The 70,999-nt window shown below is 35.6% G+C and overlaps 1 protein-coding gene, 1 long non-coding RNA gene and 1 pseudogene across 2 annotated transcripts in view; 1 reads left to right on the top strand and 2 right to left on the bottom strand.

Annotated features, from left to right (window-relative positions):
* Nucleotides 1–821, top strand: part of LOC133852523 (disease resistance protein RUN1-like) — an 11,938-nt gene extending 11,117 nt beyond the window's left edge. Inside the window, exons 4-5 of the mRNA XM_062289292.1 lie at nucleotides 1–148; nucleotides 237–821. The exon at nucleotides 1–148 is cut by the window's left edge and continues 770 nt beyond it. Of these exons, the coding sequence (XP_062145276.1) occupies nucleotides 1–148; nucleotides 237–821 (733 nt within the window). The remainder of the gene's footprint in view (nucleotides 149–236) is intronic.
* An 11,859-nt stretch (nucleotides 822–12,680) lies between these two features.
* LOC133852343 (uncharacterized) lies at nucleotides 12,681–16,354 on the bottom strand. The gene is made up of 2 exons (XR_009895920.1): nucleotides 16,060–16,354; nucleotides 12,681–12,980 (listed from the first exon to the last, which is right to left on the bottom strand). It is a non-coding gene; the product is annotated as an uncharacterized LOC133852343 (long non-coding RNA).
* A 3,433-nt stretch (nucleotides 16,355–19,787) lies between these two features.
* On the bottom strand, nucleotides 19,788–34,328 carry LOC133852524 (probable aspartic proteinase GIP1; annotated as a pseudogene).
* Between the last annotated feature and the right edge of the window lie 36,671 nt (nucleotides 34,329–70,999).

The following is a 70,999-nucleotide window of genomic DNA, read 5'->3' on the forward strand; positions in this document are numbered from 1 at the left end:
CCTCTCAAATATGCTTGGTTTGTACCTTAATGACAGCTACAAATTAGTTGAAGTTCCAGGCCTGGATAAGAGGCTGAATCCCATTGTATATGTTGACATGGAGGGCTGTAGAAATCTGAAATATACTTTTAAGCAAAGCTTGCTACAAGTACATGTTTCTCTTTCTCTTAACTTAATCAAAACAGAACTAGGGTTTGAACTCAGAACCTCTAATATCCTCATTTCTTATGTAATAGGAATGGGCTTTGCATGGAATTGGTAGTATGTATGGCATTTTTCTCCCCGGCAATCAAATTCCTGATTGGTTCACATATAAGGGTGAAGGACCCTCGATACGTTTTGAAGTACGTAATGTTGATATGATACTAAAAGGGTTTGCTCTATGTGTTGTGTTCTCATCGTGTGCTTTGGTATTATCTTTTTATAGTAGTAGCACGTCAGTTATTAACCATACCAAGAATACTATTAAGGCCTTTGTGGAACCACCAATATTTGGCCCCATTCCCCGTGGAGATCACCTATGGATATGCAATGTTCTTACCAATGATTTTGAGGATGGTGACAAAGCAGAGGTTGTTGTAGATTGGGGGCCTGAAATCATTGTTAAGAAGATAGGGGTATTTCATAAGGATGCCACTGTTGTTAGTGATAATGAGGATGCCAATAACAACAGAGAGAATGTACACTCCTCTAAGAGAAAAATAGGATCTAAAAGTAAAATCAATGATTCACAAATTTTGACGAAAATGCTTACTACAGAGGAAAATGAGTATTATTTTTTTAATTCTTTTATTGATGAGATATCAAAAGTTTCATTTTGATTAGTTATAAGATATATGTAATCTCGTCTCCCACATAGTTTATAATTATTGAAATATGACATGACCCCAAGACAATGCAAGCTTCTGCCTTTATAGTCTTTATATGCTAATGTTGTGCAAATTATAATACTCGCAAGTGCATAAATCGTTTGCAATATAGCGTTATACAAGTGCGAGGTCGATCTCACAAGGAATTGTGTTGTGAAAATTAATCTCTATTCAAACTAATCCTATTTTAACCTAGTTCCAAATTTAGGGATTTTTAACAAAAGAAAACATAAACAAAAATAATGAAAATAAAGGGGTCTAGGGTTTTGGAATCCACACTTACCAAATCACAACAACCTAATCTTATGCTCATCACACATATTTTGAGGTTTTCATATGCAAATCTTAGGTATGTTCTACTTTTGCTTCAAAAATAGTTTAAATCATTCAATGAATCGATTCTTCCACAAATCACAAAAGATATCTAGTTTCAACTAAATCATCAAATGTATCCATAGAATGAAACACAATGAATATCCAACATACATGAAAACACAAGCCATCAATTTAATGAAACTATATCAAATCATCACTTGTATCCGGAAATCACAAGAGATATCCAAAAATAATCTCAAAAACCGAAATAGAACAATGAGAAATTAAGCCCATAAACTCAAATAGCATAAACAAGCATGAAACTCAGTTTCTATTCACTGGTGAGGTTTCATCCTCAACCCTAGATGAAAGTATTAGCTAGACATGAACAAAGAAAGCATAAATAAACTACAAGAATGCATTAAAAATGAATAAACTTACAAAAGATTGAAGTTCTAGGTCAAAATCGACCCAAAAACCCTAAGATACAGTGAAATCGGCCCCTAGGGCACTCCTAAGCGGCCTCCTCCACGGCTCTCTCTTAAAAATGAGAAAAAAATGGTATTTATAGAGTTAGCTAGGGTTTCTGAAATTCCAGCTCCGCATAAATTCGATCGATCGATTTTATAATTGATCGATCGACATCGGGAAAATTTCGATCCATCGAACTTGAGATTTGATCATTCGACTTCACAGCAATTCCAAATCTCCAGCTTTTATGCATTTTCACTTGAAAATAACCATTTTTCTCTTTATGTCCTGCAAAAACGTAAAATCACCAAAACTAAACAAAACATCAGAAAGTAATAAAGCTAAAGGTTTAACTAATGTAAATTAAGGAGTCCAAATATACACTTTTTGGCACTCATCAAATACCCCCAAACTTACATTTTGCTAGTCCCTTAGCAAAACAAAATGAGAAACAAAATCAAAGCATGAAACATAAGTCCTCTTTCGTGGGAGAAACGATTGCATTTAGCATATGCAACAAGCCTTTTAAACCCCTAGGACTCTCTAGTGGACGAGTGAAGTCTCGTGAGGGTTTGTCAGAAATGATACCCACAAACATTAAAACAGTATTTTGTCAACAAGAAAGAATTTTTACACAAACCACGGTTCATACGTCATTGGCATGCTTAAAAAGACAAACCTCATCATTAACATCAACAGGGGATCCAACATCAAATCACTCATAAATGGACAATCAAGACATCACATTTTCTCAAAAGTGTAGAGTGAAATTAACATGCAATTATGAGGTTTCATTTTAATCTCAAGATAAGTACCTCAAAAATCATTGGACTCCCTATCAAATGAAACAACCAAGGCAAGATATGCAAATTATTTTATTTTATATATATATATTTTTTTTGTTTTTTTTTTTTATATAGGCTATGCAATGCTCGACTCCCTTAAGTTTTCTAGTTGACCCATGTAATGAGTGTTGGGCCAGTGGCTCTCGAACCAGATGGTCTTAGGGTACTAGATGTAGAAACATCCCTAAGGGCTTAATTACTCAAGTCAAAAAGGCTACGAAGCCAAACTAGCCATACAATTAACCAAATTGAAATTCTCACCTTTTGACGCGAACACTTAATGTTTAGTGAGGCAAGGTCCGGTTACTCAGTGAAAAACTCAAAATGATCTCTTTTATTTATTTTATATATATATATCTTGCAAGCCAAGGTTATTTATCAATAAGTCATCCAACAATTCTCAAAATACACAATTAAGCACAAATTCATACCCCACAGATTACATGCTAATGTGCTCGTAACAATTCAACTCAAACAAGTGAAGTCTCACTAGCCCAAAAATAAGTCAAAAGACTCAGATTCCTAATGACATGATGTGTTCAAAACTTTAAGCAAGTCGATGAAATGCAAACCACAGTTATGGCTTAACTCAAACTTGACAACAATTTTTTTTTAGAACAAAAAGACAACTAAAAATAACTAAACAAACAGAAAAAAATAAATAAACAAACAAACAGACAAGTGTTTTTCCATACCCCCAAACTTGAATTACACATTGTCCTCAATGTGTAGTGTAGAAATACATTACCAGAAGTAAGGAAAAATCAAGGTGTGAAAAAGGAAAAGGCGTCCTCCAAACTTAAACACTAAAACACCTGTCCACAAAAACTAACAGCAATATTTTCTCATAGAAACAAACATCAAAAGGTTAATTGTCAGAAACAAAAATAAAATAACAAGAAATGAAATGAAAAATGAAAGAAATTAAATGTACAGAAAGTAAAAAGAAAATTTACAGCGCCTTCCTCGATCATGTGGATGTCCAACCAATCCCTTCCACCATTTCTTCTTTAAAATTTGATATCCCTCGGGTGGAATGATGAAGGAATGAGCTTTAGTACTCATTTCCTTGTCGTTGGACGAATTTAGATTTAACGGGGGCGCTGTGTGCTCAAGGTGCTCCTCTCTTCCTTCCCCTCCGATGCTATCCACAGTTTCTTCACTCTCCAATATGGTGATGACAGGGGCATGCTCATGATCAGAATGGCTAGCATCATCCTCATCAATCATGTAGTGCCCTTGAGCCATCAGCTGATTTTGAAGCTCTTCTTCCTCTATTCTGGTGACTTCAGTAACCAGATATTCCATCTGTCCTTCTATCCTAGCAATCGCTTGAGTGTTTTCCATAGTAGCATTCTTCATATCACTAATAGCCCGGCTTGTGAGCTCTATGAAGACCTTGAGAGTGTCTTCCAAAGTGGACTGTGAAGAAGAAGCCGGATAATTGTAGGATGAAGGATGGGAAGATTGGCTATCGAACTGCGGATAACCAGGATGGTACAGTTCTTGAAATTGGGGAGCACAATTTCCCATGGCTTGAGCTTGCCACGAGAAATCAGGATGATTGCTCCAGTTCGAGTTGTAAAAATTGGGATTTGCATCAAATCCCGGACTAGAGAAATTGGGGTTTATTTGCTCATAAGAAAGATTGCAGAATTGTCCCCAGGAGGGACAACTACTAGCACTATGATAAGGATCAGAGCAATATGAACATGGTTCATGTGGGTTGAAACTGTAAGGGTAGTTGGTTGGAGCAAGTGTCCTACCACTAGGTGAAGCATGTTGTGCAGAAAAATCACTATAATTATCAAAATAAAAATCCATGCTTCACTTGCGCCCTATAGCATGCAAATATCCCACAAAAGAAATGAACCAAGTGTGTTTTTTTTTTTTTTTGAAAATTAAAAATAAACTAACAAACAAAAACAAACAATAAAATAAGATAAAACAGAAACAAAATATTAACAAAATGAACTAAAAACAAACTGATTTTTTTTTTTTTAACTGCTTCTGGTTTCTGCTGCTGTCTTCAGACTTACTTTCGATCGAGCGAATATTAACCCGATCGATCGATTTTCGATCGATTGACTTTTGGTTGGATCGATCGAATTTTTGCTCGATCGATCGACTTTATAGGGCACTTAGAAAGTGCAGCAGCTGCAGAAATAGAACCGGAAAAACAACAGTTTTTCTATTTTTTTTGTTTTTTTTTTTTTTAACATAAAACAGAAACAAAACAACAAATATATGAAAGAAAAAAATCTATCTAAACTAGTAGAAAAATAAAATCAATTCAAACAAAAATCAATTTTCACAAACAAAAACAATTCCCCGGCAACGGCGCCAAAAACTTGTTGTGCAAATTATAATACTCGCAAGTGCACGAATCGTTTGCAATATAGCGTTATGCAAGTGCGAGGTCGATCCCACACGGAATTGTGTTGTGAAAATTAATCTCTATTCAAACTAATCCTATTTTAACCTAGTTCCAAATTTAGGGATTTTTAACAAAAGAAAACATAAACAAAAATAATGAAAATAAAAGGGTCTAGGGTTTTGGAATCCACACTCACCAAATCACAACAACCTAATCTCATGCTCATCACACATATTTTGAGGTTTTCATATGCAAATCTTAGGTATGTTCTACTTTTGCTTCAAAAATAGTTTAAATCATTCAATGAATCCATTCTTCCACAAATCACAAAAGATATCTAGTTTCAACTAAATCATCAAATGTATCCATAGAATGAAACACAATGAATATCCAACATACATGAAAACCCAAGCCATCAATTTAATGAAACTATATCAAATCATCACTTGTATCTGGAAATCACAAGAGATATCCAAAAATAATCTCAAAAACCGAAATAGAACAATGAGAAATCAAGCCCATAGACTCAAATAGCATAAACAAGCATGAAACTCAGTTTCAATTCACTGGTGAGGTTTCATCCTCAACCCTAGATGAAAGTATTAGCTAGACATGAACAAAGAAAGCATAAATAAACTACAAGAATGCATTAAAAACGAATAAACTTACAAAAGATTGAAGTTCTAGGTCAAAATCGACCCAAAAACCCTAAGATATAGTGAAATCGGCCCCTAAGACACTCCTAAGCGGCCTCGTCGGCGACTCTCTCTTAAAAATGAGAAAATAATGGTATTTATAGAGTTAGCTAGGGTTTCTGAAATTCCAGCTCCGCATAAATTCGATCAATCGATTTTACATCGGGAAAATTTCGATCGATCGAACTTGAGATTCGATCGATCGACTTCACAGCAATTTCAAATCTCCAGCTTTTATGCATTTTCACTTGAAAATAACAATTTTTCTCTTTATGTCCTGCAAAATGTAAAATCACCAAAACTAAACAAAACATCAGAAAGTAATAAAGGTAAAGGTTTAACTAATGTAAATTAAGGGGTCCAAATATACACTTTTTGGCACTCATCAGCTATCACAAACCTTAGTAAAGTATCGTGATACTCTCTCTCTCTCTCTCTCTCTCTCTCTCTCTCTCTATGCAATTGAATCTTCTCTTGTATTGTTAAGTTTTTAGTGATTAACAAATTCAGTGTCCAAACATATTTGGTTATAAATTTCTGGTCTAGCGTTAAGTCGGTGTAAAAGTTGATACAAAAGACATAAGAATTCAAGTTTGTATATGTTATCCAACATAGACCTAGTCAGAGTAAAATAGTTATATTTTTTTATCTTTACAATAGATGAAGGCAGGCATCAAACTCAAAGGGTAAAAACTTTGTATATTATGAAGAGTTTTCAATTCCAATATTTATTGTGTCAAAATGGGCTCTCAATAGACAATAGAAAATGTGGACAGAAGAGCTCGGTGGATCTCCTAGCCTTGCTTGATCGACCGAGTAGTGTGCATCATCCTGAGCAGGGACGGAGCCAAAAATACTTATGGGCAGGGGCTAAGGGCAAAAAAATTTGTTGATAGGGAAAGTAGGCTAATTTTTTTTTTTCCTAATTTTTTTGTTCTTTTTTGGAATTGAGGGAGGCCATGACCTATACCGACCCTCTTAAATCTATCCTTAATGATATGTTATCGAGCCAACAAAAAAAAAAAAAAAAAAAAAAACCAGTCCAAACTGCTTTTTCTTCACTTTTGAAGAAACATTTTTTATTTATAAAATCAAAAGACAACTTTTTGCTCAAAGCTTTTTATACGACATAAAGTGTAAGAACTTAATAAAAATATACTCAATTTTCATTATTAACATGTCTCATTTTTAATAATTAAAATATCTAAATTCACATAATTTGACAACTACACGTGTAAGCACAAGTTCCCTCCAAAACCCAATAATTTTTCTAGACCCTTCGGGTGTCCTGGCCTTCTCGAACTTTCCTCTCTCCCTTCGCTAGACTAGTTTAACTTTCTTTGCCATATACTTCTCTTCTCGAAACTCTCTCTCTCGCTTTTAGCGCGCTATTCCGGAAGACTATTTAGGCCTTAACATGATAGCGTTTCTTGTTATAGTGAATAGTAGCACCAAGGTGAAGCTCCTGGATCCATATCTATTTTTTAACAAATTTCCAAAATATTTGGGGTTCTTTTTTCCTTCTTTTTTTTTTTTTCCCCCTTTTCTTTCTAGGGTTCAATAGTTTTTTGTTCCTCATTTTCTCGGGAATCAAACACTGTTTACTATTTTCATTTCTTTTATATTGTTGAGAAGGGTAATGGGCTAAAAATATATTCAGTTTTAGAATTTTTTTGGTTTTTAACCTTTTATCTCTCTCTCTCTCTCTCTCTCTCTATATATATATATTTCAAGAAATTGAGGGGGGGCCATGGCCCCTACTGGCCCCCCCTTCCCTCCGTCTCTGATCCTGAGTACAAAACCCCAAGACACTTAGTGGATGGCTCATGGCACTAGGGATGTAAACAAATCGAGCTCAAGTGAGTAGTGCTTGTCTTAGCTTGGCTCATTTGAAGTTTGAACTGTACAAGAGCTCGAGCTCGGGATGGGCTTAGGAAAACTGGCTTGGCTTCGCTCGCCAAGGGAAAAACCTTGTCCGAGCTCGAGCTTGTCCATTATCCGAGCTGAATGCCTTATCGAGCACTTGGCTCAGCTAATGTGAGAGAGAGAGAGAGAGAGAGAGAGAGAGAGAGAGAGAGAGAGAGAGAGAGAGAGAGAGAGCGAGAGAGAGAGAGAGTTTTGAGATTTCAACATTGCAAAGCTTCAATGGCGAATGACCAACTTCTTTCAAAGTCCTTTTAGAAGTGCAAAGGAAAACACCTTGTCAGATGTCAGTCAGTCAAATTGCAAGGGGGACTTTCTTAATGCCATGGTTTTCTTTGTAGAAAGGAATGATTTTTTGCTTCTGCTCCTTCGTGAGTAAAAAGAGGGATAAATCTAATGAAAATAAAGTTATGTTCGTGTAGATTTGAAGATAAAATAGACATTGAAAGTAAAAATGAGAAGGCGAGTTGCATGCGAATAAGGAAGAGGGAAGAATAGGATTTGGGAAGATAAAAGGTTTCTCATAGAGAGAAGTGAAAACAAGAAGGTGCACGCAGAAATTGTTTCACAGAAGAAAAAGAAGAATGAGAAGAGTGGAGATAATTGAAGTTAGTTCAAATCAGCTAATTTCTAATTAACTTTCACGCTTCCCCATAAACCTACCTACCATCACTCACACCTTCTGACCCTTGTCTTCTCAAGAAATACTCCAAAGAAACGTTGAGATTGAAGCTCCATTGGGAGAATTGAAGGGATTTATTGCCAAAATCCAGCAGTATCCTGCAGCATCACGTGAATAATGCTGGGTCAGGTGGCCTTTTTCCCCATTGGAGGTTAGGCATTCGCTAGGCTGAAACTTCATGTTTCTACTGGAATGGGAGTTGTTTATTTTCTTCCATTAGATGACAGTTTTCTTCAATCAAACGGTTGAGATAGATGCGGATATGAGGGGTTATCGCGTTTATGGTGCACATGTCTACAGGAGATCACACCTGCAACCTATACACTGCCGTGTGAAATGAAGGCCCTAACACGTCTTGAATTGCTTGCTTTTTCAACACTCGAGATGAGGGGCAGTGTTATATGCGATACTTGGGCAACCCTATGTTTTCTGTGCACCATTGGATGAAAGTGAAAAATCAACCAAACTGTTGAGATAGACACGGCGCCTAGCAATAGAAAGAGCTCACCGTAGATCACACCTGCAAGAGATCGCATGCAAGAAGCAAATACTTCTTGCGTCAAAGTATTTGCAAGAGTAATGCTTGTTGTACACAAAGTGTGCATCAAGCAAATTTATTTATTTATTTATTTTTGGATAATTATCTTTTTCTCCTATCAACTACCAAGAAATGCGCAATGCCCTCACGAACTACCAACCCAACCAAAATAGAGCATTCAACTACCACAATTACATACTTTGCCCCCTTCTGTCAGTCAGAGTGGTTAAAATAGACGGCCAACGGGTCACGTGACCGTCTAACAAATTTCTCTTCCTATTTTACCCTCGTCTTCGTTGTCAGTTCATGGGGGCATGTTGGAAGAGGATGGTAGTTCATGAGGGAAAAAAGGTAATTACCCCCATGTACCAAAGTTACAATTTTTTTTTTTGGTAAACGCGAACAATTCGTTTTTACAATTCAAATCAATTTCTTCATATTTTTATCTGAAAAGGTTTAAAGTTACATAATTAAACTTTTATATTTAAATTTGTATTGATTTGTTCATATTTTTATGCTATATTTTTATGTAATTTGTATTGATTTGTATGTATCCTCTCCTGATTTATAGTTTATGTAATTTCTTCATATTTTTATGCTATACTAATTGATTTGTTAATCTCAATTTGTATATTCAATTTTATTGTTGAAAATAGTATGGCATTTGTGTAATTGTAGCTGAATATGGTTGTTTGTACATATAATTTTCTTGGTATATATTACCTACACGGCAATCACCAACATCAATTCTAGTAAAATATGAAGTCAAAGATCTTATTATAAATCGTGTCCTTCCTCTAGCAAACATTTTCATCCTTTGAGGATTGTCACTTGGAAAACGGCATACAAAAAGCTGAGAGAAAAAAAACCAACGTCTTAATCAGGAGAGGATACATACATAGACCAATTTAAAAGAACAATTTAAATATAAAAGTTTAATTACGTAAACTTAAACCTTTTCAAATAAAAATATTAAGAAATTGATTTGAATTATAAAAAAGAATTTTTGGCGTTTACAAAAAAAGAAAAAAAACTATAACTTTGGTACTTGGGGGTAATTACCTTTTCCCCTCGTGAACTACCATCCTCTTCCAACATGCCCCCATGAACTGACAACGAAGACAAGGGTAAATAGGAAGAGAAATTTGTTAGACAACACGTGACGGTCACGTGACTTGTTGACCGTCTATTTTAACCACTCTGATTGACTAAAGGGGGCAAAGTATGTAATTGTGGTAGTTGAATGCTCTATTTTGGTCGAGTTGGTAGTTCGTGGGGGCATCACGCATTTCTTGATAGTTGATGGGGAGAAAAGGTAATTACCCTTTTTTTTAAAAAAATAAAATGAATACAAAGGAATTATGTACATCAAGCATTACTCTATTTGCAAAGTTACTTTGGGGTTTGTGTTTTGATAGAACACGTTTTGCAATTTTTTTTTTTTCCTTTTTCTGTTGGATGAATACTTTGCAAATGTTTGTATTAATTCAATAGAACCAAAGCCCCGTTTGGCAACCCCTTCCACTATATCACTATATCATTTGACACATTTCACTAATTTTTTTTTTTTCTATATCATTACTCTATACAAGTATCAGTATCACTATATGTATATGTTAATTTAATAAATAATATATATGTCTAATTGTATATATAATATTTTAATTATATACTTACATGTGGTGTTGGTGCATTGTAAGTCAATACTAAAATTTGGAATGGCATTAAGTCAATGACTTTTTTTTCATACATTGGACAAATACTTTTAATTAATGTATTTTGCGAATGCACCAACTCCCCAATGCTAATACTTATATAGTATGTTAATTATAAGTATAACTGTATAATGGTTTAATGAATACCATATAAGTATAATTAATATGTACATGTTATACACTTTTACTTAAAATTAATAAGTATACTATATGTTAATATATGCTAACAAAGTATAAGTGTATAAGATATAAGTGATTAAGTTTTCATGATCATTAAATCATATGATTACGTATTGGAATTGTCTATTCACTTAATTTGTCTCAGAAACAGATCTTAGATTATCAATCCTTGTATAAGTGTCTAGATACTTAATTATTGTATAACTATGAATTCGTATACTTATGTGACATTATGTGATTATAATTTATACTTATAATTTAATTTGTAATTATATATTTATGAATTATGAATCATATGATAATATTATATCTGATAAGTATGAATCATATTTGTCATAAGTATCTAATGATAATACTTAAATCATATGATTATCTGATCTAAACATTATCATATGATCTAACTATCATTATATGATCATATGATCTAACGATTCATATAATAAAGATACATTTTGCCATATGACCCAAGATTTAATTAACATATAAATTGTTAGATCATGTGATTATTTGATATAAAATCTAATAATAATACATACAATCATGTCATCTTATGATATGAATTTTAATAATAATACTTAATTTGTAATTATAAGAAACACAATGTTAATTCTAATGCTAATAATTTAATTTGGAATTATATGGTATATCAATCACATTATATATATTGTATATGATTATATGAATAATAATAATCGTGCTTAGTTATTATTCTATACTTAAGCTAAAATAAGCTATAAGTATTAATCAAAATTATGTGCTTAGAATATTATACCATACTTAAATTTAATAAAATGAATTGTTAGATCTTATCACCTATTGTTGTTAGATCATATGAATTATTAGATCATTCTTAATCATACAATGATACAAATAAGTATTGTTAATATGATTATTACATTATATAATAAAGATACATTGTGACATATCTCTTAAGATTTAATATCACATAAATTGTTAGATTATATGATTATTTGATATAAATTCTAGTGATAGTACATATGATCATATCATTTTATGATATGAATTCTAATAATAATATTTGATTTGTGATTATAAGAAATACATTGTTGATTTTAATGCTAATCATTTAATTTGGAATTATACCAATCACATTGTCAATGTATATGATATGAATTCTAATGATAATATTTGATTTATGATTATAAGAAATATATTGTTGATTTTAATGCTAATCAATTAATTTGGAATTATAGCAATCACATGGTCAATGTATATAATATGATTATATGAATAATATGATTAAGCATCAGAATTTTCATTAAATCATATGATTAACAATTTAAATTGTTAATTCAAAAATCATTAGATACTTAATGGTCATATCATATAAGATATAACCATATAATTATCTTTTATCATTAAATTATATATTATATAGATACTTATAGATATAATTATATATTGCATAGCAATTAATTATTTTTACTTAATAATTAATATATATTGACTATTGTTAATTTGTTACTTAATAAGTAATACTCTCTCTCTCTCTCTCTCTCTCTCTCTCTCTCTCTCTCTCTCTCTATATATATATATATATATATAAGAGTCGCACTAATAAGCGAGCCGAGCCTTATACGAATTTGTTCACGAACTTTAAATGAGCGAGTCGAGTTTTAAACGGGTATGTATCGTTTAATAATCAAGTATAGTTTCGGGTTCACGAATTGCTCTTTTAATAAGCGAGTCGTGCTCAAGCCAAGCTTTATCGAGCTGAGCCCAAGCGAGCTCACGGGTAACTTTGTTCGTTTACAGCCCTATATGACATATTAATTAAATGAATTTATGTTTATAGAGATTTTATAAACATAAGTTAGATTACTTGTTACATTAGAATAATTTTTACTCTATTCTTTTTTTCATTTCGTTTTTCAAGTACATTGTGTGACGACCCGTTTTTTTTTTTTTTTTTTTTTTTTTTTTTTTTTTTTTATTATACAAACATAAAACGAGTCATCGCAGTGGCACGACTACGTGTCGCTCAGCCAACATATGGCACATGCCCCATAACATGTACCTGATAATCAAAGTATAACATACATCTATCTATGCAGCGGAAAACATAAATCTGAATAGCAGAAATTACAACTTATACATCTATCACAAGTTAATTACAACAAAGAGCCATTTAACATATATCTGTTTGAGTCTTATTAACACTATAACAATAATGGCTTAACAAAGAATAAGTGACACAAACGTCACAAGCCATACCAAACCTATAAAATAGTGGACAACCCATGGTCCGACAATTACAACTGTCGCGGCGAGCTTCAGTCATAATATCCCAAGCACATTGCTACCGACCCATTGACTATACCGAAGTACCTGCAGCCAAAGAAACATCATCTACACGATTGTGGTGGTATTCACATCCGCATAGGTGAAAGAATGAGTTCACCGCCTTAGTATACCTCATACTAGGACCTCAGTGGTATAAGACTAACTAAGTTTTCACAAAGAACCAACCTCTATTTATTTTTAGTCGTGCAAGCACTATATTAGCCACCATTTACCAACAGCTAATGCAGCAAACACCGACTATTTAGAAAACATTTAAAACATACTATATAGCTGTGAACATATGTAGAAGTTCCAATCTACCGCTTGGAAGATTCTACATATAGACTCCTCTATAATAATACTTTTCACCGGTCGCTTGGACATATGTGCACACGATCACTCCATCACAGATATCACGTATACACATAAGTCTTAAGCAAAGAACATGGCATCTTACTCTTCCATACTAGGACAACATCCGTCAACAAAACACTCGCAACACCATCTCTAATCGTATTTCAGTTTCGTGCCTTGAACGTCAGTAGATCATGAGAGCACTAGAGCTAAACTCAATCATGCTAACACGTCTTTCCTGGAGAACAAGAACAGTCAACCTTTCTACTCATAGACATGCCATTACTCGCACCCGGGCAATCATGTATCCATGTACTTTCAAGTTCAATGTATGATATTAACACATGACTATCCGATAGAAATATACATAAGCGCTTTTCATTTAAGACACTTATGCATACCAACACGTCTAGTAAAATCTTCTCATAACATAAAAACATCACTCATTAAACAATGCTATACATGATATGCATGACTGGGTCTACTGGGGCTTCAGTCCCCCACGATGCTGATAATTGCTATTTTACTGTGTGCACTGCTCCTTTACTCCTGTACTACTGTTGATGTATGCTCTATACTACATGCTCTATGTTCCGTGCTTGACCAGTATATATTCCACTACTGTGTCACGCTGAAATCATGCAGTTGTTAAATCACGTCCTCTTAAAACTAAACAAATCCAGCATTTTATCCAACACTTTGAAATCATTCAAAACCTAGTTTCTTTATAAAATCTAAATAGTTTCAACATGACATGTTCTCAAACAATTTGCATAATTTAAATCTTAACCGTAGAACTTAACACTTTAAATCTATTCAATACTTTTCACTCTTGCACTATCTCTTAAACATCATTGATATAGTTTAAACATAATCGAAACTAAACAAATCATCTCAAAGCATATACATTTCATCATATGGTTGGTTCGGTTTCATAAACAATATATATATTTTTATCAATCCAAAACATATAAAAATATATACTTTCTCAGTGAGTGGAATACCCACCTTGGCTGCATTGGACTCCAACTCGAACTCTACATTGGAGAACAGGTCTACGTCTCCAATCACGACACAAGCCTGCATACATCGGTAACATTAGACTATGCTATTGAACTCTATACTCTATGACACAAGAGCCACTCGCGTACTCACACGTCGCATTACTCGATCTCTAGAACCAATTAAGTTCCTTTAACTCCTATTAGGTCAATCCTCGCTTGTAGGTTCATATTTTATCACTTATTATCCTTAAGATACTTCTATTATTCTACTTGTTTATTTATTACATTAACAATGCATATTTGATTCATATACATGTATATACATATTTATATATATATATACAACATAAGTTAAGTTTATGCCTAACTTAATAGTACATTCAACACTTTATTTATATTAGTTTCTAACTATCCAAATAGCTTTAGATTATAGAACTTTAATCTTATTTAACTAATTAATATAATAACTCTTATTAAACAAGATTACAATCACATTTCGAGTATATTAATTTACTAAAGCTTGAGACACACATAGATTTTCTATAGAAATTACCTAGACACATACATTCGCAATTTTAGCTTCTATCCCTAGTTGGTCGTATAACATAGGACCTATATGCATTAACTTAAACTCTTCTCTGGCAACTAACATATCCAAGCAAAACATCCCCTTCAACATCACTATAGAAATCAAATGACTAAAAACACAAGCAATTAGCCCAACCGGTTTCCATCCAAAGTATTTCTAACCAAACACTTAGGCAATTAACACCATCATAACATAAAATCTACAACATCACGGTCAAGCCTCCATAGAAGCCTAACCAACTTCCAACAACACCACTCACAGTCTAGTCGGCCACATCAATCCTAGAACCACAACTCCAACAATCGAGCACCCAAACATCCAACAATATGACCATAACACTCACCCAATAGGCACCACACCAAATCAGCCCATTAAAATACTCTAAAATCTCACACTGTTAATCATAACCTAACAACAATCCATTCGGTTACCTTAACCCTTCATACAACAAGCCTAACACATACTCATCAATCAACCATAAATAATAACACTTCCCAAATAACATAAATTCTTAGCATTACTATATATATATATATATATATATATATATATATATATATATATATATATATATATATATCGATCAATATCCTTAACAATATCCTCAAACCCATAATCACACAAGATCACCATCAAACCAATAACCCATAACAAATCAACACAATCAATCCACTTAGCACTTCAAACCTACAAGTTCACAACAAACCCCAAATCAACCCATACATGAAACCCAACCTATCTTAGAACATTAACATAAATCTAGCATCACTAAAAACCGAAACTCCAAGAGAAATACACTATTGTCCTAAGCCATTCATACCAAAATAATATCAATACCAAATCAGCCCCCATTCACAACCAGATTTCATCCAAATCTCATCTCACATCCATAAACATAATAATCAATTTCCAATCAAACATCAACAACCTACAATAAAGCATTAATCATTGGCTAATATAATTAAGAATCAAAATCTACAAAAATGCACCATTCGGCCATCCCACAAAATAAATCCCCATGAAAACCCTAGAATTTCATTTCAAGTAAAACCCATTCCAAACCCATAAAATTATTCACCTAAATTAGTGGCTTTAAAAACCCTAGGATTTCAACCTAAACCAAACCCAAAGAGAACCTGATTTTGCAACATAAATCAATGGGCAAAAGTGAAAATACAAGGAAGCTAGCGATTTTTACCTCACCGGACGTCCATGGCCAAAAACCCCATCTTTTCTTCTTCTACCCATGGCTGGACAGCTTCCATTTCAAAATCTCTCTCTCACGATCTGTTCTCTCTCTCGGCATTTCTGCACTTCGGGCTCTCTCATGGGTTGCTATGTGTGCGTGAGTGCGAGTGAGAGAAGAGGAAGAAGAAAGGGAAGGGAAAGAGAAGAGGCGAGCTACTGTGTGGGGGACGAAGGGCAAGAGAGGAGAAGAAAAAAAAGAAGGAAAGAAAGAAGAGAGGGTGCGTGCGTTTAGGTGAGAAAAGAAAAGAAAAATGTGAATGAGAGAAGTGTGCTGCTTGTTTTTGTTTGTCTTTGTTTATTGATGGGAATCATGTGTAAGAAGCACTAGCCACATGAAACCAAAAAGAAAGGAAACAAGTGTGGGCCCTATCCGAGTAATTCTAAACGTCATACCCATGTCCCTCTTGTGTCCCTCTAAAAGTGATGTGGCTTTTAAAATCACCATGTGATCAAAATTTAATTTTGATCAATCGCAAGCTCAATGGTGATTTTAAAAGCCACCTTATTTTTAGAGGGATACAAGAGGGACATGGGTATGACATGTAGCATTACTCGCCCTATCCTTAAGTGAGAAAAGTCAACAAGTGGGGAAAAATGGGAGAGAGATGCATGAACTAAGGAAAGGAGGAGCCAATGTGATTACCAAGATACCCCTCAAGCTTAATTAGAAATGAGAATAAAGTGGGGCTAAAACTTGTCAATTTTCACATGGGCTAAGATGGTATTTTAATCCCCCCTTTTTAACCCATGGGCTACTATTTCTAAAACATACAAGCCCACAAAATAAAATGAAACTATCTTAAATTATTTATCACCCTAATTCCACCTATTATTATTTAATTGCAATCAACCCATTAATAATATTTTACCTGTCTCTTCACTTTCTTAATTAAATCATCAAGTGTGATTTTACCACACTCAATGAGCTTATTTTTATTTAATCAAAATAAACCCATTATTATTATTATTCTATTTTTGCTCTATTATATTATATCTCCATAATATAAATATTACCACCTAGAATGTAATTATTTGTCTCATCTATTTAATAAACACAATTTATTAATTGCTAAACCCTATTTATTTTCTTGGTCTTTACACATTGTACTATTTGTTATCCTCTTGCAGGATCCCTAAGATGAATTCTAATAGTAAAGAACTTTAAATTCATGTTGTGATGATTTTTTTGAAGATTTACTACTGACAATGAAATGGCAGAAGATCAAAATGATTTAAACATTCCTAAGAATGATTTGAAGCAAACAATTGTCATTAAAATGCATTTTGATATAATTTTTTTAAAAAATAAAAAATAAAAAATAAACAATCTTATTTTCTATATGGACTTTGTAAATAAAATTTTGAGGTGAGCTAAATGGCGGTCAATAGATCAATAGAGTTTGGTAAATATATATTTTTATTATAACATATCCTCCATCATGGTAATTTTTGTCCATTATTTAATTTTTGTTTACTTGTGAATAATTTACAATGCTCTTTGCCAACTATGGAGCATCCCCCCGCGAAGCTTTTGGGAAGAGGGGTAGTCTTGTGTGTAAGCATAGCATTTCTAGCCGAACCCACCCTTTACAACTACATTTTTCATGCTTGAAGATCCTATATGTTCATCAACTACAGTTAATATTGGTTCAGATAACATCAACGCTTACAGAACTCCCTAAAGTTGTTGTGATTTGTGTGATGTTGTCTTTTTTGTGAGGTTCACTAATATGGATGTATGTAGTTGTATACGGCTATATGTGGCCATAATGCACTGATCGTTTGACTACTTTGATGTTGAAGATTCAATGCTAATTTGTGTTTGGTTTTTGTGGTCACAAACCTTTGTGGTAATTAGATAATAATGGTTTTTTGGTCAAGAAGTGTATATGGTTGAATTTCTACCTTTCCTGCTTCGTATTTGGAATTGAATTAGATTCAAGATTTAGTTTTTGAAACCAAAATCTTTGGGTTCTCATATCTAATTTTGTCTCTCTTCTCATACCATTGGGCCGCTGGTGATCCATTAGGATTGCTAGAAAGGTAAAAGAATTGTCACCAAAAGAATTGAAAGAAAACTATCATATTTATCACTCAATTCAACAAGTAAATAAAACAATAGACATTAGCAGGTGAAAATGACTTCTCTTATTCGTCACTCAATTCAATTTCCAAATTGCACATTGCAACATCTCATAAATGCATGGATAGAAAATTAAACAAATAAATTGAAAATCTAAAGTTTATCTAGCTTCTGTTTTTGTAACATACACACAAAAAAATAAAATAAAAAATAAGGAACTTTGGCACTAGAGAGCTGAGACATGCTCTTTATCTTTTATCTCCACTTTCTTTCTAATGCTCCGTTTGTTTGGGCGTAATATTTTTTTGTATTTTTCAGTGTTTGGTGCACCTGAAAATGATAGTCAACTAAAATTATTTTCAATTTGACCGTAAAAACCTCTTTAATTTTTGGAAAGCAATTTACGATTTTGAAAACTATAAATCATTTTCTGGATTTAAATTATTCATTCTTGCAAGCACATTTGTGGGAATCCGCCACTGTTGGGCATTAGAGTTTGTTGGTAGCTTGAATTTACCGCCAAAGGCCCTTGAATTTTGGTATCCAATTGCCGGAATCCCGGCACTGGCTAGATTCCGGGGGGACGTCACCGAAATCCAACGACATCTAGCCATCATCGCCAGATTCCAGCGAACCATATTCCGGCCAGAATCCGGCTGTACTGTGCCAGATTTCGATCAGTTTGGCTAGAATATGGTCATTTGTGTCGGATTCTGGCCTCCTTTGCTGGAATCCAGCTAACCCAAATTCCGGTGAAACTGGCCGAAATCTAGCCATTGTCGTCGGAATCTGGTGAAAGTAGCCAGAATCTTGCCAGCCAGTGACATAATCTCGTCATCGGTGGTTTTTAGCTGTTGGTGATTTTTTCATAAGAGTCAACCGCTGAAAAATATTTTCAAGAAAAAATGATTTGTTTGAAAATAATTTACGACGAAACAAACGGAACATAAATTTCTTCCCCAACTGCAACATCTTCTTTGGCACTAGAAAGAGTAGATTTCAAGTTTGGATGGTGACTTGTTTATTTGCAGCATCTTCTTTCAACTTCCCATTCATCCTGCAATGACAAAATCATTTGAAGTATCTCCAACAGAGAATCACAAGGCTCAATTAATTGGTAATTCAAAAAGAAAAGAAAATGATGTTTTTTTTGGCAACTGAATAGGATTAGGAGCTGTGAAAAATGAAAAGGCATCAAGAGAACAATAACCTCATCAAAGACAAAGTGGGTTGGACCTGACAATGCTTCCTGGATCTGTTTCATGTTTTCAGTCTGCTCATTGATCTCATCCAAGGCCTTAGAATATATTAGGAAGATCTAAATCTCTCCAATGGGGTTGAATTCCCTAATCAAGTGAACTCCATAGGAATAACTAGAAACAGTTCCAATAATAATCATTTAAAGTTAAAAAGATCAAATCTATGTTGAAGCAGAAAGATTAATAGAAATAGTTCAACTAGAAGCTTTGTTGAAGCATTTAAGGGAAAGCGGACAAATGTGCAGCAGCAGCAATAAGAACAAGAAAAACAAAAACAATTAACAACCATTATATAAAAATGAAAATTTTTTTATTTTTTATTTTTTTAAAAAAGGATTATTTTAGAATTTGATTGGAAGTAAAATTGAAGTTGGCACATGAGGCTCCTTGATTCGAGATCAAACTGAAGAAGATTATCCTCCATCTGATGCCCTCCAATTAAGGCTTGCAATTTTGACACGACCCAACAACCCGACACGAAATTAGCGGGTTTGGGTCATAAACGGGTCGATCCGTTTATCTCAGTTTGGCCGGTCGGGTCGGGTGACCCGCCAGACACGATTACTTTTTTTATATATATATTTATATATTTATATTTTATTAAAAAAAAAAAGGATATGGGATTGGATTTACTAATTTAGATTATTAGGTAATTTAGGTTAGGGCTGAAAAGCCCTAACTTCTTCAGTCTTCTTTTCTTTCTCCTTCAAGCTTCAGCGCCTCGTCGCCGCCCCCGTCGCCCCCTCTTCTTCTTCCTCCCGCTAGACCCGCTCGACGCAGCGACGCTCTCTCTCTCTGCTCTTCTTCAGTGCCACCCCTTCTTCTTCAGTTCCTGATGAATGGCAGCGGGGCCGTGGGGGAGTTTGGATGGGGATTGGGGCTGAGGAGCGAGCAGTTCGGGGACGTTAGCGGTGCGAATCAGGATGTTTCAGGGAGTGATCCATTGAGTTTAGACCTGAGAGCGAATCACGGGGGTTGTGGTAGAGGCGGTGGTGCAAGGAAGCAGCGTGATTTGGATGACGAGTCCACCAAGGGTGTGCGGTATGTGTTCGAAATTCATCAACTTTTCTTTATTAGTTTTCTTGGCTTTGCTAAATCTATGGACAAATCCAAAATTGATTGAATGAATTGAGAAATGGGTATCCGAGTGAAATAACTTGTAAATCATGTTTTAGTTCCTAATTTGATGGTCTGTAATCTGTGTGTATAATACCATATGGAGTTCAGAGAATGAAAAACCAAGTGTTCGTGGATGTTTACATTGATTAGCCTAGATTATAAGGTTACGGTCAAACAGGTCGTGTATGCGACTCATTATGCTAAACAGGTTTCACGGGTCGTGTCGGGTGACCTGTAAAATTGCCATGTCGTGTTGTGTCTAGAGCTCCGACCCATTAACATAAACGGGTCGTGTCTAGGTCTTGCTTAAACGGGTTGCGAGTCTTCACGGGTCGTGTTGGGTACCTGTTTTGCCAGCCATACCTCTAATCACCACAGATGTCCTAGCATTGGGCCCACCATCCACAAATCCCAAGCACCACATGTCCGCATCATCCCTCGAGATCCTGACCATCGAATTCGACACGAAAATCCTCCAAAACACGTCATTGCTTTGCATCATGAGATCGACGGTCGGGTCGGCCGGTCCCACACGGGTACTAAAAACGTCCTTCGCTAGATAGCACGCACCGAATGGCTCAACCGCGTTCGTTACGGTGAGGTTCAAAGCAGAGGCTTCGCTAACAAACAGCTCAGTAAAGGCTTTGAATATGGACGTCTCCAATACAGTGTACGGATGGACGGTGCTGATCTTGGTCCCATCGGACCCGTTCTCATCTACGGTCAGGAGCAAGCCATTGATCTGCACGGCCTTCCCGTTGACTTCTACTGAAGTCAAACCTATGAAATACTCATCGGACGGTTGTAGATAGTACGTTATCACGGTGCTCCCGACCGGGTTCAAAATCAGCGGCGTGTAAATAAGCGATTTCGAGAGGTCAATTTTGGAAATTAATGAATTAAAGTAGTAGGGCCCACTGGTGCCCAAGAACACCACGCCCTGATCCGAGCTCGTACCAGACAAGCACAGTGCAAAATAGCGGGGGGAAGATAGGACGGCACTAACCTGCCCCGGGAGCAAAAAGTTGGAGCGACCCAGTGTGGCTAGGCTGGTGACACCTTCGGCGAGGCCTTAGAGGAGGAAGGTTCGCGAGCAGGAGAAGAGGAACTCGAGGATGAGACGGAGTGGGCCTAGAGTGGAGCAATCGGTGGTGGGCAATGCGAGGGAGTCGATGATGGCGTTGGCTATGGTGGGCTTGCGGGTAACGGGGTTCTCAGGGAAGAGAGCGCAAGTGTAGTTCGCGCAGGCGGGGGTGGGGGCGCCATAACAGTTGGAGCAGGCGAGTGAGTGGAGGGAAACACAGAGAGAGGCATTGCAGGGGATGTGGAGGTAAGTGGAGGAAGTATAGTTTTGGAAACAGTCGAGCCAGGAGAAGGAAGCGCCGAGGTCAAGGAGTAGTTTGGAGGGTTGGAGAGGGGTTTTGAGGTAAGTTTGGACGGTGTATTGGCGGGTAGAATGGTCTTTGTGAATAGGAGCTAGGAGGGGTGTTCCTGTTTGGACTGAGAGAGGCAGAGAGGAAACAAGTGAGAGAAAGACGACAAAGAATGGCAAAGACTAGGGATGTAATCGAGCCGAGCCGAGTCGAGTTTTAAGATTTCAAGACTGGCTCGTTTTTTAGTCGAGTTTAAATAGTCGAGCTCGAATTCGAGCCAAGCTATAAAATGCATGTTCAAGCTCGGCTCGTTCAAAATTCGGGCGGGCGAGCTCGAGCTTGTTGAGAATGACATTTGAGCCAAGCCGAGCCAAACCAGGTTACTCGACAAGCTCGGCTCAACTAGAGCTTGAGGTAGGCTATTAAATTTTTCAATATGTAATTAAAGCGGAGTTCAAGCCCAAGTTTGTAAACAACCTCTATACTAGCTATTAATAACTTAATATGTTAGTTTAACATACTAAATACTATTATCAAAGTATTATAATTAATATGTAATGCAATATTTACTTAGCTAATATACTATATGCTTATTTAGTATATATTGTAATACCCCGTATTTTAAGATATTGAGTAAAATATCTTAAAATATGATTTAAGGCCTAATAATAGGAATAATATACATATGAATATTTGTGGAATAAATATTCATTAAGATAGGTATAAATATTTAAGAGATTAAATATTTATTAGAAATACGTGTATAGGTATATAAGAGTTAAAATGGATTAGAATTAAACTAAGTTTAATTCGATTGATCGATTATAGTATCGATCGAGCGATTGTTTGATGTCTTAAAATCGATCGTGTGATCGAACTCTTATTAGAAGCCAAAATCGATCGATCGATTAATTAATCGATTGAGCGATTTAGTTATATAGGTGCTGAGACGGATGAAAATTTGGCTAAGTATATTGGATCGATCGAATATTTTATAGTGTAAAAAGTAGATCGATCGACCTACTGTTCAATTGGATCGATCGAATATTTTATAGTGTAAAAAGTGGATCGATCGACTTTCTGCAGAAAACAGATTCATGCACCAAATCTCCGAAAATCTGATATTTAATACCAAATCTCCCCAAATCTTCTCCCCAGCCGTTAGATGCGATCGTTTTGGAGCAATCTTGGCCGTCCATTTCACTATAAAAGGAGCCCAATCCATTCCTTCAATTACACTTCTCAATTTCTCTCCCAATCTCTCTCAAAATTCTGTTTCTCTCTCTCTCTACTTTGGGTCCAGCAGTGAAGGAAGAAGAAATCCGAAGTTCTCTCTCTCCCGCAGGTAAGTCTTTCTCTCAAGCTCTTTCTCCTTCTCTATCTCTCTGTCTCTCTCGACTCTACTGTGAAAGAAGAGAAGAAGAAGAAGGAAAATAGGAAGAGAAGAAGAAGAGAAAAAGAAGAAGAAGAAAGAAAAGAAAAAGAAGAAATATATATTTAGTTTTTAATTAAAGTTTTATTTTAATATTGTGAATTTATGAGTTATTTGCTAAAGTAATCTAATGTGTTTTAAGTTGTGTTTTAAACAGGATTTTCAAAGTGGAGTGATTAAATATAAAAATACGTCGTTATGATGCCCAAGTAAAATACATTATTTTACAAAAGCGCCGTTATGCTGGCCAAATACTTTTAAGTATTTAAGGCATTTAATAAGCCGTTATTCTGCTCAATTTTTATAAGATTAAAATAAAGAAATAAGCACGAAGTTATTTTATTTCACTTATTTCTAAATTATAATATCCGTTAATTATGTTAACGAAGTTATTAAGTTTATTTGATTTAAAATAAACCATATGTTGGCTAAAATCTATTTTGGTATCTCACTGTTTCAGTTAGAATAGCTGAAACAGTACATGCGTCAATATTATTTTAATTAAAGGTTCAAGCTATTTTGGGTTGCACAACTTTATTGTAAAAATCATGGGTTTTAACTATTATACCTATTCTTATAAGATTTGGTATTACGAGATCTATTTTAAATAAATATTTAAAGGCCTTGATAAATGCCGTAATAAAGTCCGCATAAAAAGATTAGTAATAAAATGTAATTGGATTAATTTTACATGCCGTTACCGTGACAGAATAACGATAGAAAATTAAGTTAAGGTTTGGAGGTTAGGAATAGGAATAGTGTTGGAGTGTATTATTAATGAATTATATTAATTCACTATTGTGTGCATTAAAATGTATTGCAGTGTATCCTTGTGTGTTCGGTTTATGATGTTAATGAAAGGGAAAAGAATGAAGAAAACAAAAAGAAGGAACACCTTGTTGCTCTCACGAGTTACATCTCTTTTAAAAGGAAAGGAGAAAAATACTCTATTTCATGTGCTACAGCAAGGGTGCAGTTTTAGCCCCTTTTCTAGAAGCCTTTGTCACCAATTGTATGGAAACCCTTTTGGAAGCAAGAGAAGGTAAGTATCTTTATACTTACTGAGGACGAAGCTGGTGGATTTTTCCTATAATATTGTGTCTACTGCTTTATTTACTTGTTTGCGCATGCGGCCTTACATATTTTATTATTTTAATAATCTGTATAATAACAAGCTGTTGGATCTAGATCCACAGTGGGTACATGAGGCTTCACATGAGTTCCTAGGTTCTCAGTGAATGAAGAGGCACCCGAAAAGAGGATAATAAACAAGCCACTGAAACCTTAGGATTTCAGTTATGCTGGAACCGTAGGATTCCAGTAAAAGATTAATAAAACTTGGGAGATAACTCGTAAAAAGGGGACCGTAGGATCCCAATCAACGCGCTAATACGGACCGTAGGATCCATCACGAGAGGAGTGCTTCCAAAATATAATTAAAACTCTGCATATAAAACTGTCACGCCATTTCTTTATTTATTTATATATACATATACATATTCAATCTATGACTATGACTTGCAACCATAGGCCATAAATTGTATATATATATTTATATATAATCTTTATTTTATTCTATTTCATATGTTGCATTTCATAAATAAATCAGCATTCATTATATTATTGGAAACAGCAGACTCACTTTGGTATTTTTGTATTGTTATTTCTATCTGTATTATTTATTAATACAGGGTTTGAGAATGAAGAGTATCAGGACTATCCAGATGCTTAGATGGATCTGAGTAGCAGTCTTTTAAGGCTAAGTTGCCTCCTATGTTGAGGTCTCTTGGATGTGATGGACTACCCTGCTTAGTTTATCATTCCATGCACCAGTGTCAAACTCTTTTATATGTCTCTTCAATGCTATGATATTTTGGTATTACTAATACTTTATTGAGTGTCGCTTGTGGCACGAATGTTATTTTTCGAGATGTATTTATAGTATCAGAACAAAGATTATTATTTTATATATTGAGGTTATTCAGTCAGCTCTAATGTGTCATTGCAAAGAAAAAGAAAATAGATATATTCCACTGCCAATTTATAACTCTGATGATGTCGTAATGTCACGTGAAAATCGAAATTTTCACTTACGTCTTTTTGTAAAAGGCGGGGCGTTACATATATATATATATATATATATATATATATAAATATCGAGTAACATATAGTTAATTACATGTACTTTGTATATGTTAATAAATTAGATAATATGTTAGTTTTGAACTAACTGGTTAGAATGTTAACTAATACACACACATAAATATTAAGTAACATATATAACATATATTTCTTAATTATTAATATACATGCTTAAATATATATAACTCATTTTTAGTAATATATAAGAGATATGAACGAGCTAACGAGTCAGGGAAAACTTTATTTATAACCTATGATCTTTCATCATTTTTGAAAAAAAGGTACACAAATTTTAAAAAGTGTCAATTTAAGGTATTATTCTTTCAATATTTTTTCAATTTCAACTATCCGTTAGAATTTTTCGTTAAATCCTATCGATAGGGGCTCGCAAGCTTAGCTTATTCAAAATTCTCAAATTTTTTCATTTTTAGTAACAAATCACTTTTTATTAGGGGTAGAACCAGACATTTAAAGGTAGAGACAATTTTTTTTTAAAAAAAAAAGTTGAGGGTAAAAAATTAATTTTGGAGAGACATTTCATAAAAAAAAAAAATAAAAAAATAAAAAAATAAAAACCAAAAAAGTTTAAGGAAATTTTAAAAAATTTGGAGGCAATTTTAAAAATTTTGTGGGACTAATGTATACATGCTTCCGCCCCTGCTTTTTATGGTGCACTACCTAACAAAGAACTCATTCTTTACAAGTTTAGTCCATTTTTTCATTATAACATCTTTAATAATAAATTAATAATAATAATAATAAATAATATAAATAAAAAATCACTAGCCTTGTGTGGTTTGGCAACCCTTCTAACCGTATGTCCATATCTAAGGTGATCGAATCACCTCCGCTCCCTCTAACCAAATATGAGGATTTGAAGGTGGTTTAGCCACCTCTCATGTTTACGAGGCTATGAAGCTATTTGTCAATGACCAAATCCAATGAATCAATATATCAAAAAAAAAAAAAAATATTTATTTTTAACACAAGGATCTCTAGGATTTTGTTTGGACTAAGCTTGAACATGTGTAATTCTCTTATACAAGAGGGACCAAATAATTAGCAGATGACGTTAGACTGTCATTACGAATAATTTATTGTACAAGTGAAAACAAATTCATTTTGCCATGATAGTATTTGAAATTTTGTTATAATGACAAACGAGAGGGACTTTATTGCAAGTACGTTTTAAACATTATTGGTCGCCGCTAGGTAATGGCAAGAAGGGATTAAGATCCTCTTTATTTGTCCAGATTTGAGAGAATTCACGCAGGTGATTGTGAGAAACTACTTATGAGACTCACTTGACCAAATAAAAATTGGGTTATCCAATCACTTATCTGGTCAGGTGGGTCCCATAAGTAGTCTCTGATAATCACCTACTCGAATTCTCTCAAATTCGAACAAATAATTGTAGAGAATCCTGATTCGACAAGAAACATCTCACTTCGAGATTTTATGTTCAATAAACGTACAGATCTTGTCATTGAGATTTTCCCTTCATTTTTTCTCTCTATCATTTCATCTAATAGATGGGTTGGGTCAAAAACCAGCTATATGATTATTTAAAAATATAATGATAAAGCTCCATTTGTTTCGGCATAAAATATTTTTAAAAATCTTTTTCATATTTTTTGGTATTTGGTGCGATCTAAAAATCTTTGGAAAATGATTTCAATTTTTAAATTTCGTAAATCATTTCTGAGTTTGAGTTTCTCCAGTAAGCATAATATTAAATAAAATGCTAGTAAAATAAGCAGCGGAATTGAATATAAATACCTCTAGCCATTTTTGCTCAAACATATAAAGAAGACTTAGCGATAAACAGAAATTCTGCAAAAGAAAATTTAGACAGAAGATCATCTGATCTATGCTTATGAGTGTGCCAAAATATGAATGCATAGGGCTCTTTATATAGGTAGGCCAGGGACCCTCGTCATTAATTAATTAGCTGATTATTCTCCTCCCATCAAGGAGAATAAATCAGAAATATTAATACAAAAAACTGTTTTTATCATGTAATGTAATTTGGAATAAATCATATTAACTCCCTATATTAAATAATTACCATTATGATAATTATTTAACATTTACCGTTACAACAAATTAAATGTGTCTGAGGGACACATGTAATTTCTTACATTCTCTCACTTGGCCCTTATGACACATATAATTCCTTATGATGTTCGGTTCTTCAATATGATTATTACTTTATTTATTCCAACCATTCATGAAATTCTCCCACTCACTCAAGGAATACTACACATGAATCATGACGGTAAAACTTTATATAATAAGTCGTCCTTTCCATGCATTACATATATTATATTCCCAAAATGAGGACTATATGGACAATCAAACTTTATGAATAAACTTCACATAAGTTATTCGGGTCCAACTTTAATTTTATCCCCATGGATAATGTAACAAATGTGCACAAAACTTTATTAACAATAACTTGATGTCTATAGACCAAATAGAGAGAAACTAAGCAAAAATAAATTAATGAATTTCATATACTCCGCAAGACTTTATACTTTCTTTACCGGTAAACTTTTAGTCATGAGATTCGCAATCATTAATTCAGTACTTATATGCTCAATAGACATTTTATGTCTATTTAATGTTTTCTCATACTGAGATACTTGATGTCGATATATTTATATCTACTTCTACTTATAAAAGAATATTACAGTAGAATTATCGCAGAATATCTTTATGGTCTAACTGTAAATCGACAATCTTGAGACTTTTAACAAAATGTCTCATCCATCATGCATGTGTAGTAAATTCAAAGCATGCAAGAATTTTAACTTTCTTGGTAGACGTAGCAATTATAGTCTGCTTTCTGCATCTTTAGGATATATCCCTCATTAAGAAAATATATATCATAAAGTAGACTTTCTACTATCTACACAATCATTAAAATTCAAAATCTGAATAACCAACCACCACCAAATGGTAGTGTATCTTTAGGTTAAGTTGTTCTTCTTGGCCTTTTACATATACCGCAAGACTTTATTTACAGCACTTTATTGACCCAGTAATCTTACTGTCAGTCCAGTGCAAGTTTATGTTTGCATTAGGTTGCATAATGCAGATGCTTACAAAAGACCTTTCATCTGCCTTTTGTTCCAATACATTTTGGGACATTTAATATGTATTGAATTTGTCCTCTTAGTTGCTACTGAAGGTGCAAAATCCTTCATTCTAAATCTTCCCAAATCTTATTCAATGTAGGCTTTCCGAGACAATGTTAATGTGTTTTATGTCTCTTGACATTTTGTAAGAGGAACTTTATGAAGCGAAACTTAAATCACTACTTACAAAATAATATCTACATAATAGACTACAAAGATTACTTTACTCCCACTGACCTTAAGGTATATATACTAAGTAACAAGATTTTCAATAATCAGTGAAGCAATAAACTTGTAAAAAGTATACTACCGACGGGAGATCTGTATCAACCTAAAAACAGATTTATTTATTTTGCAAGTATTCTGACTATTACCTATAAAACCTTTAGGTTGTCTCATGTAGACTTCATCTTTAAGATCCCAATTCAAGAAAGTTGTTTTCAAATCCATTTGATGTAGCTCTAGATCAAAATGAGTTATTGTATCATAATGTGGAATTGTCTCCACTCATGGCTTGTGAAAACAATTTGGATCATCCTTAAGTCCGACATCAAAATTGGACTCTTGAGCCATACAACTTAATTATTATGGATTGTTGATCTCCTTATTTCATAGGATCTTCTTAATTATACTTCCTTTTGCATTTTGCAAAGTCTGAGTAGATTCATACTAAACCTGTTCTTCATGAGTTGATAATTCTAAAACTGATTGTAGCTCAGGGTAATCAATTTGATTTTTCATAAGTACAATCAAACATCCTTCATATGAAAGACCTTTAGTCAACTCTTGTGTTTCCTCTAAGTAAAACCTTTGAGGATAAACACTTCCCACTAGGTTGAATATCCTCTAGAAATTTTACAATCAACAACTCTAGGATTATATGAAGGATAATAAAACATATAAACCCTTTAAAGTTTACTGTATAGCCTATAAAAGATCCGATGGTTGTGCTTGAATTTATTCCTTTAGGCGAGGATTGTAAATCCCCTCTTTAGCAAGGCAACCTCATATGTGTAAATAATTTAAACTTAACTTCTATTTATTTCACACTTTAAAGGTGTCTTAAGGACAACCTTAAACGGAATCCTGTTTAACATATACACAACAGTCTTCAAGGCTTTACTCTATAAGGGTAATAGAATATCAGTATTACTAATCAATTCCCCTTTTGTGTGTACTTACTATAATACTCTTTGCCTATATCAGATCTTATAATCTTCATGTTGTTTCTATTCTTCTACCTAATAGGTATTGAAAACATTCAATACATCAGTCTTATTATTTTAGAAGATAGAGATACATAAATCGTATATGGTTATCACTAAAAGAGATAAAAAATATCTCTGACCATTTAGACAGTGAGTATGAAAAGGTCAACACATATCAATGTATATCATCTCAAGAATTTCAAAAGTCTCTCTTTGGCATCTTTAGTGGTCTTGTTGGTATGCTTTCCCTTATGCAATCCACACAAGTACCAAAGTCAATAAATTATTATTTATCGACTTTTTATTTTATTTTATTTTTATGGAGATATATTTCAATATCCAATGCCATAATAAGAGCATTTTTCATTCACAAAACTCCACTTTACGTCAACATCAATATGTAGAAATAAACAATAAATTTGCTTCAAAGTTGGGATATAGATAAATTTTAATAAACCATCACGTAATATTCCAACTTAAATAAAAATTTCAAGTTAAAAATTGAAATTTTATTTAACAAGCTAAAATATAAATTAAATTTTTCTTGAAAATTATGGAATATTTAAAACATTATTGAGGTCTAAAAATAACTGAATTCTAAAATTAATCTATAAATCTCAATAACCTTCAATTGTAAACACGTGTTATTCATTTTAAGAAAACTTTGCATTGTGTTGACAACATGGATTATTAACAAGAATCAATCCACAACCTATTTAAAGGAATCAATAAAAGAGATTTACTACACACTAGATATATGAGATTTTTTTCATTTCAAGTCATTTCTCTTACGTCATACAATTTTTCTTTATATGCCCTTATGTTTTCATTATTCCATGAGAAATAGGTATCTTGATTGCCAAAACATTTTCTTGGCACCTTATTCTCATGCTTTAAATGTTGGGCATGATTGCCTTTATTGGTATTTTCCTTAACATGAGTAACCATGTGAAGACCTTATGAATTCTCTCATCTTCTTGAACACACATGGTTAGAAGTTCCTTTAACTAACCAATTATCCTTATGTGTGCCTCAAGATAAAATATTATAATTAGAAGAAAAAATTCAAAATGAATATACCAAGAATGACTTAAAAATCTCAACCTTTAGGGACTTAAGCTAACTTATCATATCCTTGTAAACATAATATATAAATAAAATGCTTTAAAATAATAAGCAGCGGAATTATAAATACCTCCAGCCATATTTTGTTCAAGCTTGATGAAGAACAAAGAACGAAGAAATTTTCTACAACACCAAAATCTGTAAAAACAAAATTCAGAGAGTTCTTCTGGCCTATGCCTATGAGTGTGCCAATAGATGGATACACAGGGCTCTATATATAGGTAGGCTAGGGACCCTCATCATCAATAGATAGCTGATTATTCTCCTCCCATCAAGGAGAATAAATCAGAAAATTTAATATAAAAACCGTTTTAAACCGTTACGATTTCATATAACTTAATGTGGAATAAATCATATTCAATCCTTATATTAAATAATTACCGTTATGATAATTATTTAAATTCCAACCGTTACAATAAATTAAATAATTACCGTTATGATAATTATTTAAATTCCAACTGTTACAATGAATTAAATGTGTCTAAGGGACACATATGTAATTTTTTACATTCTCTCACTTGGCCCTTATGACACATATAATTCCCTAGATGTCCGGTTCTTCAATATGATTATAACTTTATTTATTCCAGCCATTCATGAAATCCTCCGACTCACATAAAGAATATTACACATGAATCATGGCGGTAAAACTTTATATAATAAGTCGTCCCTTCCATGTATTACATATAAAATATTCCTTAAATGAGTACTATATGGGCAATCAAACTTTATGAATAAACTTCCTATAAGTTATTCGGATCCAACTTTAATTTTATCCCCATGGATAATGTAACAAATGTGCACAAACTTTATTAATAATAACTTGATGTCTATAGATAAATTAGAAAGAACTAAGTACAAAATGAATCAATGAGTCCCATATGCTTCACATGACTTTTAAACAGCTTTATCGGTAAACCTTTAGTCATAGGATCCGCAATCATCAATTCAGTACTGATATGCTCAACGAGCACTTCATTTCTTTTGATGTTCTCTCTCACACGAAGATACTTGATGTCGATATGCTTACTTCTGCTTCCACTTTTATTATTCTTAGAAAAGAATATGGCAGCACGATTATCGTAGAAGATCTTGATTGGTCTCGCTATAGAATCGACAATTTTGAGACCACCAACAAAATTTCTTAACCATAGCTCCTGTGTAGTGGCTTCATAGCACGCAATAAATTCTGCTTCCATTGTAGATGTAGCAACTATAGTTTGCTTGTTACTTCTCCAGGATATAGCCCCTCCAGCCAAGAGAAAGATATACCCTGAAGTAGATTTTCTACTATCTACACATCCAGCAAAATCTGAATCTGAATACCCAACCACTTCCAAATGGTCAGTGTGTCTGAATGTCAAACCGTAGTCCTTTGTTCCTTGCAAATACCGCATGACTTTCTTTGCAGCTTTCCAATGTTCCATTCCTGGGTTACTTTGATATCGACCCAACATTCCAACTGCCATCGCAATGTCAGGTCTAGTGCAAACTTGTGCATACAATAGACTGCCAATTGCAGATGCATATGGAATGTTCTTCATCTGCTCCTGTTCCAATGCATTTCGGGGACATTGATCATTACTGAATTTGTCTCCTTTAATGATAGGTGCTACAGAAGCCGAACAGTTCTTCATTCTGAATCTTTCCAAAACTTTTTCAATGTAGGCCTTTTGAGACAGTTTTAATATTTTCTGTTTTCTGTCTCTGTGAATCTCTATGCCAATGACATAAGAGGCTTCACCCAAATCCTTCATTTCAAAATTTTGAGAAAGAAACTGTTTGGTTTCATGCAGCAAACCTAAATCATTACTTGCAAGTAAAATATCATCTACATATAGGACTAAAAATATGACTTTACTCCCACTGACCTTAAGGTATATACATTGATCAACAAAGTTCTCAATAAAACCAAATGAGGTAATAACTTTGTGAAATTTAATATACCATTGACGGGAGGCTTGTTTTAGTCCATAAATAGATTTATTTATTTTGCAAGCTTTCTGAGTGTTATCATCAAAACCTTCAGGTTGTTTTATGTAAACCTCTTCTTCAAGATCCCCATTCAAAAAAGCTGTTTTCACATCCATTTGATGTAGCTCTAGATCAAAATGAGCTACTAATGCCATGATTATCCTAAATGAATCCTTCTTGGATACTGGAGAGAAGGTTTCATGATAATCAATACCTTCCTTTTGTGTGAAACCCTTGGCCACAAGTCTAGCTTTATATCGTTCAACATTACTAGAAGCATCCCTTTTGGTTTTGTAAACCCATTTGCAGCCTATGGCTACAGCTTTCTCTGGTAAGTCAACAAGATCCCAGACTTGATTTTTAGCCATGGATTCCATTTCTTCCTTCATGGCATTTAACCATAATGTGGAGTGTTCCCCACTCATGGTTTGTGAAAATGAATTTGGATCATCCTTAGGCCCAACATCAAAATCGGACTCTTGGAGGTATACAATATAATCACTAGAGATTGCTGGTCTAATTATTCTAGAAGATCTTCTTAATCCTACTTCCTCCTCATGTTGAGGGGTTTGAGTAGGTTCAATATGAACTTGTTCCTCATGAGTTGACTGTTCTGAAATTGATTGTGGTTCAAGGCAATCTGTTTGGATTTCCTTAAACATAATCAAACATCCTTTAGATAAAGGAGCATCAGTCAACTCTTGTGCTTCCTCTAATTCAATCCTTTGAGGATAAGCACTCCCACTATGTTCAAGATCCTCTAAGAATTTTGCATTCATAGATTCAACAATTCTAGTATTATTAGAAGGACAATAAAACCTAAATCCTTTGGAGTTGACTGCATAGCCGATAAAATGACCGCTGGTTGTCCTTGGGTCTAACTTCTTTATATTTGGATTATAAATCCTCACTTCAGCAGGACAACCCCATATGTGTAAGTGATTTAAACTTGGTTTCCATCCATTCCATAATTCAAAAGGTGTCTTAGGGACAGCCTTGGATGGTACCCGGTTTAATACATACACAGCAGTTTTTAAGGCTTCACTCCATAGAAATAAAGGTAACTCAGAATTATTGAGCATGCTCCTTACCATGTCCATAAGTGTACGATTTCTTCTTTCTGCAACACCATTTTGTTGTGGTGTGCCAGGCATTGTGTATTGAGCAACAATGCCTTCTTCTTCAAGAAATTGCGCAAATGGACCTATCATTTGTCCCTTTTTTGTGTACCTTCCATAGTACTCTCCGCCTCTATCAGATCTCACGATCTTGATTTTCTTGTCCTTTTGTTTCTCTACTTCTACCTTATAGGTCTTGAAAGCATTGAGTGCTTCAGCCTTATCATTTAGAAAGTAGAGATACATGTACCGTGTATGGTCATCAATAAAAGATATAAAATATCTTTGACCATTTAGGCAGGGAGTAGGAAAAGGTCCACAGATATCTGTATGTATGATTTCAAGAATCTCAGAACTCCTTCTGGCACCTTTAGTGGTCTTGTTGGTTTGCTTTCCCTTTATGCAATCCACACAAGTACCAAAATCAGTAAAATCAAGAGTTTTTAAGACTCCATCATTTACTAATCTTTTGATTCTCTCTATGGAGATATGTCCCAATCTCCTGTGCCATAACAAAGCGGAGTTTTCATTCACAAGGCTCCTCTTTATGCCAACACTAGAATGCAATGATAAATGATTGTTTTCAAAGTCAGGATCTAGATCAATTTTGAATAAACCATCAATTTTGGTTCCACCACCAATAAAATTTTCACCTTTAAAAATACTAAAGGTAGAGTTTATAAACCAAAAACTAAAACCAATAACATCCAGTTTAGAAACCGAAATTAAGTTTATAGACAAACATGGAATAAAAAATACATTTTCCAAATCTAAAATATAACCAGTTTTCAAAATTAATCTAAATGTCCCGACCGCTTCCACATGAGAGAACAACTTATTTCCGGAATAGACCCGTTGCTCATTGCTTGCCGGTTTCCTTGTGTTGAGAAAACCCTGCATTGTATTAACAATATGGATTGTAGAACCAGAATCAATCCACCATGTATTACAAGGAGCCTTAACAAAAAAAGATTCATGACATACTAGAGATATGATATTACCTTTCTTTTCAAGCCATCTTTTGTACTTTTGGCAATCCTTCTTCATATGCCCACCTTTCTTGCAGAAGAAACAAGTATCCTTATTGTCGTTTTTCTTGATTGACAACTTGTTATCTTTCTTGAGATGCGGGGCACTTTTGCCTTTTTTACTCTTTCCCTTATCATGAGTAGCCACAAAGTGAACACTCTGTGGTTTCTCCTGCTTTAGCCTTTCCTCCTTCTGAACACACATGGTCAAAAGTTCATTTACTGACCATTTATCCTTATGTGTGTTATAGGATATCTTAAAAGGAGAGTACTCAGTCGAGAGTGAGTTCAAGATGAAATGAACTGAGAAGGAATCAGAAATATCAATCTCTAGGGACTTCAGTTGAGCTGCCATGTCCCTCATTTCCATAATGTGCTCTCGCACACTTCTGGATCTGTCAAAGGTTTTGCTTGAGAGTTTCTTCATTAGGGTGCTTGCCAATGCTTTATCGGAACTTACAAATTGTTCCTCAACAGCCCGCATGAACTCTGTTGCCCTTTTGCTTTCAGGGATAGAACCCCTAATGCCTTTAGTTACGTGAGACTTCATAAACATGAGACTTAGGCGATTAGATCGCTCCTACCTCTCATGCTTCGTAACTTCTAATGGCGTACTAGTATCCGTGAGGGCAGGTGGTTCGTCCTCACGGAGTGCCAAATCAAGTTCTAAGCACCCCAAATAGAAAAGTAAATTTTCTTTCCACTCAGAAAAATTGTTCCCATTAAGCATTGGAACAGTACTTTCTAGAATAGTAGTAGTAGAAATAGCTGCAATAATCAAGGAAAAAATTTTAATGCTATGAAACTTTATTTTAAATTAACCAATGCTAATTTAATAGTAAGCATCACGCATGAAATTTACCCTTTATTAATAAGACTAATAAATTTAAATATTAATAAATAAAATTCTCCGTACCTGTGGGCCTAAGAGAAATTTTATTTTTAACATTAAATTTATTATCTTATTCTAATTAAATCATAAAAATAAAAACTTCCTTGTGGGGATTAGCAATTAAATTTATGAATTAATTACATAATCGATGTTAATTTTTCTATATGAAGTTCATGTGTATAACCTTGATGTAATTATTATTCTAAAATTGGGATGCTGTGGCTCTCCCAAAAATATTATAATAATTACTACTTCATTAACATCTATTAACTGTATAGATGCTCACAAAAGTCCTAAGAATATAACAAACCAATACCTAAATGGGGTAAACAGTAATTTTCCAAGGTGCAACCAGGTGAGTTCCCAGGAAAGTGAGGGGGGTCACAACGGACACACTTAAATCCCAAGACTTTCCTTAGCCAGAACTTTTCTAGACATTGTATTCTCGGATATTACTGTAAACACGCCAGCATATATGGTATTGTTAATTATTCTTAGGTCTAGGCATCAAACAAATTATATTTAAACAATATAATTAAAATTAATTATATTCCTAAGTTCAAGTATTAAAGAAACAATAATTTTAATATTGAACATATAAACATAACAAAATAAATTTATGACATGATAGCATAATAAATATCATGGCCTAATGGTTTAGTAAGTGGCCTTAGGCCCTTTACACTTGGAAACCCAAGTTCTAAACCCCACAATAACCCAATTTTTTTTTTTTTAATTCTTGATGGGCTACTATAAATGGTTTGGGCTTTTAGGGCTGGGTCAGATAACCTCATTGGGCTGACCCATTCGGGTCGGCCCACTTTATAACCCAAAAACTGCATGGGTTTTAAACCCTACCCAAATACCCACATGTTAGTGTAGCAAGTTTCTCAATAAAAATATTCATATCTATGCTTTCATGCTTTACAGTGTCCATGTTTTACGATGTGCAATTATTAAGAGATTTTCACACATATGTAAAATTCCCAAAACAATATGTGAAATTATCAATAAACAGATACACAGAAATTTGCACAATTCAACTAATAAAGAATTACCAAAACTAAAAGCTGAACAAATTGGCATAGAGGCTGGCTCTGATACCACATGTAAACATAATATATAAATAAAATGCTTTAAAATAATAAGCAGCGAAATTATAAATACCTCCAGCCATATTTTGTTCAAGCTTGATGAAGAACGAAGAACGAAGAAATTTTCTACAACACCAAAATCTGTAAAAACAAAATTCAGAGAGTTCTTCTGGCCTATGCCTATGAGTGTGCCAATAGATGGATACAGAGAGCTCTATATATAGGTAAGCTAGGGACCCTCATCATCAATAGATAGCTGATTATTCTCCTCCCATCAAGGAGAATAAATCAGAAAATTTAATATAAAAACCGTTTTAAACCGTTACGATTTCATATAACTTAATGTGGAATAAATCATATTCAATCCTTATATTAAATAATTACCGTTATGATAATTATTTAAATTCCAACCGTTACAATAAATTAAATAATTACCGTTATGATAATTATTTAAATTCCAACCGTTACAATGAATTAAATGTGTCTAAGGGACACATATGTAATTTCTTACAATCCTTCATTCCCATAATGGGATTACAAACACTTTTGAGACTGTAAAATGTTTTACTTTAAAGCCTTTTTCCAATCAGAAAAATTACCACCATAAAATATTGGAACATAAAACTATTAAAAGTAGAGTGATAGAAATTGCTGCAATAAAATAAAAAAAAAATACTTTAATGCTATGAAGCAACTTTATTTTAAATTAGCCAATGTCAATTTAATAGTAAATAGTAAATTTCAACCTACCTGTGGGCAAAGGTTGCATCATGCATGAAATTTACCCTTTATTAATAAGATTAATAAATTTAAACATTAATAAATAAAATTCTCCGTACCTGTGGGCCTAAGAAAAACTTTACTTTTAATACTAAATTTGTTATCTTATTCTAATTAAATCATAAAAATAAAAACGTCCTTGTGGGGATAAGCAATTAAATTTATGAATTAATTACAACATGATGTTAATTTTTTCTATATGAAATTCAAATGTGTACGAACTTTATGTAATTATTATAAAATTAGGATTTTGTGGCTCTCCCAAAATTATAATAAGTACGCTACAATTCATGAACATCCAATAAAATTCTTTATGATGTTCATATGTGTAACCTTGATGTAATTATCAATAAAAAAATTGGGATGCTGTGGCTCTCCCAAAATTATTATGATAAGTACGTATGTGTAATCCTGATGCAATTATCATTCAAAATTGGGATGCTTTAGCTCTCCAAAAATTATCGTAATAATTGCAACTTCATTAACATCTAACAACTTTATAGATGCCCACAAATGGCTCCAAGAATAAAATAAACCAATATTAAATAGGGTAAATAACATTTTTCAAGATGCAACCAGGTGAGTTTCCAGGAAAGTGAGGGGAGTCACTTGGGACGCTTAAATCCCATGACTTTCCTACCCAGAACTTTTCTAGACATTACATTCTTGGATAGTACTGTAAACACACCGGCATATATGGTATTGTTAATCATTCTTTGAGTCTTGGCATCAAACAATTTATATTTAAATAATATAAATTAAACAAATTGAATATATCCATAAGTTCAAGTATTAAAGAAACAATAATTTTTATACTGAACATGTAAAACATAAGAGAAATAAATTTATGATAGAGAGCATAATAAATAGCATGGCCTAATGGTTTAGTAAGTGGCCTTAGGCCTTTTATATTCGGAGAATCCAAGTTCTAAACTCCACAATAACTTAAATGTTTTTAATTCTGGATGGGCTGTTAGAAATGGGTTGGGCTTTTGGGTCAGCCCACTTAATGACTCAACTTTTTTTTTAACTGGATCAGGCCTCTTGGGTTTCTCGATTGGGCTATGCTAGATTTACTTCATCGGGTTGGCCCGAATAGTGCCCAAAGTCTACACGGGTTTTGAAACCATACCCGGATACATAACCCATCAACCCGGAAAAATAACCCTTGACCCAAAATAAACCCAAGCCCAAAAGCCTTTCAAACTTTGAAACCCTACCTGGATTATGATCCACTAACCCGAAAATAAACCTTTTTGACCTGGAAAAATTTTGAACTTGCGCCGATTGCTTCCTTCTTCTTCCTTAGATTTTTTTTTTTACTGGCCGGTTGCCTTCCTTATGGTTAGCCACCTTATGCAATGGCCATTCGTGACTGCTGCTCAGCTGCAACGGCGACCCCCTCTGGATCGCCGTTTACCCGGAGCTAGGCGGCCCGTAAGGGCCGCCATTCTCAGCATTGGCCTCTCCCACATGTAACGGCGCCGGGGAAGAGGTTCTGCACGAATGCCCTTTGTGGAAGAGAACCAAGAAAAACTAAAGTGCTAAAGCAATCGGCCGGTGGGTGAAACACTCCAAGTTGAGTTTCATGGCAAAACATTGCAAATTTTTTGGTTTCATGAAATAGCTTTTGAAATAACTGTAAGGTGCTTTTTTTTTTTTTAATTAAATACTTTTGCAGTAAAGCATGAAACCTATACACTTACACTTCTTTCTAAAGCTAATTCTTCATTGCTGTTTCACAATGTATTTGCAGTGTTACAAGTTTTGGGTCAAAACTTTATTCACAGAAAATCTCCTCGATTCAACCAAAGAAGAATTAACCAAAACTTAATCTGGGATCAGACAGTGGTGTTCGTTCATGAGTCTCTCGATAGATCCATGATTTTGTGAAAGAAGTCAAAGAACTCGTGATTTTCACAGTTTCAAAAACTTATGATTTGCAGTTATTAGAAATCATCAAGGCACAAATGTGAAAACACTACATAAACCGGAACAATAAACAAATATAAACTATGTACAGAAAATCTATTCGATTAAACCAATGGAAAATTAATAAAAACTGAATGATGAGCAAATTGGCATAGAGGTAGACTATGATACCACGTGTAAACATAATATTAAATAAAATGCTAATAAAATAAGCAACGGAATTGAATATAAATACTTCCAGTCATTTTTGTTCAAGCATATGAAGAAGCCTTAGCGATAAATAGAAATTTTGCAAAAAAAAATTTAGACAGAAGATCTTCTGACTTATGCCTATGAGTGTGCCAAAAGATGTATGCATAAGGCTTCTTATATAAATAGGCCAGAGACCCTCGTTATTAATTGGTTAGCTGATTATTCTCCTTACATCAAGAAGAATAAATCAAAAATATTAATACAAAAAACCGTTTTTATGTGGAATAAATCATATTAAATCCCTATATTAAATAATTACCATTATGATAATTATTTAAATTTTTACCGTTAGAACAAATTAAATGTGTCTAAGGGATACATATGTAATATCTTACACGGATCGCTTGGTTTTTTTTGGAAGCATCTTTATTTTTTCTGCAACTTCAAAAGCCCATTTGAGGCCCGGCTGAGGCAGTTTCACTTCGAGCCTAAGTTTCCTGCATTTACGAACAGCAGCCTTGTCCCTCAAGACTGGTTCCATAGTTGAACAGCCCCGTTTCTCGCCGTGACCGTTCAGCCCAACTTAACGCCCGAAGATCCAACGGCTCAGAAAGCATTCGTAAACATGCGATGCAATTGCATGGACCATCCCATAGTCTGTAGTCAGTTTGATGCACCAATGGCGGCACGTTCAACCGCCTTAGCGTTCAAAAAAGTCTCAGGTACTCCCAGTTGCTGCCGCAGCCCATGCCACGTGGGGACACGTTACAGGTAAGCTGCACTGGGTCCCATCACTTTATAAAAAATAAAAATTATTACAGTAATCTGGAATTGTGTCTTAAGATAACATATCTCATTTTGCAAAAGATTTATACCGGCGTTACTACTTTATATTTACTACTTTTAACTTCTTTTTTTTTTTAAAAAAAAAAAAAAAAAAAAAAAAAAAAAAAAAAAAAATTAATTCATCTCTAACATTCCCACCGGCCATTCTCACGTATTTTTAACTTTGACTTGATTTTCTGGTGAGGCTGTTCAACAGGATTTATTGGAGCGGTCCATTTACGGGCCCAAAGCCCATGGTCTCTGGGCTGCAAAAGGCCAGGTTCAGGCCTAGTCCGCCATTGAGATTAGTGGCTCCATTCTGGCCTCGACCAAGGCCCATTTATACTTTTCAATCTTTGGAAGGCTTAATTCTAGACCCCAGCTGCTGGCCCAAGCCAAGATTCATCTCTTGAAAAACAAAAGATTAGTTAAAAAAAACCAAGTTTTTAATAGGTACAACCCAAAACAAAGAAATATTTGCAAAAGATTAATGCTGACATTGGTGTGCACCACACTTTTATTTCATTTTATTGATATGGTATTTTCAATTAATTTTTTATTTTTTAAAAAATAATGATTGATTTAAAGACTGATTCACAATGTCACATCAAACAAAATGAGATAAAAATATGATAAAAGTGTGGTGTATAGTATTTCTCTTTTCAAATTTGTTATGATTGTGGTAGGGGTTACCATCTCATTTGCTGATAAGATTAGGATTAGGAGAAATAATTCAATTAGTGGTAAATATCTTTTGGATATGGTTAAGTCTCTTATCTTGGTAGGATTTGCTAGTAGTATTAATGTTATCTCATTCCACCTTGTAAGTCTGTCTATAGACTCATTTGAGATTAATAAAGTATGCTGAAAATTATAATCAGCCAAGTTCTCTCTTAAGAACCCACCCCAAATAAAGTTAGAATATAAAATAACTGATTAAGTTTATCTATTTCTATCAACTTCAGTTTTTAGGACTAATGGTGGTTGAATGTTGTAAAAAAGTCATAAGTTCGAACCTTGAATCCGTCATTTATCTCACATTTCAATTAAATATATCATGTGTTGAACATCACATATTAAAAAATGAGTTTAAGCCCACATGTGAGCTTTTAGGAAAAATGATAGTTTAACATGGTAGCAGAGCCAAAAGTCCTGAGTTCGAACATTGACTATGTTATTCACCTTATATTTCAATTAAATATTCTTCGTGTGTTGGACCCCACCTATTAAAAATAGAGTTTGAGCCCACAGGTGAGGGGAAGTATTATAGTATTGATTAAAATGATTAAATTTACATATTCATACCAGCTTAAATTTTTAGGAAAAATGATAATTTAACATGGTTTCAAAGTTAAAAGATCATGAGTTTGAACCTTAACTCTGTCATTCACCTCCTGTTTTAATTAAATATTCCACGTGTTGGATTAAGTGAGAGTTTGTGCTCACATGTGAGGGAAAGTGTTAGAATATAAAATAAATGATTAAATTCATATTTTCCTATCAGCTTAAGGTTTTAGGAAAATAGGTAAATTTAATCGATACTTTAATACTTACGTGTGAATTAAAACTCTATTTTCTAATAAGTGAAGCCAACACGTGAGATACTTAATTGAAATGGAAGGTAAATGACAGAGTTAAGGTTTGAACTCAAAACCTTAATTTGGCTCTGATATCATGTTAAACCACCACTAATTTCAAAAGCGTAAACGGATTGAAAAAAGTAAATTAAATAATTACACGTTTGAAGCAGATCGAAGCACCTATCAAAATTATTTGCGTCAGAAAATGATAAAAATTTGCACAAAAAAAGTCATATTCTAAGATAAAGGTTGCCTCAATTTTCATGACCGTATGATGATGCGCATGGCTTTTTATTCTAATATAGGGGGCAATGCACACGGTTCTTTCAAAATAGAAACAGCTTACCGGATTGAGCTACAAAACGAAGTGCCAGCAGACAATAAACTAAGCATTTTGTATGAGTGGCCATATATGCCAGCCAAATCATGCCATTTTCTTCACTAGCTAGCGGCTGCAGAAATTGCATGATTTAGTGGACTCTCCACTTACCATTTGTCCTCTCTTTACCCTTTTTAAAAACCTACTTATCACTTGCTTACTCTCTTTCCTCACAAACAACTAGAAACCACTTCTTAAAGTCAAAAAGGGAAAGATTCACTTGCCTAAAAAGCGAGGGAAAAATTAGATTCATTAGTCGAGTGTACCGTTACGGAACCCATTAGTCGAATGTATTGCTACGGAATCCGGGAGGGGAATGGCCCTCTCCGGCCCCATTTTAAAATTGTCCCTTAATATATATGAACTTAAAAATTAAGTTTGACCCTGTGAAGAGTATAATTGGCTCTTCATTCATGCTTTCCCCCCCTTTCCATGAGAAATTTTGGTTCCGTCCTGGAGTGCGCTCCTTCTTGTGAAGATGATTTAATAAGTTTTTTTTGTAATTTTTCCTTCCCCTCCTACTTTTAATGTCGATTTTACGATGGTGTGATGATATGTAATTAGTGGAATAGGATCCTCTCCATTCAATGAAAATTGAGATGAGCCATTTTTATAATTAAGATTTAATGTTATTTGATAATGTTATGTGATAAATATGTTGGCACGTTATTTAAAAAATTTAAATGATGGGACATTATTTACATCGTTAGATGCAATAAATAACATAATAACCATGAAATGGTTTATTTCCATTTCAATTGAAATGGAAAGGATTAGTTAGTTATGCAATACCTTTTGGTTTAAAAAGTAATTAATGGAAAGGTTATTATAATTTGGCACTTAAAATTGTTCGAGATAGACAGCAACTAATTATGAGATATTTTTACTAATAATAATGCCTTAGAGATTTTAAGGTTGAATTCAGTATTTTTGGAGGATTCTTTAATTTCTTGCGGTTAATAATTGTTATGCAGAACTTTATTCTTGTTAGCTAAACACTTTTGTTCCTTTCATCAAATCTTGGCTTATCTTTACCAATTGCATACCTTTCTTTTGTAGGTAAATATTCAAAGCTACCCACTATATTCAGTATTCACAATTACCCACTCGCTTCAAAATATTTATTTATTTTATTTTGTGTTAAAATTCTAATCAGACTAAGATAATTGTAATATATATTAAACTTAAATCTGATTCTTTTGGCCCAAAATTGTTTATCCCTTATCGTCACACAATAGATTAAAGATTGAATCTCGCCTACAATTAAGAAAAAAAAAAAAAAGAGTACATTAGAAGAGATAGAACTACCTCCATTATTATATGCTCCATAAGCATAATAGGTCTCTAATGGAAGAAAAAAAATGAAAGAAAGAAGGAAAATGTATTGTTTGAGAGTGCATTTTTAAAAATTATAGTTTGAAAACATAAAAAAAGAACTGTATTTTCAAATCGCACGCAAGAAAGTATTTTTGTACATCTCCCATATATAAATCTCTTTTCTAAATCAACGATTGGGTCATACAGATTTAATTATTAATTTAGAAAAAATTTGTATGAGAGATGTACAAGAGATGTAAAAAATTATTAATTTCTCTTTTTAAAAACTCGATCACTATTTTAAAAGATAAAATATGATTTTAAAAATCAAACCGTGATTTTACCAAATACTTAAATGCATTTTTAAAATTGGGTTTTCAAATTGTGTGTTTTAAAATAGCTATTTTTTAATCATGCTATTTGAAACCGCAAACACAAATGAACTCTCTAAGTATAGCTAAAACAATCCTATAGCAAGATTAAAGTGTTAATCAAAATATAAACTGGGTTCAATCTTGGAATATGATAATAGTAACAGAGAAATGCTATTTTTCATTCTCCTGTTCAACTCTATTCATATTTTATTTTTCAAATTTACCATTAAATTTGTAAAATTATATGTGGGTCCTATAAATTCAATGATAAATTTTAAAAAAAGAGTTGGACAAAAAATAACAAGAATTGAAAAAATAACATATCTCAGAGAAATATTATGTTGCCATGCCTGGAGAGGTTCCCGTCATATAAATAAATAAAAATAAATAAATTTGTGTTTCTACGTGTAAAGCAAAAATATGAACACAATGAAGAATGTTACTTTGTTATTTTTATTTTTTTTATTTTATTTATTTATTTTTTTGTCTAATTGAAAAAGGCGGGAATAGACGACTAGTGTAATTACTTCCTTTGGGCGTGATCATTGGAGTTCCCACCCGCCGTGGAATATTCGGTTTGAGCCATAGTTACTGCCTTGGAAGACGAGTCCGTTATCACAGCCCCACCAAAGTGCAAGTTGGTAAAGCCCTTCTCATCTGGTTTTTGAACTACTACCGCAAGCGGAATCGAACCCGTAACCACTAGGAAGAAAAGAGGGGAGAGTTGAACCACTATGAAGAATGTTACTTGGTCATACCAGTGATATACTCTCCGGCTCCAGTGCCTGCTTCGATTTTCAATCCTACAAAGTGCTTGTTTTCTCGCAGACATTTCAGCTCCTCCTTTGCAAGTTGTGAGCTAAAAAGTCAATGACACCATTAATTGGACAAGGAAAGGAAATGCTACACTAATTAAGATCGACGATGATTCCTTATCCCTGGCCTCATCTATTGTGTTCGTTGAATTGCAACTTTCCTTTTGAAAGAGAAAGACGTCACTTGGTGTGGCAAACGCATTTATATAATTTTCAGTGATTTTCTACTCTACAAATTTCAATAAGAGTGTGAGTCAACATCAGCTATATGATCAAACAACTGACTTACTTTTTCTCTTAATTTCCAAGCTAGACAGATCGTGATCCCTAGCTTCGAGATTTCGTGTTGCCTCCACTCGGGCAAATAATTGATGGCCCCTATCGAAAGTTTCAGGCAAGTGAACCCTATTGGAGGCCTATCACAATTGCAAGAAATCCCCTATATGGAACTCAGGCATACAATTAGAGTTGACAATTTTTGACACGACCCGCGAATCCGACACAAAATTAAAGGGTTAAAGTTGAAGAATCTAACCCGTTTAATTAAAGGGTTAGAGTTGAGGAATCTAACTCAAACTCAACACGCGACATAATAGTAGACAATTTTTGACCTGACCACGAACTCAATACAAAATTAGAGGGCTATGGCTAAGGTTAAGAGGTTTGACCCATTTAGTTAAATTGGTCGGGTTAGGGTTGACCTATATAGTCTTATACCCATGTCTCACCCGAACCCGACACGCGAACACAAATTACTACCCCTACATACAATAGATACCCATCTCCAACCAAGTCACCAATTTGGTCTATAGCACTAAATATGGGTAGGTCTGACAATTTTTTACACGACCCGCATAGTCAACATGAAATGAGCGAATTAGGGTTGAGAGATTTGACCCGTTTATAACGTGCTTTTAGTGACTTTTCATGTCAATCACTTACAAAAAGAGGAGGAAACTTCCATCACATTTGCAATTATACTCATAAACTTTAAAACTCTCAATTTAGTGTATCCATCTTTTAATTCTTTTCAATTTTACCAATCCGTTAGGATTTTTTATTAAATTCTAGCTAGCAGAGTAGTATCAAAATTTCCAAAATACCCATTCTTTTGTTTAGGAAAAAAAAAAAAAAAACTTGCAAGGATTTCGGCATTGGTCAAAATTTAATGGAATTTGCAAAAATACACATACCTGAATCTTTGAATATATATATACATGGATATTTTGGAAATTTTGACAGGATTTATTGAAAAATCCTAACAAATTGATTTACTTAAAAAAAAATTGAAAGATTGATACACTAAATTGAGGGTTTTTATAGTTTAGGGGGTAATTGCAAAAGCGGCGACAATTCAGAAGAGGTTAAGTGAAGTTTACTACAACAACAACAAACAAAAAAAAAAAAAAAAAAAAAAAAAAAAAAACTACGTAAAACACATTATTTCAGTCCCTGTAAAATCAATGTGAAGAGTAACATTAATATTCAAAAGAACGGTAAAGTTCTTTGAATATATATATATATATATATATAGATGTATATAGAAATAAAAGTATTTTGGAAATTTGACAGGATTTAATGGAAAATCGTAACAAATCGGTGAACTTAAAAATAAAAAAAAAATAAAAAAATGAAAGATTGATACACTAAATTGAGAATTTTTATAGTTTAGGGAGTAATTGCAAAAGCGGAGACAATTCAAGAGAGGTTAAGTGACGATTCCAAAAAAATAAATACTACATAAAACATGTTACTTTAGTCGCTATAAAATCAATGTGAAAAGTAGCATTATTCAAACGGACAGTAAAAGTGATTTGAATTAAGATAACTTATCTAATCAATAATACTGTAAAATGTATCTTAAAGTTTGCATAAGGAGTATAATAAAACTGTAATGATGTAAAAACAAGGATATAATTATACTACAAAAAATTTAGGTTTTAGAAACCTTACTTTAGTAACGTGCTGCTCAGGTTACTAAACCCTCGGTTACTAAAATAATTTTAGTAACGTAGAAATTGTCACCATGTTACTATTTAGTAACGCACAAAAGTGTTGCACGTCACTAATTTTAAACATGCAGACTTTTGCACGTTACTAAATTAGTAACATGTCAAAATTAACACGTTACTAACTTTAGTGACGTTCAACACTTTTCCACGTTACTAAAATATTTTAATGAAAAAAAAAAAAAAACACATTACTAATCTGTATAGAAATTTTTTTAAAAAATTATAGTAACATATGTTCACACGTTACTAAAATTATGTTAAAAAAAAAAAAAAACGCTAGTTGCTCGTTGACGGAGAGAGATGCTGGCGAAAGCAACGATCGATTGGACCAAACCAAACACCATCTACACTTATTACATCTTTTTAATTTCCTTTAGCATCAATGGCAAACCCAGGCAGCAAACCCTCCATCTACACGTAACTAATCTCCTTCAAGAACGCAAAATTAACAATCTTAAGTACCTAAAAATCAATTGATAATAGCTCAAATAAATCACAGTAAAACTACATTGGAGAATTTCTGTTTGAGGCTACGGGAACCACCGAGAAAATCTCCTCTAATCTCAACGGAAATCAGGTCCTTGACCCGCTGTAAATCGCCTTTACTCCTTTAGCTTCGGCGGAAACCGTCTCTCGTGCTCCTCTGGCAACGACCCACCGACGACCCATGGGATTTGAACCTCCGACTCCTCTGGGTTTGAAGGTTCTCTCTCGAGGTCTCTCCTCTTCTTCCGAACTCTGGCTCTCGGGTTCTTCCCCAAACTTCTGGCTCTTTCTCTCCCCTCAATTTCTCTCTTTCTCATTCTCTCAGTTTCCCGTCCAAAATAAAGAGAAGGAGAAGAAAGACTGAAAGAGAGAGAATCGGAAAAAGCCAGATTTGTAGTCTGTAGAAAGAAACAAAAGAAAATTTTTAAAAAAAAGGTTAAATACCCCATTGGTACCTGAGTTTTAAATGTTTTTAAATTTAGTACCTTAATTTGTATCATAAGTGGTACTTGAGTTAGGGGTGAAAACCCATTTAGTACCTCTGTTAGATTTTCCGTCCTAAAATTAATGCCTGGCCACGTCATTGCCACATGGTGCTTTATTAACACGACACTTGTCTTCCTGGCCACATCAGATGCTACGTAACTGCCATCTCAGTATAAGTCATGCTACATATATGTCTGATTATTTCTGTATTAAAAAGGTTTTAATTAAACAACGTTTTGTTTCGAAAATTATTTACTGTGGATTAAACTTATTGAACGATTACAGAGACCTAACATAATTTGAACATTGCGAAAATTGGCCACTATCCCAAATCTAGGGTTCATCGACCATTTCTCCCAAATTCCAGAACCAACATTGACCGGATCTGGTGCTCCGGTTGACCGTTCTTCCCTAACCCCAACTCTGAATCTTCGCAAGATGATGTCGAATTTAGCTTCCCGTGGATGACATTCCCCAAAAATGCCGAAAATCATCGATTCCTAACCACCTCCGGTATGACTGTTTCTTCACAAATGAAATGCCAAATTTGCAACAGATCAGGCCGAGTTTTAGCTCCCCGTGGAAGATACCAGCTATTCCGGATGAGATGGCATTAAGTCGCCTACAAGATTGGAAAGGGAAGGAAGTTTCCCGTGGTTTAGAGAAGGTTGGTTGTTTAAATTTGTTTCGTTTGGATTTAGATAATGTAGATAATTTTTTTGTTTTCTGTTTTAAAAAAAAAACATGTTTTCATTTTGGATTTAGATTAATGTTTGGTTTGTTCTTTAGATTTAGTCATCTTTTGGATCTTCGTCGGTGACCTGTGGAGAGGGGTCCTATTACTGTCACTGTGATTTACCTGCACCATTGAAGACCTCCTGGACTACGGATAATCATGGAAGAAGATTTTGGGGTTGTGTTACCTACAATTCAAGAGTAAGCATTTTTTATGTTTGAAGTACTTCCTGTAGGATTTAGGGTGAGTTATTAATATACTTCAACATACGGATAAAAGCTGCATGCAAATTTTTCAAATGGAAGGACAACCCAACTTGTGCAAGGGGTGAGGAGGTCTTAAAAGAGATTATGAAGAAGGTTAATGATCTGGAGGATGAAAATGGTAACTTGGTGGCAAGGATGAAAGACTTGGAGAATGAAAGGGACAGTTGTATGGAAAGAGTTAGGCAATTGTAGAAGGGCGATGATAAACGCATGGAAATCATCAATTGTCTAGAAAACGAAAATGTCAACTATAGGGCAAGAAAGAAATTTTTGATGTATGCTTTGTTCCTGTTATGGGTTACCATGCTGTTGATTGGTTGTGTTGCACTTATGAAATGAATTGTAAAAGATATTTGTATATGTACGGGAATTATGTAACTTTGGTACCTAAGTTGTGAATTATGTAACTTTGGTACCTAACTTTGGTTTTTTTTTTTTTTCTTAATTTGCAGTTTTTTTTTTATAAAAAATGTTTTCATAATTTTCAGTTATTTTTTTGTTTTGTTTTTTTTTTTTTAAAAAAAAATATCTTTTTCAATTTTTAATTTTAATTTAATTTTTTTTTTATTTTTATTTTTATTTTTTTATTTTTTTATTTTTGCATTTCTTTACTTTTTCAATTTGTTTTCAAAAAATAATTTTTTAGTTTTTTTTTTTTTTGGTTTTTAATTTTTTTTTTTTTTTTAAAAAAAAAAGTTAATTTAGAGGGGTTTTAACAAAAACGACTCCAATTGGAGCCATTTTTGTTACGGGAGGAAGAAGAAAACAAAAAAAAAAAAAATTAAAGAATTAGTGACGTTGATCGATCAATAGGATCGATAGATCGTCCGATTGATCGTGATCGATCAATAGGATCGATAGATCGTCCAATTGATGGTGATCGCTAAATCATCCAATCGATTGTGATCAATCAATATGATTAATAGATCATCCGATTGATCATGATAGATCAGTAGGATTGATAAATAAATAGGATCGATAGATCATCCAATCGATCATAATAGATCAACAGGATCGATAGTCCATTCGATCGATCATAGTGCATTAATTAGTCCGATCAATCGTGATTGAGTTCTATCAATCGTACTTGACATAGTGAATGTTCAATCTAACGTGCGATTGATCCTAATAAGTACTAGTTTGGTCAATCATGACAGGATCATAGGATCGATCTAATATCTGTCACTAATTAGTGATGTGTCAAATGTAAAATGTCACTAATTTTTTCATTTATTATTTTTTTTCTTCCTCCTATTACAAAAACGCCTACAATTGGATGCCTAATCGATTGTGATACGATCAAACTTGACACAAGTGAAGGTTTGATCGAATATCTAATTCATCCTAGTGCATCGGTTCGATCTATTATGACACGAACATTTGATCAATCAAACTTGACACAGGTATCGGTTTTATCAAACGTGCATTTAGTAACGTGCAAATTTTTAGCACGTTACTAAATTTAGTAATGTGGAAAATTTTGCACGTTACTAAATGCTCAGTTTTTTGTAGTAACGTTATATCAATGTACTATACATAATTTTCACGTTATTAAATTTAGTAACGTTACTAAATGCTCAGTTTTTTGTATAGTACTATACATAATCTTATTCCTTTGTCCGTGAACGTATATTGTTATAACATGTCTAAGACATGTCTTTTGGGAGGCACTCGAAGTCTTCGTGCTCAAGTTGAGCTGGGTTGGATTGGACTCCAGGACTATGGGGATCGGACGTGTTAGTATTTTGGCCTCATTCTATGTTTGGACAAAATCACTTAAGTGTAAAGATGTTGTTAACAGGGATTTCACTATTCAGAGTCTGCAAGTCAGAAGAATTCAAGTTCCCTGTCAGCCATCCGGACGATCAAGCCATCCCGTCCGGACGCCCATCTGTCCACTGTTCCATCCGTCTGGACGACGTGTCATCCCGTCCGGACGCTAGACAGACCAGCATCATCCGTCCGGACGAAGTGCTCATTCCGTCCGGACCCCATACTGTATCAAGAAGTTTCTGTGCCAGCTTGCCTCCGTCCGGACGTTTCAGCAGCATGTCCGGACGCCTCCCAGTACTCGATCAGTTTCTGATTTCTTTCCAGGTTCCAAGAAAGGGAAGATCAATCAACCGTCCGGACGATGTGGTATCCCGTCCGGACGCGCGTCTCCATAAGGCAAGAATCGCAATTCAAATATGACCGTCCGGACGTCTGACAGCTGTGGTCCGGACGTGCGTGCATCAAAGAAGGAAATTGCTGATTTGACTTCAACCGTCCGAACGACTGCCTATCATGGTCCGGACGCACGCATTACCGATATGGAAATTGCGTGTTGAAGAATAGCTGTCCGGACGCTTATCCCCCATGGTCCGGACGCTCGAGAGCCTTATAAGGAAATTACTTGCAGTGGACGTGCAACCGTCCGGACGATGTGCCATCCCGTCCTGACGATGTCCTTAAACAGGAAAGATTTCTCCGCGAAATTTTTGAAAAATCTTGTCACACAGTTATTCATCCGGACGGTGCCCAGGTATATTTTGCCTGACGCTCATTTGAGCCCCCAGCCTATAAATAGAGGCCCCTAGGCACTGAGAACTGCAAGAATTTGGTGTGAATTCCATTAGAGCTCAGAGAAGTCATCAATCCCTCTGAAGCCGTTTTACAAGTGTGTTGTGCTGTAAACCGAAGTCTATCTTAGAGGTCGGCTCTAAGGTAAGGAGTTCCATTGAAGACCCCTTCAGGTAGGTGAACCTGGTTGGGAAGCGTTCGTGTTGGGTTACACGTCAGAGATCAAGGTACGACCACTGCATCGATACATGTGAGTGTTACTGTCTTGTATCTAGCTATGTCTTCTGAATAGTGGAATTCCTGGGTTTGGCTGCCCCGAAGTGGTTTTTCTCTAACTAAGTTTCCACTTCGTCAACAAAAATCTGTGTGTCATTTACTTTCTGTTGTGCTTTAACTTTTGTTGACACTTGTGCACACACTTTATTTTTAGAAGTCAATTCAATTTTCAATTGGTATCAGAGCTTGGTACACTCTGAGAAGATTAATTTCTTGAGTGTTATTATTTTTGACTTCTATATCTTGATATGTCTCAAAATCTTAATTCTGTTCCTACCTTTGATGGTACGAACTATGGCTATTGGAAAGCTCGGATGCGATTCTTTTTAAAATCTATTGACTGTTGGAGTATTGTTGACTCTGGTTGGACTAAACCAGAGGATACAACTCTTGAAACAATCCCTCTGAAAAACGCCCAACTTTCCAATGATAAAGCCCTTCATGCTCTGTGCCAAGCACTTTCTCCCTCTGAATTCGCCAAAATTTCAAACTGCTAATCAGCCAAAGAAGCATGGCAAATCTTGGAAACAACATATGAAGGCACGGAATTAGTTAAATCTGTCAAACTTCAAATGTTGACTTCAAGATTTGAAGAAATTAAGATGTTGGAAGAAGAGACTTTTGGAGAGTTTTACTCCAAGATAAGTGACCTTAGAAACTCCATGGTGAGTCTTGGGAAATCTATCTCGGATGTAAAACTCATTCGAAAAATTCTAAGATCTTTGTCCGAGCGTTTCAGGATCAAGGTAACAACGATCGAAGAAAGCAAGGATCTTGAAGAGATGAAGATTGAAGAGCTAGTTGGATCTCTTCAAACATATGAGCTGTCTCTGCCCCCGGTCAAGAAATTGAAGACCATTGCCCTAAAGGCTTCCAAGAAGAAGGTAGAAGCCTGATGTGGTCTTTTGTTTACCAAAATATATCAATAATAAAATTACCACTCGCAATAGTACGAATCCTTGTAGGATAAGGCTATATAGAGGGTGTCGAACCTCAAGGACTGCGGGGGTATTGCTATCAAGCTTTTCGAGATTAAATATAACTTAATTAAAAAGATGTTTGATTTGGTTTTTGTTTTATAAAAAGAAATACATAAAAGTAAAAGACATAAAAGTAAAGATAGTAGGGATGAGATAAAGAATAGGGGATTGATTTCACCACTCACCGCATAACAATGATCAATAATAAATTAATAAGGAAAATTCATACTATACATGATAAAGGGCTCGTCTCACTCGAGTAGTCAAGAAATTACCTCTAAAGAATAAGTATAATCCATCTTCGGTTGGCACGGACCGTCCACCTAACCACTAAGATGCGGTACGACCCGTCTTCCCTAGGCATGGACTAGCTACGTCTTTAATAGGATACACATAATCAATGGAATAGTATAACCCATCTTCGGTTGGCACGGACTGTCTACCTAAATTACACTAAACTAGGGTGTAGTACAATCCGTCTTCCCTAGGCATGGTCTATCTAATCCTCTTAATCATATATCAATTAAAACCGTTGTATAACAATCATTCACATAATCACAGAAAATATGAAGGATTGAGTTCAATCAATATAAAAGACTTTCTAAGACAAGATAAGAAATTCATAATGATTGAATATAAACATTAAAATCAATTATCACAGTTATACAACCATCATGCATAGAGAAAATCCCAAACTAAAATACAATTAAACCATTGTTACTTGGAAAGGGCTAGTATAGTGGTAAGTATTCCCGCCTGTCACGCGGGTGACCCGGGTTCGATCCCCGGCAACGGCGCCAAAAATTGATGTGGTCTTTTGTTTACCAAAATATATCAATAATAAAATTACCACTCGCAATAGGACGAATCCTTGTAGGATAAGGCTATGTTGAGGGTGTCGAACCTCAAGGACTGCAGGGGTATTATTATCAAGCTTTTCGAGATTAAATATAACTTAATTAAAAAGATGTTTGATTTGGTTTTTGTTTTATAAAAAAGAAATACATAAAAGTAAAAGACATAAATTTAAAGATAGTAGGGATGAGATAAAGAATAGGGGATTGATTTCACCACTCACCGCACAACAATAGTCAATCGTAAATTAATAAGGAAAATTCATACTATGCATGATATAGGGCTCGTCTCACTCGAGTAGTCAAGAAATTACCTCAAAAGAATAAGTATAATCCATCTTCGGTTGGCACGGACCGTCCACCTAACTACTAAGATGCGGTACGACCCGTCTTCCCTAGGCATGGACTAGCTACGTCTTTAATAGGATATACACACAATCAATGGAATAGTATAACCCATCTTCGGTTGGCACGGACTGTCTACCTAAATTACACTAAACTAGGGTGTAGTACAATCCGTCTTCCCTAGGCATGGTCTATCTGATCCTCTTAATCATATATCAATTAAAACCGTTGTATAACAATCATTCACATAATCACAGAAAATATGAAGGATTGAGTTCAATCAATATAAAAGACTTTCTAAGACAAGATAAGAAATTTATAATGATTGAATATAAACATTAAAATCAATTATCACAGTTATACAACCATCATGCATAGAGAAAATCCCAAACTAAAATACAATTAAACCATTGTTACTTGGAAAGGGCTACATCAACACCCTATTAGGAATTTAACCGCTCATCATGGTGCTGGCATGGCCTCCTGCCATGTTCTTCTCCTCTTCAACTTGTCAGGCCTCCGAGAAGAATTTTCTGTCTAAATCTAAGCACAAGCCCAAGCACCAAGCATCAAGCACCAAGCACCAAGCACCAAGCACACCTTCTCTTGAAGCTTAGGAGTCTATTTATAGGGAGCACACAAGTCCTAGAAGCCCTTGGAATTCCAAAAAAATCGTCTCTTGAGTCTTCTTGTCCAAGTAGGAGATTGAAACTTCAATCCAAGTAAGAAAAGGATTCCAAATTCGGCCAGGATTACGGTCTTTTATTACGGGGTGATTTTGGCATAGTAAAAATCAGAATTAGGGAAAGACTATTTCTGACATATTTGTTTAATTTTTTATTAGCTTTCCAAAGACACCAATTTTATTGTAATCCGATATCTGAATCAAAAGTTATGATCCAAACACTGAGACATATGCAGAATCCAAATTTGAATCCAATCCGATTTTGACTCTTAGTGGAGAAATTCCGATTTAATCCTTCACTTGATTTGATTAAACTTAACCACATCATATAGGTATTCTATTATGATTGGTTAAGCTTAAACATTTCTTCTAGGTCTTCTCAAAGTGCGCTTTAAGCCCAAAATTAACGGAATTAATTGTATCTTTATTTAAAACCTGAAAACACTAAAACAACACAAAATCAAACAAATAACAATGCTAAGGAATTAATATATATAAGTTAAGGGGCTTGAATGTGCAACATTCGACACTTATCACACCCCCAAACTTACATATTGCTAGTCCCTTAGCAATACAAAACAAGAAATAAAATTGGAAAACAAGAAGATAAATCCTTCTTTCGTGGGATGTACGATTGCATTTAGCGTATGCAACAAGCCTTTTAAACCTCTAGGACTCCCTAGTGGACGAGTGAAGTCTCGTGAGGGTTTGCCAGAAATGATACCCACAAACAATTTTCCTACCATGTTATCCCCAAGAATGCAGTATCATAAAAATAATGGTTCTCATTCATTAGCGAGCTTAACAAAATAAACTCCTTCTTCACAATTTTAGGGAACTAAAAATTAAGCTACTAACATGGCATTATGAGATATCACAAGATTCAACTAGTGTAAAGTGAACTTAACACATAGTCATGAGGTTTCAAAATTAATCTCAATCATGAATGGTTCAATACTCAAAATTCGCTGGACTCCCCATTAGATAAAACAACTAAGGCATATATATTTATTATTATTTTTATATATGCAGGCTGTGCAATGCTTAGCTCCCTTAAGCTTTCTAATTGACCCATGTAACAAGTGTTAGGTCAATGACTCCCAAACCAAATGGTTTTAGGGCACTAGGTGTAAAACACCCTAAAGACTTACTAACTCGAGTAAAAAAGGCTACGAAGCCAAACTTAGCCATTTTATCAATCAAAACAAACTTACACCTTTTGACGCGAATACTCAATGCTTAATGAGGCAAGAGATCCGGTTACTCAGCGAAAAGCTCAAAGTGATCAATGTTATTCTCTTTCTTTCTTTCCTTTTTTTTTTCTTTTTTTTTTCTTATGCCAAGGTTATTCCTCCACCAAGTTACCCAACTGCATCCAAGATATTGATAACAGACATAACCGATTTCAAATTTCATACCCCATAAACTACGTGCTAATGTGCTTGTGAAAATCAAATTGAAACAAGTAATATCTCATGCTGCCAAAGAAAATAACAAAACTTCTTAATTCCTTAGTCAAGTGATCATGTGTTCATCATGTTGAGCTCACCAATGAAATACGAATCAGAATTCAAAATCAACAGCATGCTTAAGAATAACATAGCAAAATATTGGACAGTGTTTCATTCTTCCATACCCCCAAACTTGAATCACACATTGTCCCCAATGTGTGTATAAAACTAAACATAACAATAAGAGGATAGGAATACTTGAATGAGCAAATGCGGGGCATATCATACCCCCAAACTTGATTATAAAAACACATGTCCTGAAAAGAGAGTGATACTCCAACCAAATACTAGTAAAGTGCAACACATTGTTGTAAAAATATAAACTAAGAATGAAGCAACAATGGAGAAGATAAACCTGGAAGGAGATCATGTACCCAGACCTTAATAGAGGACTCGAGCGTACAGGGCCTGTGCTCGAACCAATGAAGCTTACTCATTTAGTCAAAATATGTGAGATCTGTCAAGCCAACAGAATCCACATCCTTGATGCGCTCAGTGCTCTTTGACCCTTAAGTTTAAATTTGAAGCACCAATCTTTTCTTCTCTTTGACCAAAGAGAATATATTTTACCTACATAAAGGTAATTTCGAATGCTCGCATATCGAGGTAGATCCTTCTGAGTATTCTTAAGTAGTTTCTCATCCGGAAGGGAATCATGAACTGGAATAGAATGAGGAGAATACACAAGGAAGTTTTCTACCTTGATGGTCTCTTTTTGCTCTTCTAATATCCCCAACAAACTACTCTCTTGACCTCTTGGTAAATCACAAGCAATAGGGGCTTGGGGTTCATATGGCGTATCGAGAATAAGAGTGGATGATATATGAGCCTCAGTGCTCACTTCCTCGCCTTTTGCCCGATGTAGAGCTTGTGGGGCCTCAATCTGCTCCTCCTTCTTCTCTTCCCCTTGAATTTCGACCACTTCTCCATTATTCATTGTGGTGATGGTTTGCTCATGATAAGAAGTACTCTCATCCATCACATAGTATCTATCAAGATCAGCCTCTGATTGTCTTTGAAACTCTTCTTCTTCTATTTGCTTTGCCATCTGCTCCATCTGAAGCTCTAACTTGGCAATGGCTTGGGAGTGAGAGTTCAATGTCTGACCCCGAGATTTCAAATTCTGATTGATCTCACCCATAAGTTTCAACATCTGAACTTGAACGTCAGAATCTGATTGAGTAGATGGTGTAGCCTGAGACTGCTGTTGTGGAGGCCAGTAGATGGGAGATGGCTCCTCTTCGTGAGCATCCATCTTGCTCATAAATTTCAACAGCTGATCTTGAGAATCTGAATCCAACCGAGGCGGTGGTTCGGCATGGTACTGCTGTTGTGGAGACCAGTCAATGGGGAATGGCTCCTCTTCGTCAGCATCTATCTTAGCAATGGATTCAAAGCGAGAGTTCCATGTCTGACTGACAGAGGTCACTATCTGATCCATCTTGTTCATAAATTTCAACAGCTGATCTCGAAAATCCGAATCAAACCGAGGCGGTGGTGTGGCCTGAGAAGAAGGTTGCCAATTATCCTCAAAGTTAGCACAATATGGAGATGATTGCCATTGCTTGTGGGGAGGATGGAAGTTAGATGGTGGATAGGCCGCTTGATTATTGAACTGCGGATATGTCTGATGGTGTAGTTCATGAAATTGTGGAGCATAACTTTCAGGAGCTTGAGCTTGCCATGGGATATCAGACTGGTTACTCCATGCCGGGTCATAGGAATCACAGTAAGGCTCATTCCTCGGTCTAGAGAACTGTGTGTTCATATGCTCATAAGAATAGTTAGAAACTTGTCCTACAATAGGACAATCTTTAACATGATGATAAGGGTTACAGCAATGTGAACATGGTCCATGGGGTGTTGGAATGCCTCCCCACATGAACTAAATTGACAAAAATAAATAAAAATAAAAATAAAAATAAAAATAAAAATAAAATCAAAGATTGTAAACAAAAAATAAAAATAAAGAAACCAAAATAAAAATAAAAATAAAAACAGAAAAGAATCAAGTTAAATTCAATCTTTAAAACTTAATAACATAACCGTTTGCAGCCCCCGGCAACGGCGCCAAAAATTGATGTGGTCTTTTGTTTACCAAAATATATCAATAATAAAATTACCACTCGCAATAGTACGAATCCTTGTAGGATAAGGCTATATAGAGGGTGTCGAACCTCAAGGACTGCGGGGGTATTGCTATCAAGCTTTTCGAGATTAAATATAACTTAATTAAAAAGATGTTTGATTTGGTTTTTGTTTTATAAAAAGAAATACATAAAAGTAAAAGACATAAAAGTAAAGATAGTAGGGATGAGATAAAGAATAGGGGATTGATTTCACCACTCACCGCATAACAATGATCAATAATAAATTAATAAGGAAAATTCATACTATACATGATAAAGGGCTCGTCTCACTCGAGTAGTCAAGAAATTACCTCTAAAGAATAAGTATAATCCATCTTCGGTTGGCACGGACCGTCCACCTAACCACTAAGATGCGGTACGACCCGTCTTCCCTAGGCATGGACTAGCTACGTCTTTAATAGGATACACATAATCAATGGAATAGTATAACCCATCTTCGGTTGGCACGGACTGTCTACCTAAATTACACTAAACTAGGGTGTAGTACAATCCGTCTTCCCTAGGCATGGTCTATCTAATCATCTTAATCATATATCAATTAAAACCGTTGTATAACAATCATTCACATAATCACAGAAAATATGAAGGATTGAGTTCAATCAATATAAAAGACTTTCTAAGACAAGATAAGAAATTCATAATGATTGAATATAAACATTAAAATCAATTATCACAGTTATACAACCATCATGCATAAAGAAAATCCCAAACTAAAATACAATTAAACCATTGTTACTTGGAAAGGGCTACATCAACACCCTATTAGGAATTTAACCGCTCATCATGGTGCTGGCATGGCCTCCTGCCATGTTCTTCTCCTCTTCAACTTGTCAGGCCTCCGAGAAGAATTTTCTGTCTAAATCTAAGCACAAGCCCAAGCACCAAGCATCAAGCACCAAGCACCAAGCACCAAGCACACCTTCTCTTGAAGCTTAGGAGTCTATTTATAGGGAGCACACAAGTCCTAGAAGCCCTTGGAATTCCAAAAAAATCGTCTCTTGAGTCTTCTTGTCCAAGTAGGAGATTGAAACTTCAATCCAAGTAAGAAAAGGATTCCAAATTCGGCCAGGATTACGGTCTTTTATTACGGGGTGATTTTGGCATAGTAAAAATCAGAATTAGGGAAAGACTATTTCTGACATATTTGTTTAATTTTTTATTAGCTTTCCAAAGACACCAATTTTATTGTAATCCGATATCTGAATCAAAAGTTATGATCCAAACACTGAGACATATGCAGAATCCAAATTTGAATCCAATCCGATTTTGACTCTTAGTGGAGAAATTCCGATTTAATCCTTCACTTGATTTGATTAAACTTAACCACATCATATAGGTATTCTATTATGATTGGTTAAGCTTAAACATATCTTCTAGGTCTTCTCAAAGTGCGCTTTAAGCCCAAAATTAACGGAATTAATTGTATCTTTATTTAAAACCTGAAAACACTAAAACAACACAAAATCAAACAAATAACAATGCTAAGGAATTAATATATATAAGTTAAGGGGCTTGAATGTGCAACATTCGACACTTATCAAAGCCTCCTCTGAAGATGACTCTGAGGATGAAGACAAAGCTGTGGCTATGTTAGCCAAAAACTTCAGAAGACTGATGAAAGATGATTGGTTCAAGAAAAAGTTTTCTAATAAAATGAAGAAACCTCTCAGAGAAGCTGAACCAGAGGAAGAGGAGAAGAGAGATCCCAGAGGACCTCGATGTTTTGAATGCTCAGGCTTTGGGCATATCCGGGCGGATTGTGGAAATCTCAAAAAGGGCAAGGGGAACGCATACAATGTGACTCTCAGTGATGAGTCAGAAGAAGAAGCTCCAAAGTCTGAAAAATTTCTGGCCTTTGTAGCCCCACATGTTGAAGAAGAAGACTCATATTACTCGGAGCATAGTGAAAATGAGGAAGAGCTCAAGGAGGCCTACAAGACACTCTACAAAGAGTTTGAGAAGCTGAGGGAAGGCCGAATGCAGCACCTGAATGATCTGAACAGTTTGCAGACCGTGAAGAGTTCATTGCTGCACAAAGTACAAGAGCTGGAGGAAAAGCTACTAGAGACACAGCTCCAGCTAGAGAGAGTCACTGATGAGAAGTTGACTCGTATGCTGTCCATCCAGAAGAGCCCAAATGACAAAACTGGTCTCGGGTATGTAGCTTCCTCTTCTGATGTTCCTTCTTCCTCAAAGACTGTATTTGTGAAACTTATAGTCCTAGAGCTTCCTCCCGCTGTTGAAGATAAATAGAAGGAAAAGGTCAATGATGATGTTCCAGGCACACAGCAGGCTCATTCTATCAAAAGACCTCCTATTTGCCATCACTGCGGTCTCAGTGGGCATGTTCGGCCTCAGTGCTCCCTCTTGAAAGCTCAAAAGGCCAAAGCCAAGAAAGAAGCGCCTAGACAAGCTCATTATGGCGCTAGACCTGCGACTCAGCATCAGACCCCTTGGCATCAGGCATCCTATCAAGTACCATGGGGACAAGTATCAAGGCATCAGTATCAAGCCCCTTGGTCTCATGCTCCTCAGCATCAGCGGCCTCAGCAGCGGTTTGTACCAGCCAATTACAGAGGCACTTACAAGAGCAAACCCAAGCATTTGAGAAAGCCTCAAGAGCAATACTCTAGTGAGCCTCCTGTCTGGATGCAAAACATGATGGAGTTGATGATGCAGTCTTGCCAGCAACCACCCACTGGAAGGCAGACTTGGGCTGAGAAGGGCAGTTACCCCAGGAAGGGGAATCGACGCACCTAGCAGGTTTGGGTGTTCATGCCTAGGATTTGGTTCTTAATCCTAAGGCATTAGGTTTGATTGCTTGCACTTTTTATGTTATATTTATGTGCTTGTTATGCAATCTAGGAACTAGCTTGTTGTGCCCCCTGTTTCTCTTGAGAGAACTTTGCAGGTATCTATTGGGGAAGACAGAAAAGGCAGGTCGAGCGACTGTTTTTCTGTACTGGCATCTTTGAGCAGTTACAGGTGTGATCTTACCTTTGCATATGATGTCATTTCCATATTGCATGTTTTGTTTGTTTTTAATAATAATAAAAAAAAAAATTGGGGAGAATTTGCAGGACTTTTTTCTTCTTGGCTTATTAGATATTGTATGTATCTTTACCCGATATCTCAATTCTGTGAGCATTAATTTACTTTGCTTAGATACATTTGAGAGTATATGATTATTTTGGCCAAGTTAGTTCTCCTGGTTATGCAAAAGTAGGATAGCTCCTTTCCTTATGCGATGAAAAAGTGCACTATCCGAGACTCCCTAAAGGTACAACCTTCTCTGACTATTTGCTTCTAGAATTTCTGAATAAGAGAAGAGGTTTGTGGTAAGATGGTCAAATTGACCACAGGCTAGTTGAACCTAGGATCAAAAAATTCTGGCATTTCCTCTAGCTTGCAGCACCATAAGAATTAAGCAGTTATTTGTATGATTTTTGTGCTTTAAAAATTGTTTAATCGCTGCTTTTGTACTGAATCTGCAATATGCCTTGTCCTCTATGAGCAAGTAAAAATTTATCTTGTCCTTCATGGTACAAGTAAAACAATTCGGTGCTGTATCTCAGGGGGAGTGTATTAGATGAGGATGGCTAGGCCCTAGTAAGAGTAAGGTTTGACTTTTGGCTAATCTGTCACGGATTCTCTCTCTTCTTTAGGAAATCCGGTTGATCTTGTCATTTTTTTTAAAAACCTTGTGGGTTCAGTCTTCACACACACACACGCATTGCATGAGTTGAGTTGCCTATTTGAATTTTCTAATTTCAGGAAAACTATTTGTGTTAAATGAAATCTCAATTCTCATTTATATCTTTGTTTAGTTTTTGAGATGCTCTCTGATTGTTTTATCAGTTGATTATACATGCGTGTTCTAACACTGACTTGAGGAAATTTGATCTCTGTAAATTTTCCTCAGCTTTTCTAGTGTTTCAGTGTGGAACGTCCGAACGGTCTACATTGACGTCCGGACGGACTGGTGGTCCGGACAGCTCTCTCTTGGAGTCCGGACGGAGATGGACCCCACAAGTCTGGACAGGACTTGACGGAGTCCGGACGCGCGCTGTCATCATCGTCCGAACGGTCTCTCTATATCGTCCGGACGCGCGTGACCAGTCTGCTCCTTTACGAGGCAGCGAGCGTCCGGACGTCTTCAATCCACCGTCCGGACGGGGACCCCACAGTGGCTATAAAGACCCCTGCTCGCCACATTCCCTTCATACCCCACAAAGTCTGAACTTTTGGCTGCTTGTGAGTTATTTGTCTTTGAGATCTTTGGTTTTTTGCATATTCCTCTCATATTTCAGGTATTTTTCTAGTTTTTTTCTCTTTAGTTTTTTTTTAAACCGTTAAAATCTTTTTTTTTTTTAATATGAGATGCATATTGCTGCCATGTTGAACTTCATTGGACTTCATTAAGATATTACTATTTATTTTCACAAGTTTTTTTTCTCACTGTTATTTTGCCAAATTTTTGTTATCCTAACAAGAATATTTTTGGAATATTTTTCTTTGGAAAATTCTTGTTAGATCTTTTGCAGAATCATGTCTGCCGGCAGTCCACCCAGCAGGGTCCGTCAGAGGCTTGTGGAAGATAGGGCTGTCATTCAGGCCAAAATTATGGACCTCTCCGTCATTGCTGAGCGGAACGTCCTTCGGGCTGATATCATGGTGTCACCGCTGGACAACATACTTGACATCATCTAGACGTACAACTGGGGATATCTCCACAGCTGTGCTTGTCAGGTATACACCAGATTAATTAAGATGTTCTACGCTAACCTGGAGGTGGTTCAGAATGATGATCGTGGAGTGGTGCTGCAGTCCTCAGTTGCAGGCCATCTCATCACTGTTGATCCTCAGGTCATCAGCCACATCATCCGAGTCCCAGTGCTCGAGATTTCGGCCAGCCTATACAATGAGGTGGTGCTTCCTCCATCCCTGGATGATCTTAGGGAATTCTTCCCTGCCGTTCCCCAAGGTGAGGAGCGCTCTACTGCCATCCGGATTGGTGCCTTGTCATCCACCCACCGCATGCTGGCCAAGATCGTTTAGCAGAACATCTGGCCTGTTGCCTGGCGTAGTGATCTAATTCTGAAACGGGCCTAGTTTGTCTATACAATCCACCTTCGCTTGCCTTTCTGCCTATGCAAGCACATTTTGGGGGTTATATTAGAGGACCATGATGAGAGCACTACTGGTCTCCCTTTTGGCTGCCTCCTTACTCAGATTATTCTTCAATCGGGCATCAATTTCAATGGCGAACCGAAGATGAAAATCTAGCAGCCCATCAGCAAGCAGACATTGATGAAGTCTAATGCGCAGCTGTGAAGAGATGACTTTGATGATGAGGTGCCCCCACCTGCTGCTATGCCAGTCGGCTTTCCAGATATGGCTTCATCCTTACATACTGTGCTGCCATCTGAGCCAGAGGTCAATTATGCTTAGATTATGGAGGCTCTTGCTGCACTTCAGGGAGGGATGAGCCGCATGCAGGTGTCTATGTCTTCCATGCAGCAGTCCATCTCATCCATACAGCTAGCTGTGCACTCCATCGACAGGTGCGTGGAGCAGAACCAGCTGGACCTTTAGGAGTGCCTGAAGTATCATCATCCTAGCAACAGTGATGATGAGGATGTTGTTGACGGGATTTTACCCATGCCTGAGGATGTTTGATTCCCTCTTATGTTTTGTAGACTTTTTATTGTCTTTTGTTATTTTGAGACAATTTCTGCTTTGTTAAAACTTTTTGGATATATATTACTCTGTTTCCCGGGTCCTTCTGAGACCGTTAGGGGGAGTAATTTTTATGACAGTTAGTTTTTATTACTCTGTTTTACCCTTTGTCCCTTTGTGACAAAAAGGGGAACTAATTTTTATTTTTCGACCAGGAATGTATTTCCAAACCGGTTAAGTGATTTTTGTCCCAGAATGACCAAATGGGGAGTTTGTTAGTATTTTGGCCTCATTCTGTGTTTGGACAAAATCACTTAAGTGTAAAGATGTTGTAAACATGGAAAAATTCACTATTCAGAGTCTGCAAGTCAGAAGAATTCGAGTTCCCTGTCAGCCGTTCGGACGATCGAGCCATCCCGTCCGGACGCCCATCTGTCCACTGTTCCATCCGTCCGGACGACGTGTCATCCCGTCCGGATGCTAGACAGACCAGCATCATCCGTCCAGACGAAGTGTTCATTCCGTCCGAACCCCATACTGTATCGAGAAGTTTCTGTGCCAGCTTGCCTCCGTCCGGACGTTTCAGCAGCATGTCCGGACGCCTCCCAGTACTCGATCAGTTTCTAATTTCTTTCCAAGTTCCAAGAAAGGGAAGATCAATCAACCGTCCGGAAGATGTGGTATCCTGTCCGGACACACGTCTCCATAAGGCAAGAATCTCAATTCAAATATAACCGTCTGGACGTCTGACAGCTGTGGTCTGGACGCGCGTGCATCAAAGAAGGAAATTGCCGATTCGACTTCAACCGTCCGGACGACTGCTTATAATGGTCCAGACGCGCGCATTACTGATATGGAAATTACGTGTTGAAGAATAGCCGTCCGGATGCTCATCCCCCATGGTCCGGACGCTCGAGAGTCTTATAAGGAAATTACTTGCAGCGGACGTGCGACCGTTTGGACGATGTGCCATCCCGTCCGGACGATGTCCTTAAATAGGAAAGATTTCTCCGCAAAATTTTCGGAAAATCTTGTCGCACAGTTGTCCGTCCGGACGGCCCATGTCCACCGTCCGGACGGTGCCCAGGTATATTTTGCCTGACGCTCATTTGAGCCCCCAGCCTATAAATAGAGGCCCCTGGGCACTGAGAACTGCAAGAATTCGGTGTGAATTCCATTAGAGCTCAGAGAAGTCATCAATCCCTCTGAAGCCGTTTTACAAGTGTGCTGTGTTGTAAACCGAAGTCTATCTTAGAGGTCGGCTCTAAGGTAAGGAGTTCCATTGAAGACCCTTTCAGGTAGGTGAACCTGGTTGAGAAGCGTTCGTGTTGGGTTAAACGTCAGAGATCAAGGTACGACCACTGCATCGGTACATGTGAGTGTTACTGTCTTGTATCTGGCTATGTCTTCTGAATAGTGGAATTCCTGGGTTTGGCTGCCCCGGAGTGGTTTTTCTCTAACTGAGTTTCCACTTCGTCAACAAAAATCTGTGTGTCATTTACTTTCCGCTGTGCTTTAATTTTTGTTGACACTTGTGCACACACTTTATTTTTAGAAGTCAATTCAATTTTTCAGGATGGATGACGGTACACCAACTACATCGATAATGACAGCAGTGGAGGCAACAGTAGCAACAACCCATTAGTGTTGAAACGAGATGAAACAAATAAGATTGATGATAAATACATGTCAGCCAAATGTACGGACAATTTCCGTGGCACGAACTTTAAAGAAGTATGAAAAAAATATAAAAAAGCCATGAACTAACAATTGATTTTAGAATAGTCTCTGAATTTATAAGTGTACTAATGTGACCTATCAAACTACCAAAGTGTGCCAAAAAAATGCCACTTTTCTTAAAATATTCCTATAATACCCATATTCTCTTAAAAACTAAAATAAAACTAAAATAAAATATATTTTTTTTTTATAAAAAAAGAAATAGAAAAAATATGATAAATAAAAAATCAATCTATGTGGTTGGCCTAAATTACAAATCGCTCATAGCGGTATAAAAAATAATTCAAATGTCTTCAAGGTAAGTAAAAAATAAAAATTTAGTCATTGTTAGTGTCAATGTCAACACCAATAAAAAAAAATGACACGTGTTAGTCTTACTAAAAAAAGTATCAATATATTAAAAATATACATTTATAAAACTAAAGCATTACTCTCCTAATTCCAGGTACTTTTTCTAGTTAATTTTATTCTTTTCAGTTTTTTGATAACTGTTAGAATATTGATTATTTTAGGAATATTTTTTATTATAAAATGCATATTTGTGATATCTGTTGTGTTAGGATTATCTGTTTCGGTATTATTGTGGACTATGTTGTGAAATTTACTGTGTGTAATTTTTGGAAAAGTCCCTTTTACTGTCGATATAATGCTGAATTTTCTATGTGAACTAACAAGAATTTTTCTTTGGATTATTATTGGCAAATCTTGTTGGATATTTTTGCAGAATCATGTCTGCCGGCAGTCCACAACGCAGAGTCCGACAGAGAACCGAGGGAGATAGGGCAGCCCTCAGAGCTAAAATTATGGGCCGACCAGTCATTGCTGAGAGAAATGTAGTTTGGTCAGACATCATTGTGGCTCCTCTGGACAGTATCCATGACACTATCCAGACTTACCACTAGGGGTATCTGCACAACTGCGCCTGTGTTGTGTACACCAAACTGGCCAGATTATTTTATGCCAACCTCGAGTTGGTTCAGGATGATGACCGCGGGGTGGTGCTTCAATCCACTGTGGATGGGCATACTATCATTGTTGATCCCCTGATCATCAGTCACTTTATAGGGGTGCCTGTTCTCCAGATCTCTGGTAGTCCGTACAATGAGGTGGTAATCCCTCCTTTTCTGGATGATCTCAGAGAATTTTTCCATGCAGATCCCCAAGGAGAGGAGCATGCCACTTCCATCAAGATCGAGGCCTTATTTGCTCCACACCGCATGCTAGCCAAGATTGTCCAACACAACCTTTGGCCCGTTGTTAGGCGCAGTGACCTGATATTGAAGAGGGCCCAGTTCGTCTATGCCATCAGTCTTCGCTTGCCTTTCTGTCTGTGCAAGCATATTTTGGGCCTTATTCTGGAGGCCCGTGATGAAGGCAATACCCGTTTCCCATTTGGCTGCCTGCTCACACAGATTATTCTACAGTCAGGCATCAATATTGCTAGCGAGCCGAATGATGATGTGGCGAGATGATCAGGATGATGATGTGCCCCCGCCTCCTCATACTCCTATAGGAGTACCAGATGTGGCGTCCTCTTCACAGACTGCTCCACCACCTCAGTAGGATGACAGTTATTCCTAGATTTTGGAGGCATTGGCAGCTATACAAGGGGGTATGGGTTCCATGCAACTATCCATGTCATCTATGCAGCAGTCCATCTCTGTCATGCAGCAGGAGGTTCACTCAATTAACCTACGTGTAGAACAAAACCAGCTGGATCTTATGAATGTCTCAAGTACCATCATCCGTCCAGCAGTGATGATGAGGACGATGCGCCGATGGCAGATGCATCCTAATATTTCTTTCTCTTCGTTGTTGTTTTTGATGTATCCTGTTTTGGATATTTTGCTAAACTTGTTTTAAAACTCCTGGATTATTTTACCCTGGTCCTTCTGAGACCTTTAGGGGGAGTAATTTTTGCTGTGTTTGATTGCTAATACTTTGTTTTACCCTTTGTGACAAAAGGGGGGAGTAATTTTTTGGACCGGGATTGTATTTTTAATCGGTCAAGTGATTTTTGTCCCAGAATGGCCAAAAGGGAAGTTTGTTAGTTTGTAATTGGCTTCATTCTGTTGGACAAAATCACTTCTTTGTAATGATGCTTTTAAACAAGGATTCCGCTATTCAGAGTGCTTCCAAAAGATTCTGCACAGTCTACAAGTCAGAAAAATCGGATCCCCTGCAGCCATCTGGACGACGTGATATACCGTTCGGACGCCCAACTGGCCAAAGCATCATCCGTCCGGACTACGAGAACTTTCCGTCTGGACCTTCCTCTGTGTCGAGAAGCTTCGAACTGCTCTAGCTTGCATCCGTCCGGACTTTCAGCAGCACGTCCGGATGACACTCATTGTTCGACCAGCTATGAGATTTCTTTCCAAAACACAAATATGGGAAGAACGCTACAACTGTCCGAACGATGTGGATTCCCGTCCGGACGCGCTCATCCATAAGGCAAGTCGTGCATTCAAAATTCAGACGTCCGGACGCCAGTCTTCATGGTCCGGACGTGCGAGCTACTTATATGGAAAGTGTATGCATCTGATCAACCGTCTGGATGACCATTCCTTTGGTCCGGACGCGCTAAGCCTTAATATGGAAATTGCGTGCAGTTGAAGTGCAACCGTCCGGACGACTGGGCAACACCGTCCGGACGCGGCTCACATCAGGAAAGAATTTCAGCAAATTTTTGGAAAGCCGATCGCACAGTTGTCCGTCCGGACACCCTATGACTACCGTCCGGACGACGCCTAGGTTTTATCAAGCCAGACGCTCAGTTGAACCTGCAGCCTATAAAAAGAGGTCCCTAGGCTTGAGAACAGCAAGAATTCAGTATTGAATTCCTTAGTGCTTAGAGAGTTATATTGTGAGATTATTGTGCTGAGTTAGTCTCTCTGAACCCATTGCAGTGTGTGCTGTTGCTGCGCTGATCTGAAGTTTATCTTAGGGGTTGACCCTAAGGTAAAGAATTCCATTGAAGACCCCTTCAGGTAAGAGACCTGGTTGGGAGGCGTTCGTGTTAGGCTATATGTTAGAGTGCAAGGTACGACCACTGCATCAGGGGTATGTGAGTGCTACTACTTTGTAACTAGTCTTATATTCTAATCGTGGATATCCTGGGCTTGGCTGCGCCGGAGTTGTTTTTCTCTTATTGAGTTTCCATTTCGTTAACAAAATTCTTGTGTCGTTTAAATTCTGTATTGATATTATTTTGTTAACCCTTTGTGCACACACACTTGTTTATATTAGAAGTCAAATTAATTTTTCAAAAACTAAAAAGTAAAAAAATTAAAAATTAAAAAAAAAATAATTGGGGTGGCTGCGGAGCCACCCCTTTTCTTCTTGTTTTTTTTTTCTTTGAATTAAAAAAAAATTAAGCTTTTAGTTTTAATTTCTTTAACTTTTTAGTTTGATATTATTAGTTTTTTAAATTTCTTTTATTAATTTTTTAATTTTTAAGGGAATAAGGGTATTATAGATACACTTTGGTAGTTTGATGGGTCATATTATTACACTTGGAAGTTCAGGGGGCTATTCTTAAATCGACTGTTAGTTGAGAGGGGCTTTTCTATATTTTCCCAAAAAACATTTAATTGGTAGGTTAACGAAGGTAGATCCGGATCTTTATCAAATGTGAGATAGATTTTATGCGATTTACTTGCTTCAATAGGTGGGTGGGTTGTCCGCTACTTGCTCAAGCAAGTGAATTATGTGAGAACTCTCTCATATTTACTATCCTACGGCTTCTCCGTAATGTTCTATTGAAGGTCTGAACCTCAAAATCTAAAAAAAACCTGTCATCAGTACTTCTCCGAGCTAAAACTGATTCTATGCTTTAATAAGTTCAAAATAGGTATTCTGCCTCGCCTACGAATGTTCGATACACAGGATCGAACGTTCGGGATACATTGTTTGAATGTTTGAAACATGAAGAACGATCGTTTGAAGCACGAGGATCGAATGTTCGTTCCTGACAGAAACTTAGTTTTGAACCAAAACAAAACAAAACAAAACTACTTCTAAGCAAGACCTAAGGTCTTAACAACACTCCTAATACGGTCCTAAGCCTTATCAACACATCATGCAATAGTCACAACGTCTAAAACATGAAAAGGTTACACCTAATATCGAGCTAGCATTAAGATCATAATAATGACAAGAGGATTAAACCTATGATTAAAAGCTATAAAGATAAATCGACATCATAACAGTTTCAAAATAACGAGTTTAAGCTAATGGCATCACCTCATTAGTGCAAAAACGCATTCCTCACATTGAAGCACTCTCACACAATCTTTCTAGGGCAACACTAGCTCCAAAGGTGGAATACACAAAATAAAACGAAGGGTTGGTCGGGTATTTATAGGGGAGAAATCGTAGAAGATAAGGATGAGCTGATTTGCCACTTGCCGAACGTTCGGTACACGAACTTTTCCGAACGTTTGTGTACTATTGCAAACGTTCATCATACAAAATGACCTGTCATACACACCGAAGGTGTGGGATGTACCTTTTGACACACAGTACACCGCATCATCAAACTCGTAATGGGAAAATCGATTGATCGTGAAGGGAAAAACGAACATTTCAGATGGGGAAAACGATTGTTCGGTGCTCGCAGCGACCATTTGATCAACACAAAAAGTCAAAAAGTTTTAATTTCCAATTAAGACCTACTTAATCCTATTTAATATTATTAGGTAATACAAGGTTTGAGCTTGGGATTTCCAGTTCGAATGGGCTACTGTTTAGCATAGTAAAAAGCTTTCCATGGACTCCCTTTTCAAGTTCGTTCCAAGTTGGTTTGAACAAGACATGTCTTAAGCTTGGAAAAGAGCTTCTTTCCAAATCCGTTCAAACTGAAGACAAACAGAACCTTCCGTTCCAAATACTTTCCAAGTCTGTTCGAACAGGGAATCAAAATAGTGTTTTAAAATTGTG

This window comes from Alnus glutinosa, chromosome 12 (assembly GCF_958979055.1).
Source record: "Alnus glutinosa chromosome 12, dhAlnGlut1.1, whole genome shotgun sequence".
Lineage (NCBI taxonomy): Eukaryota > Viridiplantae > Streptophyta > Magnoliopsida > Fagales > Betulaceae > Alnus > Alnus glutinosa.